The sequence below is a fragment of the Triticum urartu genome, chromosome 3A (assembly GCF_056163025.1).
Source record: "Triticum urartu cultivar PI428250 chromosome 3A, HENAU_Tu73, whole genome shotgun sequence".
In the NCBI taxonomy this organism is placed as follows: Eukaryota; Viridiplantae; Streptophyta; class Magnoliopsida; order Poales; family Poaceae; genus Triticum; species Triticum urartu.
The window spans coordinates 388,926,453-388,998,541 of record NC_141875.1 but is presented as its reverse complement, the minus strand read 5'-3'; positions in this window follow the sequence as shown (position 1 = coordinate 388,998,541).

The window sequence follows — 72,089 nt, the reverse complement described above, 5'->3', positions numbered from 1 at the left end:
CGTGAGACTGAGCTGATTAGGGTTTGGCAGTGGCTTATGACAAGTGAAACTCGGTGGCGCCGGATAGGAAGAATCGGTAGGACCGAGTTTGGCTTAGGGTTTAGGTCATATGTGGATATGGGAAAGTAGTTGAGGATTTTGGAGCATATCATTAAGCACATGAAGCAAGAGGCTCATTAAGCAACACCTCATCCCTCCTTGATAGTATTGGCTTTTCCTATGGACTCAATGTGATCTTGGATCACTAAAATGTAAAAGTGAAGGGTCTTGAGCTTGAAGCTTTAGCCAATCCCTTGTCCTTAGCATCTTGAGGGAGTTCCCACAACCTTTAGTCCATGCCACTCCATTGTTGAACTTATCTGAAACATGCTGGATAGAAGTGTTAGTCCAACAAGAGATATGTTGTCATCAATTATCAAAACCACCTAGGGAGCACTTGTGCTTTCAATCTCCCCCTTTTTGGTAATTGATGGCAACATACATCAAAGCTTTAGATAAAGATATACAGAACAACAAGTAAAGCTTTGGAAGGACATGTAACAAGCATAGGCTCCCCCTACATGTATGCACTCATGTAAATATGAAATATAGAGACATGTGAGAGCATAATCATGACAGAGTAGGCAATGTGTTACATGCATCTTGGCCATATGCATCAGAGTAAAAGATTATCAAGGAAAGTACCTTCATGCTTATGAGTCCTTCTTGCAAACAGTATGTACATAAGCAAGAACTCCTCATACTCATGATTTTGATGCATATACTTACCTTGTGGTCTTGAGTTGGTTTACGATGGAGTGAACCTACACAAACAAAGTTAGATAACACAGGTACATCCACTAACCAGAGCAAACAAAAGAAACCACAAGAACACCAAGACTGGGATGACATGTAGAGAGTGATAACATTGGATTCAACATGTCCCCAAGAATAAAGATATGCAATGAATTTGGCTGATTTCTTTTCCCTTAGGTGTCTTGCTCCCCCTGAATCTTACATGGGATATTGGGAGAAGATAGGAAACAGAAAATCAGAGCTGAATAGAACTTAATTCAAATGAGTTCATATGAACATGTCTTTCCCCCAAAAAGACATGTGGCATCTCTCCTCTTGAACATCAAGCATCTGGGATCCTTGAGTATTTTTCTCTCCCTGGAGATCTCTCTCCCCCCCTTAAGAACATCTGGGATCCTTGAGACTTTCTCTCCCCCTTAATACTTTTTCTCTCTTGGTGTGATCTCTCTTTCCTACAAGCTTTGATGTGATCTCTCTCTCCCCCTTTGACATAAATTTCCAAGAAGGTTTTTCCTGGAATCCGTCGAATAGGTTTGGTCCTTGAGATTCAGCACAAAGCAGAGGATAAAATTGTGATGCTTGTGGAGGACAAGATTCATTGAGTGGAGCTAGATCAGAAGAAATGTAGAACAAGTGGCAAAATGGTTTTTTGATTACAAAGTCGGTGGCACCGAGTGGCACATTTCGGTGGTACCGAAAAGATTCGGTTGGACCAAAATTTGCAAGTCGGTGAAGCCGAGTTTACACAGAGAAAAACACTTGTCACCTCAGCTCACTAGTCAAGTAAGATCTCACAAAGATTTGCAATGAATTAGCTGAAGGATTTGCAAGAAATTTGATGCAGAAATATGCAGAACAAAACAAACAGGAAAAAGTGAAAGTTTCTAGATGAAGTTTTTGTTTGTTTGTTTGAGAGAGAAGGAAACAAATATGCAAGGAACAAATGCAATAACTTCAGAAAAGGACACAAGAGAACTTCATCTAGAACTGGGCGGTGACATAGTCACCTATGTTAGAGTATATTGACTTAGGAGTCAAGTGAGGACACTTGATCATAGGTCATACTCATCGTTTAAGCTCAAAATGGGGTTACCATTTTTCGGTTAAGCATCTTGATGTATTCACATCTTGTTGAGTTGCTTTGACTCATGTCTTGGAGTAAAGCTTCTCTAAGATGGAATGACATACCTTGGGTGGTGATGTGGTTCTTGCTCATGTAGTTGAACTTGTGTGGGTGCTCAGGGTTGATGTAGTTCATCAAGAGTTGGGAGCACCACTTGGAGTTTGAGTTCATCTTCCTACATGGGTTAGTTCTTGCAAGGAAGAGCACTTGTGTATCCAAAAATGACAATCATGAAGCTTAACATAGAGTTTGTCAAAGGATATGTTTGAATGGTTTTGTGCTTCCTTGTCTTCAACCACTATTGTGTAGAGTCTTGGTCTTGTAGAGATTGCTGAAGATGTGAGTGAGTCGCAATCTCATGGAATTAAATTCAACCAAGCACCTACATGGGTTAGACAACATCAAGGTGCAAATATATCCAAGACATAAGATAGTTATCATAAGAAATACATCATGGATTAGTTATAAGATCATGTCTTGCATGTAGCCAATGGAGTTTCTACTCCAAGTTCGAAGCATCAATGATGTTCAATTCTCCTCTCAACCTGCAAAACACTTTCTCATCAAGCGGTTTAGTGAATATATCCGCTAATTGCTTATCGGTGCGAACATGCTTAAGATTGATGTCACCCTTAGCAACATGATCTCGAATGAAATGATGACGAACTTCAATATGCTTAGTTCGAGAATGTTGTACAGGATTATGACCAATTTTGATAGCACTTTCATTGTCATAAAGCAGTGGAACATGTTTCACATAAATCCCATAATCTTTAAGAGTTTGGGTCATCCAAAGTAATTGAGCACAACATGAACCAGCGGCAATGTATTCCGCTTCGGCGGTGGATAAGGATACCAAGTTTTGTTTCTTGGAAGACCAAGACACAAGAGATCTACCAAGAAATTGACAAGTACCCGAAGTGGACTTTCTATCAACCTTGTCTCCGACATAATCTGAGTCGGAATAGCCAACAAGATCAAAAGAAGACCTCTTAGGATACCAAATGCCAAAATTTGGTGTATGGATTAAATATCTCACTATCCTTTTCACAGCCTTAAGATGACAATCTTTAGGAGCAGCTTGATATCGTGCACACATGCACACACTTAGCATAATATCGGGACGTGAAGCACATAGGTATAACAATGAACCAATCATAGAGCGATAAACCTTTTGATCAACAGGTTCACCATGTTTGGTCAAATCATTATGTCCACTAGTAGGCATGGGTGTAGACATACCTTTGCATTCTGGCATATTGAACTTCTTGAATAAGTCCTTGGTGTACTTGGTTTGAGAGACAAATGTACCTTCCTTAGTTTGCTTGATTTGCAACCCGAGAAAGAATTTGAGTTCACTCATCATAGACATCTCAAACTTCTCTGACATTAGCTTTCCAAACTTTTCACTAAAGAGAGGGTTAGTTGAACCAAATATGATGTCATCAACATAAATTTGGCATACAAATAGTTCTCCATTAACCCTTTTAGTAAAAAGAGTAGAATCAATTTTACCAATTTCAAAACCACTTGTAGTAAGGAACTTGGTCAAGCATTTATACCATGCTCTAGGAGCTTGTTTAAGACCATAAAGAGCTTTGTGAAGTTTGTAAACATGATTTGGTTTCTTAGGATTGACAAAGCCGGGAGGTTGTTTGACATAAACTTCCTCCTCTATTTCTCCATTTAGAAAAGCACTTTTAATGTCCATTTGGTACAAGGTCATATTATGGTGATTAGCATAGGCAAGTAAGATGCGAATGGACTCAAGTTTAGCAACGGGAGCATATGTCTCACCATAGTCCATACCTTCGACTTGTGTGTATCCTTGAGCGACGAGACGTGCTTTGTTGCGAACCACTTGTCCATCTTCATCTTGCTTATTGCGAAACACCCATTTTGTACCAATGATGTTGTGGTTGTTGTCGAGCTTCTCAACCAATGTCCAAACTTGGTTTCTCTCAAAATTATGTAGCTCTTCATGCATAGCATTTATCCAATCCGGATCTTCCAATGCTTCTTCAACCTTCATTGATTCAATGCTCGAGATGAATGAATAGTTTTCACAAAAGTTAGCTAAACGAGTTTTTGAGTGAGTGATTCTCCCGGTTTGTATATCATTGAGGATTTGCTCGACGGGATGATCTTTGGCAATTCTTGCTCGAACTCGTGAGAGATTTTGTTTGGGTCTTTGTTGAGCATCTTCTTCATCTTGTTCTTCTTCTTGGCCTTCTTCATTGTTGACGTCGTCGTTCTCTTGTCGTGGTGGAGAAGGAGGTTGTTGATGTTCATCTTGACGTACTTCCTCGTTTTCTTCATCTTGGTGTGGCCCACTTGTGGATGCTTCCGTGTCGATTCTTGGTTCACCTTGTCGTGAAGTAGAAGCTTCCACTTGGACGGACGAAGTACTCTCCTTCACCTCTGTTGGACGAATTTTGCCAATAGACAAGTCTTGAATTGCTTCTTAGGGGTCTTTGTCTCCTACATCAATTGGCAATTGCTCTACTTGCGAGCCATTAGATTCATCAAACTTCACATCTACCGTCTCTTCAACCTTTCGGGTGAAATTATTGTAGACACGGTAAGTGTGAGAGTTTGATCCATAACCAAGTAGAAAACCTTCATGAGATTTAGGAGCAAACTTTGAACGACGATGCTTATCAAGAATGTAGCACTTTGAGCCGAATACTCGAAAGTATCCAACTTGAGGCTTGTTACCGGTGAGGAGCTCGTATGCCGTCTTGCCGAGTAGCTTGTGAAGAAATAAGCGATTTGTTGCGTGAGAAGCTGTCTCAACCGCTTCTGCCCAAAAGTGCTTTGGCGTCTTCTATTCATCAAGCATTGTTCTTGCCATTTCGATGAGCGTCCGGTTCTTCCTCTCAACAACTCCATTTTGTTGAGGTGTGTATGTAGCCGAGAACTCGTGTGAAATCCCTTCTTCGTCAAGAAAGGTGTCCACATTTGCGTTCTTGAACTCCGTTCCGTTGTCGCTCCGAACCTTCTTGATCTTCACATCAAACTGATTTTGGGCTTTCCTAGCGAAGTTTCTGAAGATCTTCTGGACCTGCGACTTGTCATTAAGAAAGAACACCCACGTAAATCTTGAAAAATCATCAACTATAACTAGACCAAAAGAATTTCCACCGAGACTCTTGTAGGCATTGGGACCAAAAAGATCCATGTGAAGCAGCTCGAGTGGCCTCCTTGTGGTCATGATGTTCTTCACGGGATGTCTTCCTCCAACCTATTTACCTGCTTGACAAGCACTGCAAAGTCTATCCTTATCAAATATGACATCGTTAACTCCAAGGATATGATTTCCTTTAATAAGCTTGTCAAGGTTTCTCATGCCAACGTGACCTAGTCGTCTATGCCACAACCAGTCTTTTGAGGATTTAGCAACAAAGCAAGTTTTAGGTTGTGCCTTTTTAGAGAAATCGACAATGTAAAGATCACCTCTGCGCATACCCGTAAAGACCATTTTATGATTGTCTCGACGAAATACTTGGCAATCTACCTCAGTAAATAGGACGTTCAAACCGAAATCAGCAAGTCTAGATACTGAAAGTAAGTTATAGCCAAGAGATTCAACGAGAATGACATTTTGAATGGAAGTATCATGTGAGATGGCCACCTTACCAAGGCCAACCACTTTACCCTTTGAATTATCACCAAAGGTGACATATTTTCGAGGGCCGTTGTTATCAGCAAGCTCACAGAACATCTCTTCATCTCCGGTCATATGATCAGTGCATCCACTATCAAGAACCCATTCCTTTCCTCCTGATTCATATCCCCGAAGATTTGCCATAAGACCAAAATGTCTCATTGCATTATCAAGATCGGAGTCACTATCATCATCATCATAATATTCATGTTCATCATGATCTTGTGACTCATCATTTCCTAGAGAGGGTAATTCATTAGATAAATGATCAAAGTGGTTACTTTTATGAATTCTTATAGCTTTGAGTATGATATCATTAATGATTCCAACATCTCCTTTAGCATGCTTAAGATTGGCAAGTTCAAGAAGACATTTACCAAAACTAGGATCACTAGAGTTCATATTACTCAAGGCAATAGATTTATGGAGAATTTCATCCAAAGTTTTCAAGGAGTGATTGGGAAACCGTTCCTCAAGAAATTTCCATATAGTATAGGCGCAATTTTGAGTAGGCAAACTAGCAATCAAATCTTTGGGCAATCCTCTAATGATGAGCTCAATAGTTTTAAGATTGCGAATCATGTCAATATCTTCGTCTAGGGTAGGATGCAAGGGATCAATATGGGGTGCACAAGGGCTAGCAATATACTTGTTCAAATGATATTGATTGAAGATTACAAGCATCTCATTTTTCCACTCATGAAAATACTTTCCATCAAGAATGGGCACTCTATGTCTAAGACTCCCTAGAGTAGACACATCCATCTTCCTCCAATGGTGATTAAACCAAGGCAATGGAGACCAAAGCTCTGATACCACTTGTAGGATCTAGAAGTAGATGTGTCTAAGGGGGGGTTATTAGACACTTCGTGCTAAAGTTGCAATTATCAATCCTTTTTGGTTCAAGTGGAGTTTAGGCACAATTTCAATACACACAATACATATCAAGCAAGCATGCAAAGAGTATATGAGCAGCGGAATGTAAAGCATGCAACTTGCAAGAATGTAAAGGGAAGGATTTGGAGAGATCAAACTCAATTGGAGACACAGATGTTTTTCCCGTGGTTCGGATAGGTGGTGCTATCCTACATCCACGTTGATGGAGACTTCAACCCACGAAGGGTAACAGTTGCGCGAGTCCACAAAGGGATCCACCCACAAAGGGTCACGGTTGCGCGAGTCCACACAGGGCTCCACCCACGAAGGGTCCACAAAGAAGCAACCACCCACAAAGGGTCCACGAAGAAGCAACCTTGTCTATCCCACCATGGCCATCGCCCACAGAGGACTTGCCTCACTAGCGGTAGATCTTCACGAAGTAGGCGATCTCCTTGCCCTTACAAACTCCTTGGTTCAACTCCACAATCTTGTCGGAGGCTCCCAAGTGACACATAGCCAATCTAGGAGACACCACTCTCCAAGAAGTAACAAATGGTGTGTAGGTAATGAACTCCTTGCTCTTGTGCTTCAAATGATAGTCTCCCAAACACTCAACTCTCTCTCATAGGATTTGGATTTGGTGGAAAGAAGATTTGAGTGGAAAGCAACTTGGGAAGGCTAGAGATCAAGATTCATATGGTAGGAATGGAATATCTTGGTCTCAACACATGAGTAGGTGGTTCTCTCTCAGAACATATGAGTTGGAATGGTGTATGTGTTCTGATTGCTCTCTCAACGAATGAAGAGGAGGTGGAGGGGTATATATAGCCTCCACACAAAATCCAACCGTTACACAGTTTTCCAATCTCGGTGGGACCGAATCAATAAACTCGGTCGGACCGAAAATGTAAACCTAGTGACCGTTAGTGATTTTGGTGGGACCGACTGGATCAACTCGGTGGGACCGATGTGCTAGGGTTAGGGTAAATCCAAAACTCGGTTTGACCGATTACTCAAACTCGGTGGGACCGATTTGGGTAATAAGTGAAACTGAGATTTGGTCAAGCAAACTCGGTGGGACCGATTGCATATCTCGGTGGGACCGAGAATATTGCAATGGGTAATAGAGAGTTTGCAAGCCCATCTCGGTGAGACCGAGATCCCATCCGTGAGACTGAGCTGATTAGGGTTTGGCAGTGGCTTATGACAAGTGAAACTCGGTGGCGCCGGATAGGAAGAATCGGTAGGACCGAGTTTGGCTTAGGGTTTAGGTCATATGTGGATATGGGAAAGTAGTTGAGGATTTTGGAGCATATCATTAAGCACATGAAGCAAGAGGCTCATTAAGCAACACCTCATCCCTCCTTGATAGTATTGGCTTTTCCTATGGACTCAATGTGATCTTGGATCACTAAAATGTAAAAGTGAAGGGTCTTGAGCTTGAAGCTTTAGCCAATCCCTTGTCCTTAGCATCTTGAGGGAGTTCCCACAACCTTTAGTCCATGCCACTCCATTGTTGAACTTATCTGAAACATGCTGGATAGAAGTGTTAGTCCAACAAGAGATATGTTGTCATCAATTATCAAAACCACCTAGGGAGCACTTGTGCTTTCAGGGGCGCGCCCTACCCCCTGGGCGCGCCTCCTGACCTTGTGGCCGCCTCGTGGCTTTCCTAACATGCACTCCAAGCCCTCTGGATCTCTTCTAGTCCAAGAAAAATCATCTCGAAAGTTTCATTCCGTTTGGACTCCGTTTAGTATTCCTTTTCTGTGAAACTCTTAAACAAGGAAAAAACAAGAGCTGGCACTGGGCTCTAGGTTAATAGGTTAGTCCCCAAAATAATATAAAATAGCATATTAATGCATATGAAACATCCAAAACAGATAATATAATAGCATGGAACAATCAAGAATTATAGGTACGCTGGAGACGTATCACTGCCCCACCTGCCAAGAGAAAACTGGTCACTCATGAAAAAGCGACTGTTTTGCCACGAAAATGACAATTATCATAATTGTCAAAAACTAAGAGTGGCAAAAGTGAAATGTCAAAACCTAGAGTGGCATAAGGAAAATTGGCAAAATCTAGAGTGGGGAAAACAAAATTTTCCCAATTTCCATCGGCTGAACATCATCAGAGGCTGGTACATTCTCATCGATGGGCTTCAATGGAGCAAGTGGCCTTTTAGCCTTTTCTGGAGCTGATGGCATCGGATCACTAGACTGACCGTCATTTACATTCGCTGGAACTCCTTCAGCAACTTTCTCATTCTCAGGTCATTCTCAGGCACTAGGGCCTTTTCTTTTGGAGAGTTCTCAATTGTGGGTGGCATGACAACTTCTTTAGACTCTTGAGTCACAACTTGTTCTTATTCAGTATGTTGCGGCAACATGGGTGGTACAACTGTTTAATCTTTCTCTTCGGGAGCCATGGGCTCTTCAAATTCCTTCTCTTCTTGTTCTGGCTGTGAAGCCAAAGAACCAGGAGCAGGGTCAACCTCCATCTGGGTAGGGGCGCCAGATGAGGAGACCGGAGGGGTATTTCCTTGGGAAGCTACTTGCTCCCCCTCACCCTTCTCACCCTCCTTGGTGGATCCGGAGGGTTCAGCTTGAATTTTCTTCAAAGGAGATGCAGTTGCCTTTTCCATCTCGATCTCTTCGTCAATTCTTTCTTTAGGAGCATTTTGCTTGGGCACGACATTCACTTCATGAGGATTAACCAGATATATGTCCACTACATTAGCTTCTTGTGCAGCTGAGGTAGGAACGATGACTACCGCAGGCACAACTTGTTGTTCGATCACTTCCTTGGGACGAGGGGATGGTGGAATCTGTTGAAGTGGGACACTTGTATCAACAGGTGCATCAATTGTTATAGATTGGATACGATGATCCTTGGAAGCCTTCAACTGGCTGGCTCTTGCCTGAGATTTTTGACGTTTTTCTTCTCTTTCTCTTCGTCGAGCTAGATCTGCTTGGGGTTTAATCTCCTTGTTCCTGCGATCGCAGAGTTGAGAAATATCCATTTTTAGCTTTGAATGCCACTCAATCTTGTTATTTCTCATGACAGTGAAGAATTTGGTGATCTTGAGGATTCCCTTGTTCACGTCTTTCCTTTCAGACTCAGAGCGAGCTTCATTTCTCATTTTCTCAAGTAGTTTCTTGTCCTCTACAGCCTGGTTCGGTTCCTTGGTAATTCCCTTCATCTTAGTGAAGTGCTTTGTTACCATCTTGGTAACATCATCAGGCAGACCCAGACTGCTCAACTCAGATGAATTTGCATCATAAGAAGCACCTTCAATGATATCAAATATAAGATCAAAATCATATTCCTATGTGGAAGCAGGAACAATTTTCTTCACCTTCTAGGCAGGGATAGCAGCTTTTTCATTGGTTATTAACTTTCTCTTCGCCATGAGGGCTGCAAAACCCAAAGGTTTATCAGATGGGACAAGGGCAAGCCCTAGTGAAGATCTCAATGGTGGCAAAACCTTTGCTAGAGAAGGAGTTTGGTTTGGCTTATCAAGCAGAGCCCTTTGATCGTAAATGGGAATTTCTTTGCCAGCATTATCATCAGAAGAATTGTCAAACGAGGAAGATGTAACCTTTCTTGATTTTCTAGCAAAAGAGTTCTTCTTCCAAGCTCGAGGAGAAACATAATTCCTCTTCTTCTTTTCTTTTCAAGCCAACGCCCTTTCCTTCTTCTCCGGCACATCTTGTTGAGTCAACTCAACATATCGCTGTTCCACATGATGTTTCTTTGTGAGTATTTCCTCCTACTTGGACCTGGCCTTTTAGCTCTTCGCAATCTCCTCAAGAAAATCAAAAATGGTTTTTAAGGAATCAGCATGACCATTGGGAGGCGGTGTTGGGCCTTACTTTTTCATCATCCTGTCCAAGGCAACCCTCTACTAAGAAGTTATTCCACGGAGGAGTGAATGCAAATAGAATCTAGTATTTTCTTCGGACGTTCTCATAGTTGAACCATTTATTCGCCCAGTGACGGCAAATCTTTTGCAATCTGTTGTTTCTCTCTTGGGCAGTTTCTATTCCAGGTGGAGTCTTGTAAATTCAGGATCAGACATCTCAGCCGCGGTGTTCCTCTCTCTACCACGACCACCCTTCTTGGGATTTCCATTAGAGAATAGGGTTTTGCAATCAGTGACAAGCTCGGCCTCTGGCTGACTATGTGTAGAGGGAATATCATCATCTTCTTCACCAGATTCTGATTCGACATTTTTCTTTGGTGCTTTTGGCGGCTTCACTGATTTTCATTCAACTACGTTTGCTTTGTCAGCCACACGCGGCTGCTATGGAATTTCTTCCTCGGATCCAGAATGCTGATCCAAACTATTTGTCGTGACCACTCCTAAGAGAAAACAAAATTCGAGAGAAAAACAGGAAGAAGTCACAAACATGCACAAAAGCATTTTGATTCAAAACAGATAAATTTTCAGAAGAAGCAAGGGATCCATGGCATGCACTTAGCAAGATATCATAGAGTGAATTTCCATATGCCCTAAGACAGAATAACAATTCCTCTAACCTTCGAAGAATTGCAAAAGAACCCTAGATCCAAAGGACTAGTACGAGGAACTACTACAAAGCGCACAAGTCGTTGCTTAGAGAATCCTAAGGATCTAGCGCAAGACAATGAACAAGTTAAATGACGTCAGGACGAACTGCCCTAGAACAGAGGTGGGATAGGGCAAGTTCTAGATCTGTACACCCTAACTCGGCAGTAGAGATCGACTATGACAACGCAGGAGAGAAGAGTTAACGCACTGGCGCGACCAACGGTGATGGAGGTTCGCAGGAGTTGCACGGCGAGGCTTGTCGTCGATGCTGCTTCGAGCTCGGGCTCGGGAGGAGAGCGAGAGGAGAGATTGAGGCCGAACAAATAATATACTAAGGAGGAAGAAACCTGGAGAGGGGGGTTTATATAGCCTGAGGGAGGAACCGCCCACTCCGAAATCTATGACCGGAAAACCCGGGACGCTCCACATTCAATGGATAGGATCGTGAACGTGAGATCATGGGCACGTGTTAGCCGTTTCCTATGAAAATATCGGTAAATGAACTGGATGCCGAAGGGTTTGAGGAAGTGCAAGCGCCAAAATAGATGAAATTCCAAATCTGATTCCATTCACGACAAAAGACATCGGAGTGAAATCTTCTTCAGATCAAGTTGCATGTTTACGGCATGGAAGAGCCAAGTAACTACCAGAAAAAGAACTGTCTGGAAACTCAAAACCAATCGAAGGAGAACACAAACACTTCAAATGAAAACCCCAAAAGAGTAAGCACAAACAATAATTGATCTTAGGGTTATGATAAACATGAGATATCCTAGAGAGAATTTCCTACAAGAATCGATTAGTTCTTCTTCACAACCCACACTTGCGTGGGAGGTGAGGATCTCATTTGCTTTGCCTGGCTAGGGATATTCCTTCAGTGAGTCCTGCGAGACACCTGTGTACTATGATGATAATCATATGAATAGGCATTGAAGTTGCTTCTAGATACATGAATGTAATGATTTGAAGATGTACGCATGTACTCCTTCTGACACAGTTCAGGGTGATAACCATTTGAGAATAATATTAGAGTAGGTTTGGACTGATAACGATTTCCTCGTCGAGAATTATCCTGCACAATCAGGTTAGCTGTAACAGACAAACTTCCAATGGTACACTTCTTTACCCAAATTTGCTTCTTTGGTAAACCTGTCGTGTAGTTGGTTCCAACATATCAAGCGAAAACCTTACCATTCTGTTGTTTGAAGAGTTTGTAATTTGAGTCACTTGACTCGTCAACATTAACAGAAACAGGCAAAAGATAACCAATTAGAGTTCCAGGTTTGAGGGTTTTACTCTTTGCATGAATCCAAGTCGTACAAGGATACTGTTTGGGAGTCCAATAGGATCCATCCTCATTAAGTTTCTTTTCAAAACCTAATCCTTCCTTCTGAGGATTTATGTGAAGTATGGACTTCTTGAGCACATCACATAAGGTTTGATGCCCTTTTAGGCTCCTTAGCATTCCAGTCTCAAGCAAGCCCTTTAACCTGCAATTTTCTTTAGTGATAGAAGCAAAATCCTCGGAAGAGGGGTTAGTATTACCAACTTCACTAGTAGCAATATTTTCTATGATAACATTAGAGGTTTCAGCATGAGAATCAGCATTCCTATGTTCTAGGCATTTTAAGCAAGGAGGTGCAAAGCCATCAGGAAGTTGACCAGAGTGCTCGGCGAAGAGAGAAGCTTTTTCTAATACCAGCTCGTTATGAGATCCTTTCAGTGACACGAGTTCTTGATTCCTGTTAAGGAGTTCATCTGGTAAGCTCTCGTAGTCAACTGCAAGTGAATCATATTGATTGGTAAGATCATCAATAGTTCATGAAAGAGCATCCTGCTCGTGGATCAACTTTCATTCTTCTCCATCTCTTCAACGAGTAAACCTTCGGTTTTCCTGAGGTTTCTCTCAAGCATTTCAAGTTCATGATGTTGGGATTTAGCTATTTTGACCAGTTTGACATATGAAATATATTCAGGTGAATATTCATTTATGGATCTTTGGTGTTTTACAGATACCTGGCCCTTTGAAGATTTTGCCATGAGAAAGAAGGCGGCTGGTTCATCATCACATGACTCGTCATTGCTTGAAGTGTCATTATCAGTGTCTGATTCGCTGGAAACCTTCGATGATTCAATGGCAACATATGCATTGCTTCTCTTAATCTTTTGTAGAATTATTCTTCATCTATTTCAATGCCAGTAGCTTCTTCTTCAGAGTCCAGTGTTAGATCAGCACACGCTCTGTTTAGTCATGACATCCTCTTCATATTTGATTCAATGATAGCTTTGGCTTTCACATCAGTGACTGGTCTCATCAAAGATGATGACGGAGATGCAATTTCCTTGGAGAGGTTAGAATGATGATCCACTCGAGTAAAACCACTGTAGTGAGGTTTTCCTTCCCAACCAGGGCAGTCGGTGATGAGATGTCCATATAATTTGCACTTGAAGCACTTCATATATTTTGGAGGCAAACTTCTTCTCGATGATTCTTGTGCGTCACACTCATCATCATTCATGAGATAGAGATTTTTCCTTTTTAGATCATGTAGCCTTTGTGTGAGCATTTCAAGTTCTCAGGTGATGGTATGTTGATTCTCGACATCTTCGTCTTCTTCAGAACTACCATTGTGTGAGAGAATTTCTCCTTCACTTTCAAGAGGATTCTTGATTGGCATTTTCCAGTTCGATCTTCTTCATGAATAGACAGTAGTGTCATGACCTCAACATAGTGAAGCTCTTGATAGTCAGGCCTTTGCTTGATTTTAGATACAATAGAATCGAAGGATTGATCTAGAGCACCCAAAAGCTTGTTGACTACATCTCTATCAATGATATCAGCTAATCCTCGCTGATGTAGTCTTTCGACAATGTTTGTCAATCGATCAGTGAGTTCCATTAAACTTTCTTTACGAAGGCTTCTAAATCCAGTGAACATAGCACAAAGCATTTGAATGTGAGGATCTAATCTAGCAACAAGTTCTTCATGAGCACTGTTGAGAGCATCCCAAATTTGCTTTGCAGTGTTGAGCCTGTGGAACCGAAGGAAAATATCGTTTGATAGACTGCCACAGATGATATCTTTTACTTGAGCAACCAATTTCATATTTTCTTTATCATCGGAAGTCAAATAATTTTGTTGTTGAATGATGTAGCCATCTTCCACAATCTGCCACAGATCATAGTTGATAGCTTGAATTCTGATTCTCATTCATTCCTTCCAGTACAAATAGTCATTTTCATCGAAGATAGGAAATCTTTCAGAGTGCGAGAATCTACCTGCAAACGACATACTCAAAAACTCCAAGGACATTAGAACTTTAACAAATAGAGACATGGAGAACCCGCTCTGATACCAATTGTTAGGACTAAGAGTATATCGATCAGAGGGGGGCGAATGGGAGATTTAAATTTTCTTTCAAAAGCTTTGAACCTTATCCCTATCACAACAGCGGAATAGAATAATGAAGGAAATGAACTAAATCAATCTTGTTCGTCAGAAGCATATTCTTTGATGAAAACATTGATAATAGTATGAGCTTGATAGATCATAGGTTTAACTATGATGAGAGTAATGCAACATGCAAACAGATGTAGTAGAATGTGACACAACATGGTATGAAATGATACAAAAACTATGGACAGATATCGCAAGTGAATCTGAGATATATAGGGTGGTGACGAGTGAAAACACACGAAGGCAATGAAACAGAGTGATCACAGAGTTACAAGATGATAACAGACTGAAGGAAATGATCGAGTAAACTATCGGCACAGAGCACGAATAAATACTACTGAAATAAATGCAGTAGAGTAAATAGAACTAGTGATGCTTGATGGCGACAGATAGATTTGGTAAACCAGTTCACCCTTCTGCCAAAGGGCTACGCCTAGTTGGAGGAGTGGTGACTTAGAATGGAAGATAAATTCTCTTCACCCTATTCTCCTGCAACGCAAAACTGATCAGACTCAGGTTGATTTCACTCGTGGTAGATCATTGCCGGCGATCTCCAAACCTTCGGTCGACCTTCACAAACCACAATCACTCTTGGTTGCTGAAGATCTGGCTCGGTGAAGACAACAACTCTTCAACACTCGAGGCCGAAACATATCCGTCTAGAGAGTGCGCAGCTCTCAAGAGTAATAGGAACAAGAACTATTACTCAGAACTACTGTGATGCTAAACCACTGTCTAAGTTTGGGCTCTTGGTTTTTTTCTCGGTCGATCTTAAACTCAAATCACTCAGAGAGGGGTAGCTCAAACCAATCTTCTCAGAAATCTCAAACGGAGCAGCCACTGGAGAAAGCCGACGCGGAGTGCCTATTTATAGCCCCAGCCTTCCCAGATGGGAAATGACCATTTTGGACATGAGGTCCAGCCAATGGCCAACCGACACGTTTACAACCGTCAGATTTTGGATCAATGGTAACATTACTTGAGGAACAAGTAATGCTAACTTCTCGGTCCAAGTCAAATCTCTCACAGTGAAGAAAATCACAATCTCTTGCTGGCAAGTATTTGCTCGAAGCACAAAGAGATTTCTCTGGCATCTTTCATAGGTTATGGCTAAGCATCACAACAGATCTAAGCATCGAGATCCTATACCCCTCTTAATAGTACGGAGGTCCTATGACTTGAAAGAATGAGAGAAGAACAACGAAATGAATACAACGTCTTCACTTTGTCTTCGACTTCCATCGCTGCAGTCAATTTCTTCGGACGACAGTACCGAAACAAAAGCTTTGCTTCAGCAGAAAATCTTCGAGGGGTTGATTTCTCCACACCAATCTTCTCGTCCCTATTTCTTCAATAAATATAGCTCATTCTTCTATGCAATGCAGATATACTTTGGTGAAGTTCCTCGAACTCAACATCAGAGACAACATCTCTTCGGTTGTGTATGGACTTTTTCCTTCTGTATGAACTAGCAAATAAACCATTCCATACCTTTTTTTGTCAACAATCACCAAAGCACAAGGTAGGTAGATATTGCACCAACACTCCTGTTGCGTCGTGCGGAGTGCCGTCGCGGCCACTGCCGACGTGGCCTTCAGAGCCCTGGCAACATAGTTTCAAATAGCGGAGATTGCATCCGCTATTGCATCCGCAATAGCGCTAGTGCAATAGCGTCCGCTATTGCTCAAATTAAATGTCATTACTTTTGTTCATGATCTAAAAGCATACACAACAATATAGTGTTTTACAAATCCTCTACATGGACATAGCGCCAGCAATATCGCCCGTTATCCGCATTCTGCTATACGGACCCCAATCCACTACTAGCCCGCTATCCGCTACATGGACATTTCTGCATGCACTCCTTACACAATCTCACTATGTTTTATTCCTATGCTTGTCAGTTATTGTACATAATGGAACTGAACATGTAGAGCAAAAGATACGAGCCTTGTGTCGCAATAGAATTTCATGCAGACGTCGCTCCATGGTGGGTGCAAAGGCAGCCCCCCTCCACCCATTTCAGATTGTAATCAAGAGGAAGATAATAGTTCTGAGGGAGATTCAGAAGGAGCAGACCACTCCTATTTACCCCCTGAGGTCTTCGCTCTATCTTGGCATGCTGATGTTGGTCATATCATGCATATGGTGCCTTGCATTGCTTACTTTGTACATCAAATATGTCATCTGCTTAGTTTAGACATGCTTTGTGTGAATGCCATCCGTTTAGTTTCTATATCTTATATGTGAATTATGCAACACCATCTTATTTAGCCAGGCATCATATATGTCAATTTCGCAATGCCATCCTGCTTAGCCAGTCATCTTATATGTGAATTATATCACGCCATCCTTTTTTTTCATTACGTATTACATTTGTCAACAATGTTAGTACATTCAACTACTCTTCGTGTGCATCAGAAATTTGACATGGTGGTGGAAAAATCTGGAGTGAAAACAAGGTCTTCAAAGCAGACAATGCTATCTGACGAAGCGCATATCTCGGTGGTTACAGATAGCTCATGAGTGGAGGATTCAGAGACAGATGACCAGTCCTCCCCCCCCCGAGGTGTATGCTCTAACTTGGCAGGGTTATGTTGCTCATATCGTGCGTATGGTGTCTTGCATTGCTATGTCATTTTCTTAGTTTAGACATGCTTTATGTGAATGCCACCTGTTTAGTGTCTAATTACCATATATGTGAATTATGCAATGCCATCTTGTTGCAAGACATTATATATGTGAATTATGCAGTGATATCTCATTGCAAGGCATTATATATGTGAATTATGTAATGCCGTGCTGTTTAGCCAATCATCATATATGAGAATTATATCATGCTATCCTTTTTTTGTATTACATATTGCATTTGTCGACAACATTTGTACATTCATCTACTCTTCCCGTGCACCAGCCATTTGAAGCGGTGATGGAAGTATCTAGAGTGAAAACAAGGTCTTCAGAGCAGACAATGCTACCTGCTAAAGCATCCATCTTGCTGGTTACAGATAGCTCCTTAGAGGAGGATTTAGAGACAGATGACCAACCCTATTTACCCCTAGAGGTCTATGCTCAAACTTGGTAGGGTTATATTACTCATGCATATGTTGTCTTGCATCACTTAGTTTTTACATCGTATACACAATATTGATTGCCATCTACTTAGTTTAGACATCATATATGCGATTGCCATCTGCTTACTTGCTTAGTATATAAATCATATATTTGAATTATATCATGCCATCATGTTGACATAGACAACATCTATCTGAATTATGGCATGCCCACCCATTTAATAAAGACATCATATAGTTATATCATCTCATCCTGTTTAGTGTTTACAGTCATCATATTTTTTGAATTATGTCATTCTATCTGTGAATTATATCATGCCATCATGTTTCCATAGGCGGCATGTATGTGAATTATGGCATGCCAACCTATTTAATAAACACATCATATAGTTATATCATGTCATCCTATTTACATAGTCATCATATTTTGAATTATGCCTTACTATCATGTTTAGTTACCCATGATATATGTGAAATTGTGTCATGCTATCCTGTTTAGTTAGCCATTATATATGTGAAATTGTGTCATGCTATCCTGTTTGGTTAGACAACATAAATGTGAATTATTTCATGCCCTCTCCCATTCCCCACTATCCATTGCACCTGTCTATCATACAATGTCTATACATTCAATTACTTTTCTTGTTTATCAGCCATTTGAATTGGAGGGGGTGACGGCACTACCTAAGGGTGTAACAATGTGGTATTCAGAAAAGATAGTGCTACCAGTCGATGCAGATAGAACCACGGTTGTACTTGTCCAAGAACCAGCCCCACCACACATAACCCATACTCTCGCAGATTGTACCCCTACCTAGTTGGACAGAGAACCGGCTACACCCCTTCTAACCCCAACCCCAGCAAATAGTAACCCAGTTCCAGTTGACACAACACTGTCTCTACCACAGAGCACCCAAACACGAGCAGTTAGTAAGGCAACTGCAGTGCCCAAAGCACGAGGACCGCCACTCCGAACCCCAACTCAACGCTTAAAGCAGAAGAAAGAATTGTTCTCATTTCAGGTTTTGTAGCTATGGTTCATACTCCTTTGCTCTTGCATCATTGTATTTACTCATACCAACTATTTTCTAATTTTAAGGCTGGAATTGAAACTCCAATGGCGCACCAGGTATGTTTTAAACTTGTTTCTTTAACTGGTTTACTATTGTAACTTGCTCTATGTTGATTTCGGTTTCAATTGAATAAACAGTTATGTTCTCATGTCATGCACATTACAAGTGTTGTTAATGCTGTGTAGTTTCCCACACTTATATTTTGTCTATGCTGCTTTGTCTTAAACATATATTATTTGAAATGTGTCTCTATCTTGATTTGGCAACAAAAACTAGAATGATATAGACCATACAATGACCATGGTACATAGATATAAGTTTGTTTCATGCTGTTATCCTGTCCACTTTAGTACTAAACTGATTTACCAAAATGAGTTTCATACACAACATGGTAAACATGTGATGTGTCTGTTTGTTTCTCTTTTAGAACGCGGACAAAATATTGGAGAAGAGTACCCCGTTATGCAATGGTAAAGTAAGTAATGCAGATAAGGTTCAGGATAGTGAGACATCCCTCTTGGTCTCCAAGAAAGCTCATAAAATCTATCTTGACGACAGTGAGACAACTCCAAAGTCCTGTCTTGATGTAGTGTTCGAGTTACTGGCCACTATGCTGGCACAAGTTCTTTGAACTCGATGCCTGAATCAGTTCGTCTTCTTGAGTCTCAACTTCAAGTTGAAAAACATCGATCTGATGTGCTGCGACACAAAGCCGAAGGACTGAGGAAGTCCCTGTAGAATTCAAATGCATACTTTCTGGTGCAACAGCAAGTGCTAGAGGATTTAAGCGCTAAACAAGAGAAAGTTAATAAGCTTGATAAGCATCTTGCCAGCATGCTAGGTACCCAGGATATTGTTTCATGAGCTCTTCTAAAGTGGTTTCAGTTCTGGACTTGTTTTGCTCCAGCGTTTATCTACACTGGTCGCCAACTTTGACAACTAGTGTATGTGATATGCTGTATTGTTCCCTATATTTGCACTGGTGGCGAACTTTGATGCCCAGTGGATGTAATATGTGTAATAGCCGTAATAGCCTAGCGTTAGTTGCTTGCTTATTTGTTTCCTCATTGTCTTGTTTAGTTGTTTGTTTGTAGTCACTGCAGTTCTTTTTCCACGTTTTTCTAGTGTCCACAATAACCTACTTTTTATAATGTAACATCCCAATTTTCAATCTGGATGTTATTTAGATCATTCATATGCATTCATCATTTATGCATTTTGGAATTTGTTTTATTTGAATCTTTGATCCTAGAAACCTTAAGCAACTCAAGGACAAATTGAGAGAGTTGGAGGTTTTCTCAAAAATCCATTTTTGAATTTTCAACATTTGCAAACTTGATCAAAGTGATTTATTCAAAATACTTTTCCAATATTTGCAAATAAATAAAATAATGAGAGAAGATAATATGACTTCTTCAAAAACAAGAAAATATTGGAAATTTAATTTTTGAATAAAAATATATTTTATTTGATTTTATTTGCGTGTTTAATTATTTTTGTTAGTGCTATTTTTTATGTTAGGCATTTAGGACCAGAAAAATGTTCACCTAAGCCCATTTAGGAGGCGACGGTGAAAATTGTTTCTGGAATTTTTTAGGATTTTATTTTATTTTGATTTTGATTTTTATCGTTGCGCTACTTGAAAAAAAATCAACCTCAGCCGAATTGGGCCGACCCAGGCCAGGCCGATCCGCGCCGCCGCCGCCTTCCCCGCAAGGTAGTCCGAGTCGGGATTCGGAGTCGGATCGATTTTCCTTAGACAGAATCGAGTCGTAGTATCGAGTCGTGGAATCGACGATTCTACTAGATTTACTCAAATAAGATATTTTGTATCCACTGAAGAAATTTATATGGGTTCTATAGAGTTTTAACACTAAATATAGAGCAAAGACGTACACATCAATGCTAGTTCTATTACACTTCTTTTTATGGCTAACCAACCATTAGCTTGGATGTATGGAACATATAAGAGAGGCAAATATATAGAACATTGAAATCTTCGACGCACAAAATTTACTTACAGGTTTTTTAGAATACGTGAATAGCCGATCACTAGTATATCCGCCCTGCAATGCTGAACCTTGAAGGGTCTTGCTCTCCTTCTCTGATCAATCTTAACGCATCCTCCTTCCCACACCAATTCCATTTGTCGACAAGTCATATCCTCAATTTAGATCTAGGTTTTGAGAGCCAGATCAAAGGTGTCGACGGCTGAGCATTTGGGCTTGGGAGGGGAATAAAGTGCAGGAGGTATGTGAAAATGGTTTGGATGATGGCATACTATTCTGGTACAACTAAACAAACGACTTAGATAAATTATTAGAATCAGACATAGTCCATAGCATAGTTGGGATTCTACAGCTTTGTACATGATTCTATGATTTGGATCGCGACTCAACATGGATTCTACCTAATCCTGATTCATAGTGGGACTTGGACCGACATGGTTCCGTAGGGTCGTGAAGTCGTAGGATTCTAGGAGTCGTGTCAAGATTCTAACTTCCTTGCTTCCCCGAGTCCGGCCAGGACACGGGAGGAGCCGCCGCCGCCCGGGACTCCGCCTCACAAGCCCCCCACTTTATAAGCTACTCCCCGGGGGCCCCTGGACCCCGTTCGCCGCCGCCTCCCGAGCCAGCCGCCGCGCCGCCTCCGCCGTCTTCCGCTTTGTGCCGCGCCGGTGCCGCCGCGCCATGCCTCCACAGCCTTCGCTGCCGCTTCAGCCGCCAGAGCCGCCGCCGTTGACCGCCGGAGTTAGCAGCCGGTTCTCGTTGGAAAAAATGGTAAAACCCTAGATCGATTTCTTTTTGTTTTCCCGGTTTTCGTTTCGGTACGTTTCATTTTTTCCGGTGTGATCTATCTAGCGAACGTTCGTTTGTTTAGATCTGTTAACGAACGGTTTCGTTCATTAGTCTCCCGTAGAGGACGTTCGTCCGATAGATTTTTTTCTTTTATTTCAGTTTTTGGCCAAGGACCTGCCCGTGAATATTTTCTTCATAGATTAGTCCATGTTCTTCAAACGGTCACAACTCTTTGCTCGTTTATCCAAATCCAATGAAACCAGCGCCAAATTCTCCTTTATGATCCCCTCTATCTAGATAACCAACTTAATAGTATTTTTTAAAATTTTAAATTTGTTTTCAAACTGATTTTAATTTGTACTTTTTTTGATCGTGACTTGAGTTTCGTAATTCCGATTTTGTTGATTCTTTTGGAAAATCGAAGTTCTTGACCTAAACTTTCTGTTAAGATCTTTTTCTTCGGTTTTCTTTGCATCTTCATGCTTGAGTGCTTATGTATGCTATTGTTTGTCTATGATAGATCTTCCGAAGTGCGAAGCTTGCTACTACAAATCTCTAGGGTTTACCGATCGTTAGCAAGGCAAGTTACACTTTGATCATACCCTTTATTACCCAGTTTTTATGCATTAGTTACATCCTCGAATATTGCATGAGTAGGATTGGGAACATGTGGTTATAGCTATGTAGTTGATGAGGTAGTAACCTAATACTTTTGATCACCCCGGGAATATACGTTATGCTCATATTGCTTAGCCATGCTCGTAGACGGGATTGGTAGGTGAGAAACATGCAAGTTGTGAGAGATAATAACTAAGGGTAACGTAAGGTGGCTACTTTAATACACGTATGGGTGGATTGGCTACATGACCTGGGGAATCTGGTGTTGTCGTAGGAGATCCCGGGGTACCCGTGTGATCATCCTATGGAATGCCACCTAGGCTCAAAGGGATCATAAGATTATTCATGCCTAGAAACTTACATGTGCAGGCACAAGCCATTATGGGCTCTAGCATAGTTAAGTAAGTTGTGGGAAATCTTTCCATGATGGGCTAGAAGATGTAGGGGAATTGTAGGTGTACCAGCCTATCTATCGGTTAAGGGGACCTCTTCAGAAAGACTATGTCTCGATCTTCCGATCATGGATGCAGCTGAGTCTTGTGGGGAAAGGTGTGCAAACCTCTGCAGAGTGTATAAACAAATCATGATTTTCCGTGTCCCCGGTTATGGACATTTTGAGTATCTGGTATTTGAATTATTGGTTGATCTCATCACGTTACTTAATTAATGTATTGGGTTATTAATGATTTGGGAATTTTGGGATTGAGTTGGAGGAACCTTCTCAATAATGACATAAACTTGGTAGTGAATAAAATCATTCCTTTTTTGTAGGGAAAAATTAGCTTTATGCAAATGTTAAACTTAGATCCTCCACCGGCCAAATATTCATGTAGTGATAGCTATTATTCATCATTGCTCTATAGTGTGATCTTGCCAGCATATTCCATGTGCTGACCTACACGGCTGCAACGTCTCATGTTGCAGAATTTTCAGACGAGCAGTAAGGTCCGATAGGTCGTTGTCTTGCACTCAGTTTTGCCGTGGAGTTGGATGGACTCATTTATCTTCGAAGCTTCCGCAGTTATTTTTTTAGATGGCCTTTAGCTATATTATTGTAATAAATACTCTTTATGAGGACCTCAATGTAATAAGTGTGTGATTAAACTCTATTATAAATCCTCGAGTACTGTGTGTGTCAGCATACCGATCCAGGGATGAGACTTAAGCACAGAGACTTCGATCCATTGGGATCGGGTCGCTTGAAGATGGTATTAGAGAACACGTTGATCACTGTAGGACGCGACCACTAGGAAAAGCCATAGGATACTCTTCTCTACTCATTTCTAATTCTTCTCAATTTCTACTCTATAGATGTTGGACCCTAGGAACAAGTTCACTTAGCCGGATGACGACACCCCTTTCGGACGACACTTGAAGGAAGTCACTATGTACCTGAACATTGGCATACCAAGCTTCACCAGAAACTTCACTACAACTTTACCAGAAGAGGAGTGCTGGATGATTCAAGTTCGTGTTCCTGGAAGGACTTCTGCACCAATTATCGAGCCCATTGAGTTTTCCTTTGATGCACCAACCTGGAGCTTAGGAAAGAGCACGGCCACCCACATCACCATTGGACGCATATGCGAGGTGTACAACAAGGATCTTAAAGACACCGTCTACCAGATATGTGGACGCCGGGATGAGCAATGGGAGATGATTCACACCAGCAAGGATGGATCTATTGTAGCTTACATACAAGAGATGAACCAACACATTCGTCGATATGAGAATCAAATGTGAGCTAACATGATATATACCAAGAAAGTGATGACCCGAAGTATGGAGCTAGAGGTGGAACTCAAGGCAACTCGCGATGGATATGAAGATGAAATTTCTATGCTACTGGAGCAGAATGAAGACCTGAGGAAGAAGATAGGAATATCTGTGATGAAACCAGAACCTGAAGTGGACATTCATTTGGAAGACTACATCATACTTGATGACACAGACACCAACAGTGATGATGATGAAGACAGTGATGATTTTGAAGACAGAGCTGGAGATGATATTATGGATTCTTCCATCGATCAAAATTTCTAGTCGACCACCATATTAATATTAGAATCCTTCCATGTAGTTAGAAATTGTTCGCGAGGTTTTGTAATAGTAGCTTAGATCGATTGTATGAATCTTGTTTGAAATTGAGTGGTGTGAATTGAATATGTTTTTCTCATGTGCATATGGGTAGTGAAATCTCTCATTATACCCTATTCTATGCTGTTCTCACCTCTCTAACCTATCATATGCCTCCGAGGCGTGACCCCGGATTCACTTTCCCGCCGAAACTCACCCAGTTGATCTAACAGCAGAATGCCTTGATGCATTTGCTAGTCCAGTACCAAGGCAACAACAACAACAACAACAACCCACCGCCACCACCCCAAGTTGACAACCTAGTCCGTTTCCTAAGGTTGAATCCGCCGGTGTTCTCTAGCAGCACCGAGCCGATTGTTGATGATGATTGGCTCCGCAAGATCGGAAGAGGGCTAACAACTGCTGGATGCACAGATGTGGAGAAGGTGAGCTTTGCCGCACATCAGCTTGATGGACCCGCAACCTCATGGTGGGAGAACTACACCACCACCTTCCCCGTGGCCAATGTTACATGGGATCAGTTTCAGCAGGCTTTCCGCACCGCAAATGTCTCAGCTGGAGCCATGAGTTTGAAGAAGCGTGAGTTCCGCAACTTACACCAGGGGAATCGTACTGTGGCGCAGTACGTGGATGAGTTCAGCAAGTTAGCATGCTATGCCCCAGATGATGTGGCCACAGATGCCACGAAGCAAGAGAAGTTTCTTGAAGGACTGAATGATGAGGTGAGTATGAAGTTGATGGTGGCAACTTTCGCCAACTACCAGGAGCTGGTAGACACGGTCCTCATGATAGAAGGCAAGCAACAGCAGATAGAGAACCGTAAGCGGAAGTATGGACGGGGGAAGTACAACTCTGGAGCTCAGCAGAAGCCCTGCTATTCCCCGTACCCGGGAGGACACACTCATACCCATGGAGGGCATAACCATGGAGGCCATTCTCATAATGGAGGAAATTCACACAACCACAGTGGCCCTAAGAATGGCTATGGGAGTGGAGGAAACAATAGTCAGAGTCGTTCCAACCCAGCAACCCCCGCCAAGAAGGATCTGAGTCAGGTTACTTATTTCAGGTGCGGAAGGACTGGACACTACGCCAATGACTGTCCTGAGGAAAAGAATGGCAATGGAAATGGAAGTTCTAGAAAGAAGCCCAACCCTTTCACTAGGGGACAGGTGAATCATGTCAACATGGAGGAAGTTGACGAGCAGCCTGACGCAGTTATTGGTAAGTTTTTGATTAAGTCATTTATAGGCCTTGTTCCTTTTGACACCGGTGCATCACATTCATACATATCAAGGGGATTTGTGGACAAGTTTAAGTTGCCAACAGTATCCCTTAATACACCTATGTTAGTAAGCTCGCCAGGGGCGGAGTATTGGGCTAGCCATGGCTGTTTTCAGTTGCCATTGAACATAGGTAGGCACGCTTTTCCCGCGGACCTCATTATTCTGGAATCACAAGGATAGGATGTAATACTAGGCATGGATTGGCTATCCAATTATGAGGGAAACATCGGTTGTGCTAGTAAGTCAATTCTTCTCACCACCCCAGAGGGAAAATAGATCAAGTATGTGCCTAGGCATGCGCCAAGGAGGACTCAAGTAAATTCACTCTCGAGAGTTGTTTAGGAGGAAGTGCCAGTTGTGAAAGATTATCCCAATGTATTCCCAGAGGGATTACCAGGCATGCCACCAGACCGAGACATAGAGTTTTTGATCAAGTTGTTTGTCAGTGTCAAAACCGGCGGATCTCGGGTAGGGGGTACCGAACTGTGCATCTAGGCGGATGGTAACAGGAGGCAGGGGACACGATGTTTTACCCAGGTTCGGGCCCTCTTGATGGAGGTAAAACCCGACGTCCTGCTTGATTTATTCTTGATAATATGAGTAGTACAAGAGTTGATCTACCACGAGATCAGAGAGGCTAAACCCTAGAAGCTAGCCTATGGTATGATTGTATGTTGTCCTACGGACTAAAGCCCTCCGGTTTGTATAGACACCGGAGGAGGCTAGGGTTACATAAGGTTGATTACAAAGGAGGAGATATGCATATCCGTATTGCCTAGCTTGCCTTCCACGCCAAGTAGAGTCCCATCCAGACACGGGACGAAGTCTTCAATCGTGTATCTTCATAGTCCAACAGTCCGTCCAAAGGATATAGTCCGGCTGTCCGGAGACCCCCTAATCCAGGACTCCCTCAGTAGCCCCTGAACCAGGCTTCAATGACGATGAGTCCGGCGCGCAGATTGTCTTCGGCATTGCAAGGCGGGTTCCTCCTCCGAATACTTCATAGAAGATTTTGAACACGAGGATCGTGTCCGACCCTGCAAAACAAGTTGCACATACCACCATAGGGAGAATAATATTTCCACAAATCTGATCTGCTGACGTACCCCGTAGCGCGGCGTCACACCACAGCCAGGTCTTTATTCGAATCGTTTTTCATAACCTATCTCAGCGTGTTCCGCGAGGTGGTTTCCTTGGCATGTCTTGTCGAAGCAGAGATCGTGTCCCCTTATTACGGTATTCCCATCAATACGAACGTGGGTAACCCAACCGCACCATCAATTACGGCGCTTGGGGGATAAGCGAGTTTTACCAGGCTAGTGGGGGTGCATAGTTTCGTCTGCCCTTATAAAGGGATAAGGTTTCACCTTCTTCTGCCCACGCCTTCTTCCTCCTTGCTCATCCATTCTTCCACACTCAAGCTCCAGCACCCAAGTCCACATCCTTCTCCTCAACCCTCTCCAACATGTCCGGAGCGGGAGGCAAGTGGATGGTCTCCTCCGTCATGGAGAGAGACATCAAAAAGCTGCACGGGGCCGGATACTTAGCCGCGGATATCGCGCACCGGCTGCCAGCCGCGGGGCAGATCGTCCCTACCCCGAAACCTCACGAAAGGGTGGTTTTCCTCCCCCACTTCGTCCGCGGACTGGGGTTTCCCCTCCATCCATTCGTCCGCGGCCTTATGTTCTATTATGGGCTGGACTTTTATGATCTGGCCCCAAATTTCATCCTCAACATCTCGGCATTTATCGTCGTGTGCGAGGCTTTCCGCATCCGGCCCCACTTCGGCTTGTGGCTGAAGACCTTCAATATCAAGCCGAAGGTAGTAGGCGGCCAACAAGCGGAATGCGGCGGAGCCATGGTGGGCAAAATGCCCAACGTTACGTGGCTCGAGGGCTCCTTCATGGAGACCATAAAGGGGTGGCAATCGGGGTGGTTCTACATCACCGAGCCGCGCGACACCAACTAGGTGGCGGCCCCTGAGTTTCGATCGGGAATCCCCACGCGGCTCACTTCCTGGAAGGAGAAGGGCCTGTCCTGGGGTTCATCGGTGAAGGTCTTGGGGTTCATCGGTGGAGCTGGACGGACTCCAGAAGTGTATCTGGAACATGATGAGCAAGAAACTTAAGCTTGTCAACATAGTCCAGGTCATGCTCTTCCGCCGGATCCTCCCGTGTCAACAACGGGCTTTCAACTTAAGGGAGTTCGACCCGGCCCAGCACTAGACTCTACGCGAGCTCTTCGACACAACGCATAAGGACGTCTGGAAGGTGCTGTTCAAGGGCGCCGAGGTCCCTCCCTCTCTTACCGACGACCGTGGGGTAAGCGTGAAGCGCCCTGCGAATCCGGTAAGTTCTGTACATCTGGTAGGGTATTTATTTCCCATAGCTTAACCATGTGCGGGGTCTGAGTTCCCATGCCTTTGACAGGACTGGGTGGAGGCATCGGGGCAGATTAACTGTCCGGCCCCTCTGCCCGAAGACCCTGTGGACACTCTCCTGACGGAGATGCGGACTCCGGCTCCTTACGTGGTGCCGGAGAAGACCAAGAAGAAGGCCAAGGGAACCCGAAAGAGTTCCCGGCGCCAGGTGGTATCGGACTCATCATCCGATAACTCCAAGACGCACTCCTCCCATGAAAACAAGGAGGAGGAAGATGAAGACTCTCCCCCTCCAGCCGGGGGAGAAAAGAAAAGGAAGGCTGCCCCAACCGGGGAGGCCGAAGGGTCCAAGAAGGGAAGGACTCTCCTTCCGGACTGTTCCACCACCGCCTCTGACAGCGAACACGAGTGGTTACTCAGGGCCAAGTCCCTGGCGAAGTCGTAAGTATTCGGATAGCAGAGTAACTCATAGCAAACTTTTATCGCACTGCTCCTCCTAACGTCGAATATGATCATGCAGTCCGCCCTGAGCCCGTATCGATGTATCCTCGTCGAACGGTTCCTTGGCCTCATCGGATATGGATAGCGATCCACTTCCATCCGCCTCCTCTCCTCTCCCTACGGACAATGCCGAGGTATTGTCTCAAGGGGCCCCAAGACGGGGGGAGGAAGTCCCGGAGGCGCCTCAAGGTGAACTTCCGGACTCCAGGCGCGAAGGGAGCAAGACTCCCAAGGGCTCCGAGTTTGGCCCCCAGCCGAACGCCGCGCCGGAACCTCCGGTGGTTCCGGACTCCAGCAGGCGGCCCCCTTCCAAGAGGGGAAAGCTGCCCGTGCCGGTGACCTTTCTCCATCCAGAGGCACCAGACAACCTGCTGGGAGCGCTTCGCGGCGCTTCCATTGATGAAGAGCACTGCACTATTATGAGGGAGGTGATCAAGAAAGTTCATTCCGCGAAGAGCGGACTGACTGAAGCCTGTGCCAGCCTTCTAACAGGCTTTGAGGTAAGTATTTAAAATATAGGAAAATATTACCGCATAGATAGTAGCCCCTGATGCTCTGTTTGGTGTTCACAAAGAAAAGCCGAATATAGGATCAAATAATATCCGCAGGAGTCTAAATAAGTATGTCTGTATGCGTATGCAGGCTTTGCTGCTGGCCTCTGCCGCACTGACTGCGAAGGTCGCCACTCTGAAGCAGAACTTCGAGCGGTCCGAGAAAGAGCTCGGCCTTGCCAAGAGGCAGCTCGAGGAGAACAAAGGTAAGTAATACCTTGTCTATATATAAAAAAAGGATATGGTTGCAAAATGATAGGATCATCATGGATGTGCCAGGGGCCACGACCGAAGTGGCGACCCTGAAGCAAGCGCTGTCCGAGGCCGAAAACAAAGTGGCCAAGGAGCGCACCGAGCGGGAAAAACAAAAGGCACGGGTGGGCGAGGTGCAGCAAGAGCTCCAGGCTTTCGTGAAGAAGCACGAGGCTTTGGAGCTTGACTCGAAGACGCGAGAATCCGAGCTTGCCGCGGCCCTCGAGAGCACAAAGCATGCCAAGGCCGAAGCCCAAAAGGCCCTCCAGGAAATTGAGGCGATGAAGAAGATAGCGGCGGGTAAGGCATTCATTATGCAAAGCAAGCATGTGAAAGTAAATTACTTATTACTTACCCGAGTCCGGAGCTCTCCAGGAGCATTCGTAGATTTTCCCCGCAGCGTGTCAGATGCCGCAAAGCACTATCGGGCCGAGGAGGGAAGCTCGACGGAAAAGTTGTTCTGGTCTCAGTATATTGGGACCGAACACCCGATGCCTGTGAGCGACCAGCTGAAGCAAATGGTCGAGCTGCACAAGGCGGCCAAACAGGCCATGAGGGGCCTTATAGTTCGGATGTGGCCTGGCGACTCCCTTCCCAACAGCTTCTTCGGCCTGGTGAGGCGGCTTGTGGATGCCTGCCCACGGCTGGAAGTCATAAAGCAGTCCATCTGCATTGAAGGTGCACGCCGGGCTTTTGCCCATGCGAAGGTGCACTGGGCCAAGATGGACACCGAGAAGCTGGTGAAGGAGGGGCCATCGCAGGGCCAGGAGCATCGCCACCCTGAGATGTATTATGACGGTGTCCTAAAGGGTTCCCGTCTTGTGGCGGACGAGTGTGCTAAGGATGTAATTTTTGAATAAACTTGCTCGTGTGATCCTGTATTATGAAAACTTGTTCATATGCGCTATGCAACGCTTGTTTGAATTTAAAATATTACCTTTTGTGCAGCTGTTTTATCAAATCTGAGAGATGGCCAGTCGTCGGCTTCTGCCCCCATGCCACGAGTGCTGGGGTGTTTGGGATAAATCTGAGCACTCTTTTTCCCATTGTTGGGTCCTTCGAGGGAGGTGCTTAGCACAACGAACAAGGCAGTCGGACTATAATGCTTTATCACTCTCACTTAGCCATAGAAGTCTACAATTTTAAATTTTGGCGAAGCCCCTAGTATTCGGAAGGCCGAACTCGGCGCTCTATACACGCCTTTAAGCCGGACAAAGACGACTCCTCGCTCTAAGCGGCATAAGTCTTTAGGGACCCGAGACCTCTCGAACAGCGACCAACTCTCGCCTTATCATGACATTCACTTTTAGCTTTCTCTACTGAGGTGCTTAGCCCAGATGAACCGGGGCACAATCGCAGTAGTTCTCCCAGTGCTAACTTAGCCGATATAGCGGAATGTAAGGTACCAAAACATGGGAGCCGGGCAAACCCAACTATTTACCCAAGACATGATTCGGAGCCGATGCATATAATGCTATAAGTTCGGGGTGCCGCACTTTCGAAAGTGTTTGGACTTCTCACGCCGTATTATGAGGTACGCTTAAGCCCCTGGCGTATTAGCTGTACTAGAGCGTATGGGTGCTGAATGTCATGAATGAACATATATAAAAAAAGAAAGAATAGAGAATGCGGTAATAGTCTAGTGCTATGCATTGTTTATTCAAAAAGGTGCGTCGAAGCAGAATGATACAAGTAGTGCGATAAGCAAAAAGTAGGACTATTTGACATGTCCCCTCCAAGGGAAACCTGTGGAATGGTATTTAAAGCATGTATTTCACTCGTTAACAGAGACCACCTGGGAGTTCCATGGTGCGACGTAGCTTTCTGCCTCCTTGGTTGTTGCATCGTGTGTCCGGCAAACGTACTGCTGGACGGGGTTTCCAGAGATTAAAGTCCTGAATGAGAGAAAAAATAACAAAGCGGGAAGCCCCTAGTGCAGTTGAGCCGCGTCTTGGGGCGTGTCGTAGTCGTGCCCCCCTCCCCGCCTGTGCCCATGGTATTTTCAATGCGTAATTATGTACGCATGGCACGGATTTTGCCGTTTGGCTGGTACTGGGGTGGGGGCCGCATTGCTATGCGAGCTCAGAATGTGCCAGGCGGTCTTGTTGCCGATTACTCCGGGCGTGCTTGAAGGTGTCCAGGTCTTTAATCGCTGAACCGGTGGATTGCCTTAAGAGGGTGCTTTGCGCTTCTGCTGCGAGGGCCGCAGTGTGCTCCCCCGGGGTCCTGGCATCTTGAGCTTGAGATATGCATAGTGCGGTACCACGTTGAATCTCGCAAATGCGGTCCGCCCGAGCAGTGCATGATAGCCGCTGCGGAACGGGGCTATATCGAAGATTAACTCCTCGCTCCGGAAGTTATCCGGGGATCCGAAGACCACTTCCAGTGTGACTGAGCCTATGCAATGGGCCTCTACACCTGGTATGACGCCTTTAAAGGTCGTTTTTGTGGGTTTGATCCTTGAGGGGTCTATACCCATTTTGCGTACTGTGTCCTGATAAAGCAGGTTCAGGTTGCTGCCGCCGTCCATAAGGACTCGAGTGAGGTGAAATCCGTCGATGATTGGGTCTAGGACCAGTGCAGCGAATCCGCCATGACGGATACTAGTGGGATGGTCCCTACGATTGAAGGTGATCGGATAGGAGGACCATGGTTTGAACTTTGGGGCGACTGGCTCCAACGCGTATACATCCCTTAACGCACGCTTCCGCTCCCTCTTGGGGATGTGGGTTACGTATATCATGTTCACCGTCCGCACTTGTGGGGGGAACCTCTTCTGTCCTCCAGTGTTCGGCTGCCGGGCTCCTCCTCGTCATCGCTATGTGGCCCCTTATCTTTATTTTTGATGTTTAACTTGCCGGCCTACTTGAACACCCAACATTCCCTGTTGGTGTGGTTGGCTGGCTTGTCGGGGGTGCCATGTATTTGGCACGAGCGATCGAGTATACGGTCCAAACTAGACGGGCCCGGAGCGCTTCTTTTGAATGGCGTTTTCCGCTGACCGGGTTTAGAGCCTCTGAATCCGGCATTGACTGCCGTATCCTCGTTATTGTCGCTATTGATGTGGCACTTATGTTTGTTGCGACGTGACTTGCCATTGCCATCCTTGGTATCTGAAGTATCGTTGTTCCTTGATATGTTATTGCTGCGAGCCAGCCAACTGTCTTCTCCCGCGCAAAAGCGGGTCATGAGTGTCGTGAGGGCTGCCATAGATTTCGGGCTTTCCTGGCCAAGGTGCCGGGTGAGCCACTCGTCGCGGATGTTGTGCTTAAAAGCTGCTAGGTCCTCTACATCCGGATAGTTGACGATTTGATTTTTCTTTGTCAGGAACCGTGTCCAGAATTGCCTGGCTGATTCCTCTGGCTGCTGAATTATGTGGCTCAAGTCATCGGCATCTCGTGGTCGCACATAAGTGCCCAGGAAGTTGTCGAGGAATGCAGCTTCCAGATCTTCCCAACAGCCAATGGATTCTGCAGGCAGGCTGTTGAGCCAATGCCGAGCTGGTCCTTTGAGCTTGAGTGGGAAGTATTTGATGGCGTGTAGATCGTCACCGCGGGCCATGTGGATGTGCAGGAGGAAGTCCTCGATCCGTACCGCAGGATCTGTTGTGCCATCATATGATTCGATATTTACGGGTTTCAAACCCTCTGGGATTTGGTGATCCATTACTTTGTCTGTGAAGCATATGGGGTGTGCGGCGCCTCTGTTGTGGGCTATGTCGCGACGCAGCTCGAATGAGTCTTGTCCGCTGTGTTCGGCCCGGCCGGATTTACTTTTACTGTATCCGGCGTGACGGTTATCGTCTCGCGTAGTGGCGCGCCCTCGTGATCCGTAGATCGATCTTGCATGTTTTTCTTTGTCCTCCAATACGTCTCGCAGGTCCAGCGTCTTTCCCCGTGCCTTGTCATTTTTATTTGCATGGCGTTAGGGTGCGGGCAGAGTTTTTGGCTGAAATGCCTCTCTGTCGCGGCCACGAGGTGGCCGATCAGCCGCGTCATATGCTAGAGATGTAGGTTTTAGTGCTTCCTCCTCTAGTCGGGGTAGCAACCTGCGCTTTGGGTAACTCTTGGAGGGGTGTTCAAGTGCATATTCCTCGGGCGCAAGGACTTCAGTCCATCTGTCAGCTAGCAAATCTTGATCAGCTTGAAGCTGCTGCTGCTTTTTCTTAAGGCTATTTGCCATGGCTATAAGCCGGCGCTTGAAGCGCTCTTGCTCGGCGGGATCCTCCGGCACGACAAATTCATTGTCGTCGAGGCTTGCCTCGTCTTCGGAGGGAGGCATGTAATTATCATCCTCCGCCTCTCCATCTGCCGCTCTCTCGGGAGGGCTGGCTTCTCCATCCTCCTGCTCTAAATCTTGCTGGAGGGGATTGTTGTCGTCTTTGGCACTGTCCGGAGTGCTATTATCTCATGTGCTGGTGTCACCGCTTTTTATTTGGCGAGACTTAGAGCGGCGCCGCTGACTTCGTCGCTTGGGTTGCTTCTTGGAGGGGTCATCCTCCGTCGTCCCGTCACCATTGCCTTCTTTGGGTGTGTCCACCATGTATATATCATATGATGAGGTGGCTGTCTCGTGCCCTGTGGGTAGTGGTTCCTCTTCATCTCCCGCATCGTCGTCCATACCGTCGATGTCTTCGGAGTCGAAGTCGAGCATGTCTGTCAAATTGTCGACAGTGGCTACTAAGTGGGTGGTGGGTGGGCGGCGAATTTCTTTGTCATCCGCATCCCAATTCTGTCGAACATAGTTCGGCCAGGACTCTCCTGACAGGGAGAGAGACCTTAATGTGTTCAGTATGCCGCCGAAGGGCGAGTGCTGAAAGATATCTGTGGAGGTGAACTCCATGATCGGCGCCCAGTCGGGTTCGATAGGCATGGGCGCAGGCGGTTCGGAGTCCGTGGCCGGGGAAGAATCCGGCAGTTCGGCGTCACGGCTCTCGTGAAGGGTAAGGTCGATACTCGGCTCGATCGCCGCTGAGAATACGGCCTCTATGGCGGGGTCTATCCACCCGTCCATGGATGGCGCAATGGGCTCTGAATTGAGGATCGGAGCGATTGCCGGTGCGGTCTCCTGAACACTGTCCGATGGTAGAGCTAAATCATGCTCATCGTGACCGTGTGGCGCGCTCGGCAGGGGCTCGAATTCGTCGAAGATCAAGTCTCCGCGGATGTCGGCCGTGTAGTTTAAGCTTCCAAACCTGACCTGGTGGCCAGGGGCGTGGCTCTCGATCTGCTCCAGATGGCCAAACGAGTTGGCCGCAATGCGAAGCCGCCGAATACAAAGATCTGTCCGAGGAGAAAAGTCTCACCCTGGACTGCATCGCCCTCGATGATCGAAGGAGCCATCAAGCCTAATGGTGATGACACAGAGGAACTCTCAATGAAAGCACCAATGTCGGTGTCAAAACCGGCGGATCTCGGGTAGGGGGTCCCGAACTGTGCGTCTAGGCGGATGGTAATAGGAGGCAGGGGACACGATGTTTTACCCAGGTTCGGGCCCTCTTGATGGAGGTAAAACCCTATGTCCTGCTTGATTTATTCTTGATAATATGAGTAGTACAAGAGTTGATCTACCACGAGATCAGAGAGGCTAAACCCTAGAAGCTAGCCTATGGTATGATTGTATGTTGTCCTACGGACTAAAGCCCTCCGGTTTATATAGACACCGGAGGAGGCTAGGGTTTCATAAGGTCGGTTACAAAGGAGGATATATGCATATCCGTATTGCCTAGCTTGCCTTCCACGCCAAGCAGAGTCCCATCCGGACACGGGACGAAGTCTTCAATCTTGTATCTTCATAGTCCAACAGTCCGACCAAAGTATATATTCCGGCTGTCCGGAGACCCCCTAATCCAGGACTCCCTCACTGTTGCCAGGCACCGGACCAATATCTAAGAGACCTTATCAGATGCCTGCAAATGATTTGGAAGAAATTAAGAAGCAGATTAAGGAGTTGTTGGAGAAAGGTTATATTCGACCAAGTTCATCAGCATGGGGTGCCCCAGTGCTTCTAGTTGAGAAGAAGGATGGATCTTTGAGAATGGTTGTTGATTATCGAACATTGAATGAGGTGAAAATCAAGAACAAATATCCTCTACCGATGATCAATGATTTGTTTGACCAGCTGCAGGAGCTATAGTTTTCTCCAAGATCGATCTTCGATCAGGATATCATCAGCTGAAGATCCGATAACACAATATACCTAAGACAACTTTTACCACAAGGTATGGGTTATATGAGTACACGGTCATGTCTTTTGGATTGACTAACGCCCCTTCCTACTTTGTGAGTATGTTGAATAAGGTGTTCATGGAGTTTTTGGATAAGTTTGTTGTGGTGTTCATTGATGATATATTGGTGTACTCGAAGAATGAAGAAGAACACAAGGAACATTTGCACTTGGTTCTTGAGAAGCTCAGGGAACATCAGCTGTATGCCAAGTTCAGCAAATGTGAGTTTTGGTTGAAGGAAGTTGGATTTCTCAGACATGTTATATCAGGAGAAGGAATAACAGTAGACCCATACAAGTTTCAATCCATCACCGAATGGATGGCACCCACCTCAGTGGGAGAGATACATAGTTTCCTTGGACTCGCAGGATATTATCGGAGGTTTATTGAGAATTTTTCTAAGATTGTGAAGCCCATGACGGAGTTATTGAAGGACACCAAGTTTAAATGGACCGAGGATTGTGAGTCCAGTTTTCAGGTGTTGAAGAAATGTTTGGTTACAGCCCTGGTGCTAATTCTCTGAATATACACAAGGATTTCCAAGTATATTGTGATGCTTCTTGACAGGGACTTGAAGGCGTTCTTATGCAAGAAGGAAGAGTTTTTCCTTATGCCTCACGTCAGCTTCGACCTCATGGTTGAATTATGCCACACATGATTTGGAGTTAGCAGCCGTAGTGCATCGCTCAGGATCTGGAGGCATTTTATTATCGGAAATTGTTGTGATGTTTACATGGATCATAAGAGTTTGAAGTACATTTCTACGCAAAACGAGTTGAACCTCAGGCAGACGATATGGTTGGAGCTCATAAAGGATTATGACATGAAACTGCATTATCACCCAGGAAAGGCCAATGTTGTGGCAGATGCTTTGAGCCGCAAGAGTTATGTCAATACTCGCATAACTGGAGGATTACCTCAGGAGTTAGCCGACACTCTCTAAGAACTTCGCTTGGAGATAGTTCCGAGAGGTTTTGTTGCAGCATTGGAAATTCAGTCCACTTTGTTGGGAAAGATCAGTGAAGCCCAGAAGATTGACTAGGAAATCGCAGAGATAAAAGAAAAGATGAATAAAGGAAAGGCCAAAGGCTTTCGTGAGGATGAACACAGAACTTTATGGTTTGAAGATCGCATCTATGTGCCCAATGACCAAGAGATCTGGAAGTTAATTCTTCAGGAGTCTCATGATTCACCTTACTCGATTCACCCAGGCAACACCAAGATGTATCTGGATTTGAAGGAACGTTTCTGGTGGACAGGTATGCAGAAGGATATCACCTAGTATGTTGCAATATGCGGCGTATGTCAGAGAGTTAAGGCAGAGCATCAGAAACCAGCAGGGTTACTTCAGCCTTTGCCGATACCCGAATGGAAGTGGGATAAGCTCGGCATGGATTTCATCGCCGGATTACCCGGAACTCGTTCAGGATATGACTCCATCTGGGTTGTAGTTTATCGCTTGACCAAGGTGGATCACTTTATCCCCGTGAAAACCACTTATATGAGCGCTAAGTTGGCCAAGATATATATGACCAGGATCGCATGTCTGCATGGAGATCCGAGGACCATCGTATCAAATAGACGAACACAGTTTACTTCGAAGTTTTGGAATCATTTACACCAAACTTTGGGTACCAGGCTAGAGTTCAGTACAACCTTTCATCCGCAGACAGATGGGCAGACCGAGAGAGTTAATCAGATTCTGGAGGACATGTTGAGAGCTTGTGCGCTAGATTATGGATATAGTTGGGATGATAATTTGCCTTACGCAGAGTTCTCATATAACAACAACTACCAAGCTAGTTTGAATATGGCCCCTTTTGAAGCTTTGTATGGAACGGGCTGCAGGACACCATTTATGTGGGATGAAGTTAGAGACCGACAATTGTTCAGACCATATTAAATCAGAGAGTCTGAGGAGAAGGTCAAGTTGATCCGTGATAGACTCAAGATAGCCTAGTCCAGGCAGAAGAGTTATGCTGATACTAAACGCAAGGAGGTAATCTATGAAGTCAGAGATAGAGCCTATATTCGTGTGTCGCCACTTCGAGGAGTTAAACGGGTTTGAGTCAAAGGAAAGTTAGCGCCACGATTTGTGGAACCATACAGAGTTATGGAACGTATGGATGAAGTTGCATACAAGTTGGAATTTCCCGAAGGATTGTCATGAGTTCATGATGTGTTCCATGTTTTCCAGTTGAAGAAGTGCCATGCAGAGATGGCCGATATTCCTCTAAGAGATAGAGTGCCCCTGGAAGCATTTCAGTTGGAGAGTGACCTGATTTATGAGGAGAACCCCGTCAAGATTCTCGAGTTCGCCAACCGAGTTACCTGCAGCAAGGTCATCAAGTTTTGCAAAGTTCAGTGGAGTCACCATACCAAGGAGGAAGCCACCTGGGAACGAGAAGAAGACCTCCGGAAGGACCACCCACACCTTTTGCTACCCAACCCGAATCTCGAGGGCGAGATTCATCTTAAGGGGTAGGTTTGTAACATCCCAATTTTCAATTTGGATGTTATTTAGATCATTCATATGCATTCATCATTTATGCATTTTGGAATTTGTTTTATTTGAATCTTTGATCCTAGAAACCTTAAGCAACTCAGCGACCAATTGAGAGAGTTGGAGGCTTTCTCAAAAATCCATTTTTGAATTTTCAAAATTTGCAAACTGGATCGAAGTGATTTATTCAAAATATTTTTCCAATATTTGCAAATAAATAAAATAATGAGAGAAGATAACATGACTTCTTCAAAACAACAAAGAAATATTGGAAATTTAATTTTTGGATAAAAAATATTTTATTTGATTTTATTTGCATGTTTAATTATTTTTGTTAGTGCTAAAATGTTTATTTTTATTTTAGGCATTTAGGTCCAGAAAAATGTTCACCTAAGCACATTTATTAGGAGGGGACGGTGAAAATTGTTGGAATATTTTAGGACTTTATTTTATTTTGATTTTTTTCGCTGCGTTGTTTGAAAAAGAAGTCAACCGCAGCTGAACCAGGCCGGCCCAGCCGCACCGCCGCTGCCTTCCCCGAGTCCGGCCAGGACACGGGAGGAGCCGCCGCCGCCCGGGACTCCGCCTCATGAGGTTGCCCCCCCCTTTATAAGCTGCGCCAGGGCCCCCTGGACCCCGTCCACCGCCGCCTCCCGCCACCGTCTTCCGCTTTTCGCCGCGCCGCCGCCACCGCGCCACGGCTCCACAGCCTCTGCCGCCGCTTCAGCCGCCGGAGCCGCCGCCGTTGACCACCGGAGTTAGTCGTCGGTTCTCGTCGGAAAAAATAGGTAAAACCCTAGATCGGTTTTTTCGGGTTTCCAGGTTTTCGTTTCGGTTCGTTTCATTTTTTCGATTTGATCTATCTAGTGAACGTTCATTCATTTAGATCTATTAACGAACGGTTTCGTTCGTTAGTCTCCCCTAGCGGACGTTCGTCCGAAAGATTTTTTCTTTTTATTTCAGTTTTCGGTCAAGGACCCATCTGTGAATATTTTCTTCGTGGATTAGTCCCTGTTCTTCAAACGGTCACAACTTTTTGCTCATTTATCCAAATCTAGTGAAACCAACGCCAAATTCTTCATTATGATCCCCTCTATCCGGATAACCAACTAAACAATATTTTTGAAAGTTCAGAATTTGTTTTCAAACAGATTTGAATTTGAACTTCTTTTGATCGTGAGATGAGTTTCGTAATTCCGATTTTGTTGATTATTTTTGCAAATCGAAGTTCTTGACCTAAACTTTCTGTTAAGATCTTTTTCTTCGGTTTTTCTTTGAATCTTCATGCTTGAGTGCGTATGTATGCTATTGTTTGTCTATGATAGATTTTCCGGAGTGCGAAGCTTGCTACTACAAATCTCTAGGGTTTACCGATCATCAGCAAGGCAAGTTACACTTTGATAATACCTTTTATTATCCAGGTTTTATGCATTACTTACATCCTTAAATATTGCATGAGTAGGTTTGGGAACATGTGGTTATTGCTATGTAGTTGATGAGGTAGGAACCTAATACTTTTGATCACCCCGGGAATATACATTATGCTCATATTGCTTAGCCATGCTCGTAGACGGGATTGGTATGTGAGAGTCATGCAAGTTGTGAGAGATAATAACTAAGGGTAACTAAAGGTGGCTACTTTAATACACATCTGGGTGGATTGGTTGCGGGCACCTGGGAATCTAGAGTTGTCCTAGGAGATCCCGGGGTACCTGTGTGATCATCCTATGAAATGCCACCCAGGCTCAAAGGGATCATAAGATTATTCATGCCTAGAAACTTCTGTGTGCAGCCACAAGCCATTATGGGCTCTGGCATAATTAAGTAAGTTATGGGAAACCTTTCCATGATGGGCTAGCAGATGTAGGGGAATTCTAAGTGTAACAGCCTATCTATCAGTTAAGGGGACCTCTTCAAAAAGGCTATGTCTCGATATTCCGATCATGGATGCGGTCGAGTCTTGTGGGGAAAAGTGCGCAAAACTCCGCAGAGTGTATAAACAAATCATGATTTTCCGTGTTCCCGTTTAGGGACATTTTGAGTATCTGGTATTTGAATTATTGGTTGATCTCGTCACGTTACTTAATTAATGTATTAGGTTATTAATGATTTGGGAATTTTGGGATTGAGTTGGAGGAACTTTCTCAATAATGACATAAACTTGGTAGTAAATAAAATTTATTCCTTTGTTGTAGGGAAAAATTAGCTTTATGCAAATGTTAAACTTAGAGCCTCCACCAGCCAAATATGCATGTAGTGATAGCTATTATTCATCATTGTTCTATAGTGTGATCTTGCCAGCATATTCCATGTGCTGACCTACACGGCTGCAACGTCTCATGTTGCAGAATTTTCAGACGAGGAGTAAGGTGCGATAGGTTGTTGTCTTGCACTCAGATTTGCCATGGAGTTGGATGGACTCATTTATCTTCGAAGCTTCCGCATTTATTTTTTTAGACGGCCTTCAGCCATATTATTGTAAGAAATACTCTTTATGAGGACCTTGATGTAATAAGTGTGTGATTGAACTTTGTTATAAATCCTCGAGTATTGTGTGTGTCAGCATACCGATCCAAGGATGACACTTAAGCACAAAGACTTCGATCCATTGGGATCGAGTCGCTACATATAACTAGGCCACAAAAACCATGGGCAACATACGGACCGTTGTAACCATGGTCCTGCTACCTTCTGTAGTAACCATGGGCCTCCTATGGGCCGTAGGATCCATGCGCCTTCTACGTGTTGTAGAATCAATGGGCCTTCTACAGGCCGTAGAATCAATGGGCCTTCAACGGGTTGTATGATCGATTGGACAAAGATGAACCATACTTTTCGTGGACCAATAACGGTATGCAAAATGGGCCATAAACGGGCTAGAGTGGAAATCATGTGTTTGTGGCCCAGCCATAACAGGCCATTAATAGGCCGAAATGTATAACAGGCTTAATTCTAATGATAGGCATCACATGTCGTTAATGGGCCGTATTTGATGACGCTATGAAAACAACCCAATGGGTTAACGGGCCACAAACAGGCCGACTGTAACCACGGGCTGAATTTGGCCCACAAGCGGAACATGCCAGTGACGGACCGTAAGTAAACGAATGTTGGAAATGAGCCCAAAAATAAATGGGCCCTTAGAAGGCCGAAAGGTAACACAGGCTGGAAACGGCCCAACGGAATAATGGGTCATTAATGGGTATAAAGCGATCCACTGTTCATTATGGGACAATTTCACCACGTGCCTTTAATGGGCCCAGGGCTACAAAGGGTCTCATATGACTGAAAGACGTCATGGTCCATACATGGGCCGGAAGTTACAATGGGATGGAATCATATTGGATGGCGCAGATGACGCTAATGGGCCCAATTTGTATAGTCCATAACGGTCATGATTTAGCGGGGTGTATATGGGCTATATGTGAACATGCCTTTTATAGGCTTTCCTTGGGTCGGCCCGCTAACGTTTGACCAAGTCAAATGGGCCGACCTTTTCACCTGAATGGGCCTCTGTTGGGCCGTGCCACATGTCGACGTATCATTGGCGCCTCCCGTCCAATGGGTGGATGATATCAGTCCCAACGCTGAGCCGACACGTGGTTCCTCTGGCCATTGATAATTTTACATGTGGAAAATCCCCATTGGCCCGGGCTGTTAACGGGTTATCGGATCCAAACCAGAACCCAATAGCTTAACGGTGACCTGTTACGGTGGATGCCACATGTCGGTTACCCTTGACGAAAGCACTTCCATGACGCGCCATTTATCGTCATGGATGTAACGCCTGAATACAACTTTCCATATTTGTAACTCTGACTCTTGCCATTTTCGGCTTTGTGATATAAGTTTTCCTTCGTGGTTGGGTTTTTGCCTTTGTTTTGCATTTTTGTTCATGTCATGCATTTCATATCATGTTATCTTGTGCATCGCATTTGCATTCGTGTTTGTCTCATGCATCCGAGCATTTTCTCCGTTGTCCGTTTTGCAATCCGACACTCCTACATGCTCTGGCGCACCCCTCTTGTCTATTTTCGTGAGTGGGTGTTAAACGTTCTTGGAATGGACCGAGGTTTTCCAAGTGGCCTTGGTACACCACTGGTAGACCGCCTGTCAAATTCCGTGCCATTTGGAGTCCGTTTGATACTCCAACGGTTAACCGGGGAACCGCAAAAGCCTCTTGTGTGTTACAGCCCAACACCCCTCCAAAACGGCCCAATAACCCATGCAAACACCTTCTATGTCCTTCGTCGTCGGATCACGATCGTGTGAGCGAAAACTACACCTCATTTGGACATCCCTACCTCCCTCTTCCTATATAAACACCTCCCCTTCCATTTTTTCGCAATCTAAACCCTAGCTTCTTCATCCTCGCATTGCCGGACACGTCCACCGCGTGCCGGACATGTCCGCCACCGCCCCCTCACCCAATCTTATAGCGCCACCTGTCCTCGCGCCGCCTCCCACCGCCGCGGCCTGCCCGGCCAGCAGCTGGCCAGTCCCGGGCGCGACCGGGCCCATGCGTCGCCCGCCACCCATACCTCGTCCCCGCCTCCATCGCCGGCGTGCACCACCGCTGCCCGGATCTCCGCCGCCACCCGCGGGCACCCCCGCGCATGCCAGCGCCACCCTTGTCCTCGTCCGCCGCTGCGCGCCGCCCCCGCATCGCCCCGAGCCGTCGCCCGCAGTGCCCTTCGTTGATCCGGCCTCCTGGACCCGCGTCTCCACCTCGCCCGAGTAGGCGGTTGCCACGACCTCCTCTGAGGCATCGTCGCCGCTGCCATGACCGGGAACGGAACCCCGGCGAGCCCCTCATCCCAGATCCGTCTTTCCCCGCCGTCCACGACCTCCTCCGGCATTTCCCCGACCTTCTTCGACCATCTCCGGCGAACTCTGGCCAAATCTGCCACCGCATCATTTTCCTTGTAAGCCCAAGGTTGACTTCGTTTTTCCTCCAAATCTTTTTCTAGAACATTTTATGCCCCTGTTCTTGATGCCATAACTCCATGACCGTAGCTCCGTTTCATGCATATGATATATCAAAATGTTCATTGGGACATGCTCTTCATTTCATTCCATTGTGGAACGCTTGTTTGAGTTCATATTGATGCCCTAATCATTGATGCAAGAGTGCTATAAAATGTTTACTCCTGTTACTTAGCAGATTATGATGTTTTGTCAATTTTGCCACATTTGACGTGTGCATCATATGGGCATGAGCTCTAAATGTGTTTTGCTCTATGCCATGCCATATTTACAGGGGTGCTTGCCATGTATTTTTGTGATAAATGTGGTGACTAGCACAAGCATGCAAAGTAGCCTTTGTGATATTGCTGTTTTCAGGGACTTGGGATTTTGCTAAGTCCTTGTTCTGCTGTTATTTGTATGCCATGTAAACATGATGCTACAGTGAGATCCATTCTTGTTTTGAGTTGCTTCAGTAAGGATGTTTTGGACATGTGGTTATGCTCTATCCATCCATGCCCCTGTTTGCAATTATGCAGTGACCTAGCATGTCTTAATCTTGCTCTACTTTTGCTATAAAATGTTCCTGACTGATTGTTTACATGTTAATCAATTTTGCCATGGTTGTTGTTGTCGATCCATGCATGCTATGAACTTGCTCTTGCCATGGTTAGCTTCATGAACATGTCTTCTTGCTTTTGCCATGCTTGTTTTGTCATGCAATTCCTTGTGGTGAGTGTTTTGAGCTCGCAAAGATGCCTTCATAACTCTGCTTATGCCATGCTCTGTTTTTCTGCCAACTCTGAAACTGTCAATAAACCTTGTTATGTTTACATGGGTGCCATCATATCTTCTGTGCCTTTTTGGCTCATGATCACTAAGAGACTTGTGCTCTATGCATTTAGTAGAATCATGATCCATGCATGCTATGATATGTTCCTGTAGCATGTTGTTTGCTTGCTCTAAACATGGCTTCCTGATGTTATTTTCTGGCATGTTAGTATTTTCACCAAGTCTTTGAAGCTAATATCTTTTGCACTTTTGAAAAGCTTGTTTGAACCTGCTCTTGTGTATTTTAGCCATAGCTCAGTGTTCATGTTTTGTCAAGCATCTTGAGTACATCACTGCCATATGCTTTGTTGTTATGTTGGAGTGCAGTAGCTTAGTTCCTTGTTGCATTCTAGATGGCATCGTGTTGTTAATCGCAGGATTGTGCCATTCTTGTTTTGCCTGCCATTTGCAAACCGTGCATCCGTTTCCGGTGATCTTTATATCTACTTCGACCAAAATCATCTCATCTTTCCAGCGGAATACTTGATTTGCCAAGTTCATGCCTTGATCAATCTTTTCCTTCCGGAGCACGCATATGCATTGCATATCATATCTTGCATATCATGCCATGTTTTGCATCATGTTGATTGTGCATTGCATCGTGTTTGATTGTTGGTCCTTTGCTTGTGTTCTTGCTTTGGGTAGAGCCTGGAGACGAGTACGTGATCGAGGAACCTGTTGAGTATGCTAACGAGGATCAAGTTTTCGACAACTCTGAGAACATTGCAGGCAAGATGACCACAACCCCGAAATCACTTCTATGTTTGCTTGCTAGTTTTTCGCTCTATTGCTATACTGCGATACCTACCACTTGATATATCATGCCTATCATTTTGCCATGTCAAGCCTCTAACCCACCTTTCCTAGCAAACCGTTGTTTGGCTATGTTACCGCTTTTGCTCAGCCCCTCTTATAGCGTTGCTAGTTACAGGTGCAGATGAAGTTTGTTCCATGTTGGAACATGGATTCTGTTGGGATATCATTATTACATCTTATTTACTTTAATGCACCTATATACTTGGTAAAGGGTGGAAGGCTCGGCCTTATGCCTGGTGTTTTGTTCCACTCTTGCCGCCTAGTTTCTGTCATACCGGTGTTATGTTCCTTGATTTTGTGTTCCTTATGCGGATGGGTGTTATGGGAACCCCTGGACAGTTCGCTTTGAATAAAACTCCTCCAGCAAGGCCCAACCTTGGTTTTACATTTGCCTAACAACCTATACCTTTCCCTTGGGTTTTCGCGAGCCCGAGTGTCATCTTTATTTTAATCCCCCGGGCCAGTGCTTCTATAAGTGTTGGTCCGAACTGGGCGATGTCCAGCGCCCCTGGGCAACCAGGGTCTATGCAAACCCGATGTCTTACCCATCCGGTGTGCCCTGAGAACGAGATATGTGCAGCTCCTATCAGGATTTCTCCGCACATTCGAGCGGTCTTGCTGGTCTTGTTTTACCATTGTCGAAATGTCTTGTACCGGGATTCCGAGTCTCATCGGGTCTTCCTGGGACAAGGAATATCCTTCGTTGACCGTGAGAGCTTGTGATGGGCTAAGTTGGAACACCCTTGTAGGGTTTGAACTTTCAAAAGCCGTGCCCATGGTTATGGGTAGATGGGAATTTTTTAATACCCGGTTGTAGATAACTTGTCACTTAACTTAATTCAAATGCATCAACCGCGTGTGTAGCCGTGATGGTCTCTTTCCGGCGGAGTCCGGGAAATGAACACGGTCCTTGTGTTATGCTTGAACGTAAGTAGTTTCAGGATCACTTCTTGATCACTTCTAGTTCACGACCGTTGTGTTGCTTCTCTTCTCGCTCTTATTTGCGTAAGTTAGCCATCATATATGCTTAGTGTTTGCTGCAGCTCCACCTCACTACCCCTTTCCTAACCATAAGCTTAAATAGTTTTGATCACGAGGGTGTGAGATTGCTGAGTCCTCGTGACTCACAGATACTTGAAAACTGTTGCAAGTGCCGATGATACCAGTGTAGGTGACACAACCCAGCTCAAGTGGGAGCTCGATGAAGATCTTGATCGTTGTTATGTTTCTTTTCCTGATGATCGGTAGAGGAGCCCAGTTGGGACGATCGGGGATCTAGCATTTGTGGTGGTATTTCTTTATTTTGGTTCCGTAGTCGGTCCTTGATTGTATTCTGGATGATGTATGGATTATTTATGTATTGTGTCAAGTGGCGATTGTAAGCCGACTCTTTATCCCTTTCTTATTCAGTACATGGGATGTGTAAAGATTACCCCTCTTGCGACAGACCTACCATGCGGCTATGCCTCTAAGTCGTGCCCCGACACGTGGGAGATATAGCCGCATTGTGGGTGTTACAATGGAAGTGGACACTTCCGTGATGATAATTTTGGTATTGTCATGGAACATTTCTATGACAGCACAGGTATGCCTATCTTGATTCTGTCATAAAATCGTCATGGATGTACATGCATGACAGAAAACGTGACCTACTATGACAAACACGTATCATCACGGAAGTGGTTTTTTTTGTAGTGCTTGGGGTACTCAAGATGGAAAATCTCGAAGACTTGGCGCACACTCGAAGGCATGTTAAAATATTCAACATGTTTGTCTCTAGATGCAACCAACCATGTATAACCCTACGTAACCCCAGTCCCTAAATAAGCCGAGGGGTTTAGTCCATTGAGGAAAATATTTTAGACTCATTCGTACGATCTCGAGGTATATGAACTCGTACTCTATACCCCATTCACAATCAATACAATACAAGCAGGACGTAGGGTTTTACCTCTTCGAGAGGGCCCAAACTGTGTAAACACAGTGATTCTCTACTTCATGTTACTATCTAGCCAAGACCACTAGCTCATGACCCCCTACCCAAGATCTACCGGATTTAGCTCCGACAACCTCGACGTCAATGCCGATGCCACCAGCCCTCCGGTCACATCCATCTGACCGACATCAATGCATGTAGGCAGCCGTCTGGTCGCGTATGCTCTGAGTGGCATGAATGCGGGTGGATGGTTCGAAAGTGGATGCATCGCTGAAATCTTTTTGATTGATCAGGTGTGTTTAAAAAACATCATCAACTTTATTAATTAGAAATAATGGTTACATCATTTATAAGAAGAGATACAATTTGTTCCATAAGTTCCTCTATCCAATCGCTTTTCATGGAACAATTTGCTAGACTAGCAAGCCCATGGGCTACTTTATTAGCTTCCCTATTACAATGTTCAAATTAGTAAGAGGAAAATCACAAGCCATAAAGTAGCAATGATCAAAAACTACGGTCGTCGCTCCTGCTGATTGTCCTCCGTTCTTCATTGTGTCCATGACCTCCATGTTGTCAAAGTCAATAATGAGACGATTGCAGCCCTCATTTTGTGCTAGCAATAAGCCAAACATAACTGCTAATGCTTCAGCTGTCAGAACATCAGCACACCATTCAATCTTCTAGTTTCCACCAGCAATGAAGTTTCCTTTGTCGCCCTGAAGAACAGCACCTGATGAGACCCTTATTAGGTTATGATCAAATGAAGCATCCACATTCATCTTAACAAACCCCCTAGGAGGTCTGCTCCATCCTTCATTCTTTCTATTAGCATTATGTGAGTGGGCATTAACATAATCTACCATTATAGCACGAATCCCCATCGAGGTTTGGTACGCCTCTTGAGACTTTCCCACATGAACCAGCTTTCGCCTATTCCACCATAAATACCACGCAGTTACAACAATCATCTCCCATGCATTCTGAAAACCCAAAATAGCTAGTTCTTGATCTGGCATAAGGAGTAATTATTCAAGGATCGCCTCTTCCGCACGAACAACAACACAAGCTTTTTTAACCATTACATACATTCCCAATTTATCCCACACTTCTTTTTCCTTCTAGCACAGAAACAACACATGCTTGGTATCCTCTGGCCCATTCGAACAACCTGGGTAAGCGGGCGAAATTTTCATGTGTCTATTAGCGACCATAGCATGGTACGGTATAGTCCCATGAAGCATACGTCAGATACGGATTTTTACTTTCGCCAGACAAGCTAATTTTCAAATCTTCTCCCAAATAGGATTAATCTTGCTTCTACCCATAACATTTGTGTATTCCAATTTCCTCCCATGTTGTTTAGTCCACTCCTCCAAATAAGCTGATCGTACAGTAAACAAACCATTTTTATTATAGCTTCAGGCAATGAAATCCGGCATGTAATGCATAGGGAGAGGGATCGCCAGGACTCTACAATGATAATTGGCCACAATGTTTGTGTCACCAAATCTTCATCCCAAACGTTCGTTACTTGATCAATATGGTCAAAGACTTTCATCAGAAGATTCCCTCGTCTAGGAGTAATAATTCTCCCATTCACACAATTCGGTATCCATGCATCTATCCATATGTCAATATTTGTCCATTTCTAACTATCCAAATATAACCATCTAAGAGATTCAACTCCCGCCATAATGCTTTCACTAGGGCAGAAAATCCTAAGTATGGCGTGGCAAAAATGGCCTTGCTGGCATGGACACACAATGCACCAATATGACGTCATTGTTAAAAAATAGTGGTGGCATTGGTGCCCACGTCAGCAGTATTATACGTGTTGCTGGTGTGCCATGTCAGGAATGCCACCACTATATCCGCTCACCTAGTGACACGCAATGTACTTTGCACACCACGAATGTTTCGTGCAGCCAAAAGAAATTATTTTTCCACGCCATGTAAAATTTAGCATTTCACATTAAAACTAAGCACACTAGAATATTACATAGTAGAACAATATCAATTAATAGAACATTACGAATTAATAAGTACCAATGCCGCAAACTGTTGGGGATATAACTATTAGGTATGACCCACCCAGGAGGGGCCGGGTCATCCCTATGACGATTCATCACAATGAAGCCCAAGATTGTATGGCGGTTCATAAGTAGGCTTAGCAAAGGGCCCAGACCCGAAAGGCGGCTTAAGGCCCATAGATATAAACCGCCATGTATGTAATGCTTGTGTTGTAAGGTATGTAAGAAATGTTACCGAGCCGGATACGTTGTATAAGCCGACTGGGACTCTAAGGTCCGCAGGGCGTCAACCCATGTATATAAGGGGACGTCCTAGCGGCGGCTTAGGGTAAGAAAGAACAGATCGAGAGACGAGTCAAGCGTATTCGCTCCCTGCTCATCGAAAACCTAGCAATACCAACTACAAACTGGACTAGGCTTTTACCTTCATCATAAGGGGCCGAACCTGTATAAACTCCTCTTGTACTTTTTCCTCATTAACCCCTTTAAGCTAACCTCAACGCGATGGCTCTACGACTAAGTCCTCACACTAGGACACCTGCCATGACAATTCCAAGACAATTTGCGCCCACCATGGGGCTATCACACGATGGTTTTGAGTTCTCAAAGGGCAGCTTTGAAGGGATCAAGGGATACGCTATGGGCCGGATGACCAAGAGTCGTTGCGGCAAGCTCTACATCGACGACGCAGGCTTGGGCCCCGAGGCCGGCTCAATTGAGTACGGGTGTCGGTGTCAAAACCGGCGGATCTCGGGTAGGGGTCCCGAACTGTGTGTCTAAGGCGGATGGTAACAGGAGGCAGGGGACATGATGTTTACCTAGGTTCGGGCCCTCTTGATGGAGGTAATACCCTACGTCCTGCTTGACTGATCTTGGTGATATGAGTATTACAAGAGTTGGTCTACCACGAGATTGTAGAGGCTAAACCCTAGAAGCTAGCCTATGGTATGATTGTATATTGTCCTACGGACTAAACCCTCCAGTTTATATAGACACCGGAGGAGGCTAGGGTTACACAAAGTCGGTTACAAGGGAGGAGATCTACATATCCGTATTGCCAAGCTTGCCTTCCACGCCAAGGAAAGTCCCATCCGGACATGGGACGAAGTCTTCAATCTTGTATCTTCATAGTCCAACAGTCCGACAAAAGGATATAGTCGGGCTGTCCGGAGACCCCCTAATCCAGGACTCCCTCAGTATCCCTTGAACCAGGCTTCAATGAAGATGAGTCCGGCGCGCAGTTTTGTCTTCGGCATTGCAAGGCGGGTTCCTCCTCCGAATACTCCATAGAAGATTTTGAACACAAGGATAGTGTCTGGCTCTGTAAAATAAGTTCCACATACCACCGTAGAGAGAATAATATTTCCACAAATCTAATCCGCTGACACGTTTTGACAGCATGACCTCATGTCATGGACCGGTCATTATTCGAACCGTTTTTCTCAACCAGCACCCCACATATCACGAGGCGGTTTTCTTGACACATCTTGTCAAAGCAGAGATCGTGTCCCCCTTATTACGGGATTCTCATCAATACGGACGTGGGTAACCCAACCGCACCATCAATTACGACTCTTGGGGAATAAGTGATTTTACTAGGAAAGTGGGGAGGCATATCACCTCTTCCTCCCTTGCAAAGGGACAAAGATTCCCCCCTTTTACCCACGCCATCTTCCTCCTTGCTTATCCATTCTCACGCACTCGAGCTCCAGCGCCCAAGTTCACGTCTTTCTTCTCAAACCACTCCAAGCATGTCCGGAGTGGGAGGCAAGTGGATGGCTCATCCGTCACGGAGGAGCACATCGCAAAGTCACGGGAAGCCGGATATCTGGCCGCGGATATCGCGCACCGGCTGCCAGATGCGGGGCAGATCATCCCTACACCCGAACCCCAAGAGAGGGTAGTTTTTCTTACCCACTTCGTCCGCGGACTGGGATTTCCCCTCCACCCGTTTGTCCGCGGGCTCATGTTCTACTATGGGCTGGATTTTCATGATCTGGCCCCCAATTTCATCCTCAACATCTCGGCGTTTATCGTTGTGTGCGAGGCCTTCCTCCGCATCAGGCACCACTTCTGCCTGTGGCTAAAGACATTCAATGTCAAACCGAAGGTGGTGGTTGGCCAGCAAGCAGAGTGCGGAGCCACCATGGTGGGAAAATGCCTAATGTCACCTGGCTTGAAGGCTCCTATGTGGAGACCATAAAGTGGTGGCAATCGGGGTGGCTCTACATCACCGAGCTGCGCGACACCAACTGGGTGGCGGCCCCCAAATTTCGATCTGGAATCCCCACGCAGCTCACCTCCTGGAAAGAGAAGGGCCTATCCTGGGGTTCTCTGGTATAGCTAACCGGACTCCAGACCTGCATCAGGAACATGATGAGCAAGAAAATCAAGCTCGTCAACATGGTCCAGATCATGCTCTTCCGCCGGATCCTCCCGTGTCAATGACGGGCATTCAATTTGTGGGAGTTCAACCCGGCCAAGCACCAGACACTGCGAGAGCTCTTCGACACGATGCACAAGGACGTCTAGAAGGTAATGTTCAAGGGCGCCGAGGTACCTCCTCCCCTTACCGAGGACCGCGGACTCAGCGCAATGCGCCATGCCAATCCGGTAAGTTTTCATATCTCATAGGATATTTATTTGCCCCAGTTTAATCATGTGCGGGATCTAAGCTTCCACGCCATTAACAGGACTGGGTAAAGACAGCAGAGCAGCTCGATTGCCCAGCCCCCCTGTCTGAAGATTCTGCAGATGCTCTCCTAACGGAGATGCTGGCTCCAGCACCTTACGAGGTGCCGGTGAAGAAGACCAAGAAGATGGCCACGGGGACCCGAAAGGGTCTCCGGCGCAAGGTTATATTGGACTCATTGTCCAATGACTCCGACGCGCACTCCTCCCACGAAAACAAGGAGGAGGAGGAGGAGGAAAGTTCTCCCCCCCCCAGCCGGGGGAGACAAGAAAAGGAAGGCCGACCCAACCGAGGACGCCGAAGGGCCCAAGAAGGGAAGGACCCTCCTTCCGGACTGCTGCACGATGGCCGCCTACAGCGGCGATGAGTGGTTACCCAGGGAGAAGCCCCTGGCAAAGTCGTAAGTATCCGGACACCATAGTAATTCATGGTATGTTATATTGCAGTCCGTCCCGAGCTCATCTCAATGTAGATTCATTGGACGGTTCATTGGACTCGTTGGATATGAATAGTGATTCACTTCCGACCACCTCCACCCCTTGCCCTACGGACAACGTCGAGGTGTTGTCCCGAAAGGCACCGAGCCGAGGGGAGATAGTCCTGGGGGCACCTCGAGGCGACCTTCCGGATCCTAGGCGCAAAGGGAGCAAGACTACCACGGGCTCCAAGTTCGGCCCCCAGCCGAATACTGCCCCGGAACCTTTGGTGGTCCCGGACTCCGGCAGGCGATCCCCCGTTAAGGGGGGCAAGCCGCCCGTGCCGGTGTCCTCTGTCCATCCAGAGGCACCGAACAACTTGCTGGAAGCGCTTCGCGGCACTTCCATCGACGAAGAGCACCGCACTATCATGAGTGCTGTGATCGAGAAAGTTCAGTCCGCCAAAAACGGACTAACCGAAGCTTGCGCCAGCCTCCTAATAGGCTTTGAGGTAATCAATCAAAAAATATTACCGCATAGACAGTAGCCCCTGATGCTCTGTTCGGCGTTCGCGAAGAAAGGCCGAATAGAGGATCAAATGATGGCTCAGGAGTCTAATCAGAATATGTCTATGTGTATGTGCAGGCTTCACTGCTGGCCGCTGCCGCACGTACTGCGGAGGTCTCTGCACTGAAGCAGGACCTGGAGCGGTGTGAGGACGAGCTCCGCCTTACCAAGAGGCAACTCAAGGAGAGCAAAAGTAAGAAATACCTTGTCTATTTATCTGAAAAGAAGTTCGGGTGTAAAGTCATAGGATCATCATGAATTTGCCAGGGGCCATGACCAAAGTGGCGACCCTGAAGAAGGCGCTGTCCGAGGCCGAAGACAAAGCGGCCAAGGAGCGCATTGAGCGGGAAAAGCAAGAAGCCCGGGTAGGCGAGGTGCAGCAAGAGCTCAAGGCTCTCGCCAAAAAACACGAGTCCTTGGAGCTTGACTTTAAGACGCGAGAGTCCGAGCTTGCGAAGGTGCTCGAAAGCGCCCGGAGCGCCAAGGCTGAAGCCCACAAGGCCCTCCAGGAGATTGATGCGGTGAAGAAGATAGCAGCGGGTAAGGCATTCATTATGCAAAGCAAGCATGTGAAGGAAACTTTCCTTTTACTTACCCGAGTTTGGAGCTCTCCAGGAGCGTTCATAGATCTTCCCGCAGAGTTTTACCAAGCTGAGGAGGGGAGCTCGACGGAAAAGTTGTTCTGGTCTCAATATACTGGGACCGAACACCTAATGCCCTTGAGCGACCAGCTGAAGCAATTGGTCGAGCTTCACAAGGCGGCCGAACAGGCCATGAAGGGTCTTATAGTCCGGATGTGGCCTGGCGAGCCCCTGCCTGGCAGCTACTTCCATCTGGTGAGGCGGCTTGTGGATGCCTGCCACGGCTTGAAGTCATAAAGCGGTCCGTCTGCATCGAGGGTGCGCGCAGGGCTTTTGCCCGGGCGAAGGTGCACTGGGCGAAGTTGGACGCCGTGAAGCTGGTGAAGGAGGGGCCGCCGGAGGGCAAGGAGCATCGCTGCCCCGAAATGTATTATGACAGTGTGCTGAAGGGTTCCCACCTTGTGGCGGATGAATGTGCCAGAGATATAATTTTTGAATGAACATTCTCATGTGATCCTGTAATGCGAAATGAGTTCTTTTGCGCTATGCAACGCTGTTTTAATTTAAAATATTACCTTTTGTGTGTCCGTTTATAAAATCTGAGAGTTGGCCAGTCATCGGCTTCTGCCCCCATGTAACTAGTACTGGGGTGTTCGGGATAAACCTGAGCACTCTTTATCCCAATTTTGGGTTCTTTGAGGGAGGTGTTCAACACAACGAACCAGGCAATCGGACTATAAGGCTTTATCACTCTCACTTAGCCATACAAGACTATAATTTTAAATTTTGACAAAGCCCCTAGTATTCGGAAGGCCAAATTTGGGGCGCTATACACGCCTAAGTCGGGCAAGGCCGACTCCTCGCCCGAAGAGGAAAAAGTCTTTAAGGACTTGAGACCTCTCGAACAGCGACCAGCTCTCACCTTATCATGACAGTCAGTTTTCGGCTTTCTCTACTGAGGTGCTCATCCGGAAGAACCAGGACACAATCGCAGTAGTTCTCCCAGCGCTACCTTAGCCGATATAGCGGAACGTAAGGTGCCAAAGCATGGTAGCCGGGCAAACCCAACTATTGACCCAAGACATGATTCGGAGCTGATGCATATAATGTTATAAGTTCGGGGTGCCGCACTGTCGAAAGTGTTCGGACTTCTCACACCGTATTATGGGGTAAATGAAAGCCCCTGGCGTACTGATCATACCAGCATGTACGGGTGCAAGTTGTCATAAATGAATATATAAGAAAAAGGGGATGAATAATGCAATAATAGACTAATGCTATGCATTTTTATTTAAATAATACGTCGAAGAGTACTGATACAAGTAGTGCAATAAGCAGAAAATAGGACTATTTGACATGTCCTATCCAAGGGCAAGCTGGGTATGGATAGTAGAAAGCGGGTATAGCGATTATTATTGGAGACCACCTGGGGGTTCCCGTGTACATCTTAGCTTCTTGCCTCCTTGGTTGTTCCTTCCCGTAATGTGTCCGGCAATCGTACTGCCGGAAAGGGCTTCCAGAGAGTTAGGTCCTGAAAGAGAAAAAATGGTAAAGGTATACAACCCCTAGGGCGGTTAAGCCGCATTGCGGGACGTGCCCCGATCGTGCCCCCGCCTATGCCCATGGTATTCTCAGTGCGTAATTATGTACGCGCGGCATGGATTTCGTCGCTTGACTAGGACTAGGATGGGGGCCGAATTGCTAGGCAAGCTCTGAACGTGCCAGGCGATCCTGTTGCAGTTCACTCCGGACTCGCTTGACGGTGTCCGGGGGTTGTGTCACCGAATTGGTGGTTTGCCTTAAAAGGCTGCTTTGTGCTTCTGCTGTGAGGGCCGCAGTGTGCTCTTCCGTGCGGAGCGAGCGTTATGTGTTTCCACTGACTGTTATGAACCCCCTAGGTCCTGGCATCTTGAGCTTGAGGTATGCGTATGTAACATCCCAAATTTTCAATTTGGAATGTTATACAATAGATCATCATTGCATATCATATTTATTTGCATTTTGGTTGATCCTAGAAATTTCACACAACTCAATGACCCTCGGAGAGAGTTGGGGATTTCGTTATTTTCATATTTGATTTTTCTCAAATTTTGAAAATAGGATCATTTTATTTTATTTATTTTATCTTCAGTTATTTCTATTATAAAATTATGAGAGAGGGAATAAAATGACTTTCCCAAAATAAAGAAATATTGAGGATTTAATGAAAAATCAAATAAGTTTTATTTTGGTTTTATTTGCTATTTTATTTGAATTTAGGAAATATTGCATGTTTTCAAAAATTGCATTTCGGGCCAAGAAAATGTTCATCTTGTTCTAAATATTTTATTTAGACAGTGAAAATTTGTTTTGGCATTTTTAGATTTTTATTTATTTTTCTAGAATTTTTTTGTTGCAGCGATATTGTTTAAAAAAAACCCGCGCGCCCGACTGGGCCGAAGGCCCAGCCGAACCGGCCCAGCTTCCGCCGCCTCCCGCAATCCGGATCGGGACCAGAGTCCCGATCGCCACCGTCGCCGTGTCCGGGAAGGACTCGCCTCCCGAGGCCGCCCCCTTCCCCAAGTTGGCTGCCACCCCCCTTTATACCCCCCCTGGAGCCCCGAGCCACCGCCGCCGCCTCCCCACGCCGCCCGCGCCGCCGTAAGCCGCCGCCCGCGCCGCCGTACGCCGCAGCCGCCGCCCGCGCCGCCTGCTGCCGCCGCCAGGAGCCGCCGCCCCGCACCACCCGCCGCTGCCCGGTGCCCTGTCGGAGCTTCGCCAGAGCCCGAGCCGAGGTCGCCGCCGCCCGGTTTTTGAAAAACCGCTTCGGTTTTTTTAGAAACCCTAGTTTTTGTTTTTTCAAATAGATCGGTTTTCCCCGGTTTATTTATTTAGCGAGCGTTCGTTCACTCGTCCGTTCGTTTTAACGAACGCGTTCATCATTTAGTTCCAGTTAACGAACGTTCATTCGTAAACCTGTTCGTCGTTTTTCTTTTTCTCGGATTAAATCCGTGATTTTTCTGATCGCGATTCCTAGTCCGATGTTCGTTTTAGTTTAACTTTTCGCTCATTTATAGGAATCAGGCGATTCAAGCGCCTGGAGTTTCGTCTTGAAACCCTCTTTCCGCTTAACCAACTCAAACAAGTTTTTGCCTTAGTAAAATTTGACTAGATTCAGATTAGTAAACGGAGCTTGTTTCTTTTGCCGTTTGTCTTTCGTTGCTTCGTTCGATTTGTTTCTTTTTGCCAACCGGAGTTCTTAAGTTGAACTTTCTGGTTAGATCTCTTATTCGAGTTTTACCTATGCATTAGATGAGTACTTATTGTATGCTTGTTTGTTTGCGATAGAGTATCCGGAGTGCGCCGCTTGCTACTTCGAATCGCTAGGTTTCACGGATCATCAGCAAGGCAAGTAACACTTTGATCATACTTTCTATTACCCAGTTTTTATTGCATTAGATCAACCCTCACACATTGCATGTTTAGGATCTAATTAACTTGTGAGTTTGGGAAGTAGTTGAGGTAGTACCTATCACCTGTTTTATTATCAATCCTTTGGGGAGTTACTTCTACGTTTGCTTTTAAGCCATGCTATGCTAGTAGACGTGGATTGGGTGAGTGAAATCCATGACAGATGTGAGTTTGATAATTTAATGGTTTACTTAAGGTGGCAACTTAAATACACATCTAGGTGGATTGAGGCACCTGGGTATTCCAGCGATTGCCTATTTTTCTTTTGGACCGCCACCCAGGCTCAAAGGGATAATGAGATTATTCATACTAGAAACTTCCGTGTGCAGCCACAAGCTACTATGGGCTCTAGCATAGTTGACTAAGTCATGCGAACTCTTACATTGGTAGACTAGCAGATGTAGGGGATGTAGGTTGGTACGGTCTACCCGTTCGTAAGGTGCTAGCGCTTCTAAAAGACTATGTCTCGGTCATCCGTTTCTCAAACACCATGTAGTGCGAGAATCCCAACGGAGGAGATCGAGTCTTGTGGGGAAAAGTGCGCAAACCTCTGCAGAGTGTATAAACTAATCATGATTAGCCATGTCCCCGGTTATGGACATCTTGAGTATCTAGTTCATGGATTATCATGTGAATCTCATCATGTTACTCTAATTAATTTTGTTGGGTTTTAATGATGATGCTTAATTGGGATTGAGATGCTATCAACCATTCTCAATGTTTAACAACTACCATGATAGTTAAATAAAATTTATTGCTTTGTAGTAGGGAAAAATTGGCTTTACACAAACCTGTAACCATAGAGCTTTCCACCAGCCAAATATGCATGTAGTATAGCATTACTCTTTCATTGCTCTCTATGTGTTACATTGCCAGCATATTCCATGTGCTGACCCGTTTTCGGGCTGCAACGTTCATGTTGCAGACTTTTGAGACGACGAGTAAGGTGCCTTTTAGGTCGTGGTTCTATACTCAGTGATGTCGTTGGAGTTGATGGACTCACTTATCTTCCAATCCTTCCGCTGTTATCATTATTAGATCGCCTTAAGCCATATTTATTGTAATAAGTTCTCTTTTGAGACACTCGATGTAATAAGTGTGTGATTGATACTCTGTTATAAATCCTTCAAGTACTGTGTGGTGTCAGCATTACTGATCCAGGGATAACACCTGAGCACAGAGATTGGAACGTTTGAGGTCTGGTCGCTACAAGATGGTATTAGAGCACACGCTGACTGTAGGACACGACCACTAAGCTAAAGCCTTAGATCACTACTCTCTTCTCATTCTGACTCCTCATCTTTTCTACTCTTTTAGGATGGCGGATGCAAGGAACAAGTTCACCTAGCTGGATGAAGACACACCCTTTGGACGTCACTTGAGGAAAGTCACTAGATATCTAAACATAGGAGTACCAAGCTTCACCGGAACCTACAACGCCACTTTACCGGAAGAAGAGCGCTGGATGATTCATGTTCAAGTTCCAGGAAGGACGTTCATGCTAGTCACTGAGCCCATAGAGTTTTCTTTTGATGCACCAACCTGGAATCTAGGAAAGAGCATGGCAGCTCACATCGCCATGGGACGCATTGGAGAAGTTTACCGCAATGATCTCAAGGATACTATCTACCAGATTTGTGGGCGCCAAGATGAGCACTGGGAGATGATCAGCACCAGGAAGGATAGATCAATTGCAGCTTTTATCCAGGAGTTAAACCAGCACATTCGACGTCAGGAGAACCAGATGTGCACCGACATGATAGAGTTGAAGAAGGCGAGGATAAGAATCAAGGAACTGGAGGAAGAACCCAAGGCTACACGTGAAGATTATGAAGAGGAAATCGAAGTATTAGTGGAGAAGAATGACGATCTGATCAAGAAGATTGGAAAATTTATGGGAGACCCTACACACCAGTAGAAGAAGATGAAGAACCCAAGAAGATTTGCCCGAAAGACTACATCGTCATCGACGACACTGACTTGGTATCCAGATGATAGCGATAATGACTATGTTGATGAAGCTGGAGCAGATATCATGGAGTCTGCAACCGAAGAACATTTCTAGTAGACCACCCCATCAGCAGTAGTAGTCCACCATGTAAATATAATAGTCCGAGCACTTTTATTTGATTGAATGAAGTGAATTGTTTGCTTTTGCCTCATGTGCATGTGGGTAGTGTTTTCTCTTTAGATCCCTCTCTATTCTTAAATCTCATCTTGTCTAAACCCTCAGATGCCTCCGAGACATGACCCCAGATTTACCTTCCCACCGGAGCTCACCCAGTTGATCCAGCAGCAGAACACGTTCATGCAGTTGCTAGTCCAGAACCAGAATCAAGGGAGCAACAACAACAACCCACCACCACCTATTGATCACATAGCCCTTTTTTTAGGCTGAATCCGCCGGTGTTTTCCAGTAGCACCGAGCCGATAGTAGCAGATGATTCGCGCCGCAAGACAGCAAGGGAGTTGACCACGGCAGGATGCACAGATGCGGAAAAGGTGAAGTTTGCTGCACATCAGCTTGAAGGACCCGCAGCATCATGGTGGGAGAATTTCACAGCCACTTTCCATGTCGACACTGTCACATGGGACCAGTTCCAGCAGGCTTTCCGTACTGCCCATGTTTCAGTAGGAGCTATGGCCATGAAGAAGCGAGAGTTTCGCAACTTGCGCCACGGAGGATGGACAGTTGGCCAGTATGTGGAGGACTTTAGTAAGCTAGCACGTTATGCCCCTGATGACGTTGCTATGGATGCAGCTAAGTAGGAGGAGTTTCTGGAAGGACTGAATGATGAGTTGAGCATGCAGTTGATGGTAGCAACCTTCAACAACTACCAGGAGTTGGTAGACCGTGCTCTCATGATTGAAGGGAAGTAGCAGCAAATTGAGAACCGCAAGAGGAAGTATGGACAAGGGAAGTACAATTCTGCAGCACAGTAGAAGCCACGCTTTACCCCTAGACCAGGAGGACATTTTCAGCATACCCATGGAGGAGGTAGCTTGCACAATCATAATGGCACCAAGAATGGTAATGGGAATGGAGGAAGCAACGGCTAGAACCATACAAACACATCAACCCCAGCCAAGAGAGACCTGAGCCAAGTAACTTGCTTTAAGTGCCAGAAGACCGGACATTACGCTAATGAATGTCCTGAAGCCCAGAATGGAAATGGCAATGGAAGCTCTGGGAAGAAGCTGAACCCTTTCAACAGGGGACAGGTGAACCACGTAAATGTGGAGGAGGTTGAAGCCCAGCCCGATGTAGTAATATGTAAGTTTTTGGTTAAGTCATTTACTGCACTTGTTCTTTTTTATAATGGTGCATCGCATTCATACATATCAAGGGGATTTGTGGATAAGTATAAACTGCCAACCCAAGCCCTTAGGTCACCCATGTTAGTAACCTCGCCTGGATGGCTAGTCTATGGTCAGATCGGTTACCATTAAGGATTGGTAACTACGTATTTCCCTCAGACCTAATAGTATTGTAATCTCAAGGATTGGATGTGATATTAGGCATGGATTGGTTATCGAAGTATGAAGGGAACATTGAATGTGCCAGTAAGTCAAATTTTCTTACCACCCCAGAAGGGAGAAGCATCAAGTATGTATCCCGGCATGTGCCGAAAAGGACTCAAGTAAATTGCTTAACAAGAGTTGTGCAGGAGGAAGTACCAGTAGTGAAGGATTTCCTGGATGTATTTCCAGAGGAGTTGCCAGGCATGCCACCGGATAGAGATATTGAGTTTTTGATTGAGATTTTGCCAGGCACAGGGCCAATATCCAAGAGACCATATAGGATGCCGGGAAAGGATTTGGAAGAGATTAAGAAGCAGATTAAGGAGTTAGTGGATAAAGGATATATCCGCCCAAGTTCTTTGCCTTGGGGATCGCCAGTACTTCTAGTGGAGAAGAAGGATGGATCGTTAAGGATGGTTGTTGATTATCGAGGATTGAATGAAGTCACCATCAAGAACAAGTACCCACTACCAATGATCAATGATCTATATGATCGATAGCAAGGAGCTAAGGTATTTTCCAAGATCAATCTACGATCAGGATACCATCAGTTGAAGATTCAAGAACAGGATATACCTAGGACGGCTTTTACCACCAGGTATGGGTTGTACGAGTATACCGTTATGTCATTTGGCATGACTAACGCCCCTGCATATTTTATGAACATGATGAACAAAGTGTTTATGGAGATTTTGGATAAGTCCGTCATAGTGTTCATTGATGATATCCTAGTTTACTCGAAGAATGAAGAGGAGCATAAGGAGCATTTGCGTTTGGTACTTGGTAAGCTCAGAGAACATCAGTTATATGCCAAGTTTAGCAAATGTGAGTTTTGGTAGAAGGAAGTTGGATTTCTCGGACACATTATATCCGGAGAAGGTATAGCAGTGGATCCCACCAAGGTTGACACTGTGACAAATTGGGAAGCGCCAACAATAGTTGGAGAGATCCGGAGTTTTCTTGGACTCGCAGGATACTACCGGAGATTCATTGAAAATTTCTCAAAGATTGCAAAGCCTATGACGGAGTTGTTGAAGAAGGATACCAAGTTCATATGGACCGAGGAATGTGAGGCCAGTTTCCAGGAGTTGAAGAAACGTTTGGTTACATCACCCGTGTTGATTTTGCCAGATCAGACCAAGGATTATGAGGTGTATTGCGACGCTTCACGTCGAGGACTTGGAGCAGTGCTTATGCAGGAAGGGAGAGTTGTTTCTTATGCCTCACGACAGCTTAAGCCTCATGAGTTAAATTATGCCACGCATGATTTGGAGTTAGCAGCCGTAGTGCATGCATTGAAGACTTGGAGACACTTTCTCATTGGAAACCATTGCGAGGTGTACATGGATCACAAGAGTTTGAAGTAATTTTCACGCAGAAGGAGTTGAATCTCAGGCAAAGGAGATGGTTGGAGCTCATCAAGGATTATGATATGAGATTGCATTATCACCCTGGAAAGGCTAACGTAGTAGCTGACGCGTTGAGCCGTAAAAGCCATGTCAACACCTTAATGACGGGAGATTTACCAAGAGAGTTAGCCGAGAATCTTCGTGCGCTATGTTTGGAGATAGTCCCGAGAGGCTATGTAGCAGCATTGGAGATTCAGTCTACTTTGATGGATAAGATAAGAGAAGCCCAGAAGACTGACAAGGAGATTGCTTCCATTAAGGAGAAAATAAGCAAAGGGAAAGCTAAAGGTTTTCGTGAGGATGAGCACGATACCTTATGGTTTGAAGACCGTGTTTATGTGCCTAATGATTCGGAGATCAGGAAGTTGATTATGCAAGAAGCCCATGATTCACCATATTCAATTCACCCAGGAAATACCAAGATGTATTTGGATTTGAAGGATACTTTCTGGTGGACCGGAATGAAGAAGGATATTGCGGAGTATGTAGCAATTTGTGATGTATGTCAGAGAGTAAAAGCCGAGCATCAAAAGCCGGCGGGATTGCTACAGCCATTGCCGATACCCGAATGGAAGTGGGATAAGCTAGGCATGGATTTTATTACAGGATTGCCCAGAACTCGTTCAGACTATGACTCAATTTGGGTTGTAGTCGATTGTTTGACAAAGGTAGCTCATTTCATTCCAGTGAAGACTACCTATACTAGTGCCAAGTTGGCAAGGATATACATGACCAGAATCGTATGTCTGCATGGAGATCCAAGGAGCATTGTATCAGATAGAGGAACCCAGTTTACCTCAAAGTTCTGGAATTAGTTGCATGAAACTTTGGGTACCATGCTAGAGTTCAGTATAGCTTTCCATCCGCAGACAGATGGACAGACCGAGAGAGTCAATCAGATTTTGGAGGATATGCTGAGAGCTTGTGCGCTAGATTACAGATCTAGCTGGGACGAGAATTTGTCATACGCAGAGTTCTCTTACAACAACAGTTATCAATCCAGTTTGAAGATGGCCCCTTTCGAAGACTTGTACGGAAGGAGGTGCAGGACCCCGTTGTCGTGGGATGAAGTTGGAGACCGTCAGTTGTTTGGACCAGATCTGATTAAGGAGTCTGAACAGAAAGTAAAATTGATTCGCGATAGGCTCAAGGTAGCCCAGTCCAGGCAGAAGAGCTACGCAGATTCTAAACGCAAGGAGACTGTTTATGAAGTCGGAGACCGAGTTTATCTTTGAGTATCTCCACTTCGAGGAGTTAAGCGCTTTGGAGTTAAGGGAAAGTTAGCGCCACGTTTTGTAGGCCCATACAAAGTTTTCGAGCGTATGGGAGACGTAGCTTATAAGTTGGAATTGCCCGAAGGATTGTCAGGAGTTTACGACATGTTCCACGTTTCCCAGTTGAAGAAGTGCCACGCAGAGATGGTTGATATACCGCTAAGAGATACAGTGCCGCTGGAAGCGATTCAGTTGGATAGTGATTTGACCTACGAGGAGAAACCAGTCAAGATTCTTGAGTATGCCAGCCGAGTCACCCGCAGCAAGGTTATCAAGTTATGCAAAGTTCAGTGAGGCCACCACACGGAGGATGAAGCCACCTGGGAATGAGAGGAAGATCTGTTGAAGGACCACCCTCACCTATTTTCTAGCCAACCCGAATCTCGAGGGCGAGATTCATCTTAAGGGGGGTAGGTTTGTAACATCCCAAATTTTCAATTTGGAATGTTATACAATAGATCATCATTGCATATCATATTTATTTGCATTTTGGTTGATCCTAGAAATTTCACGCAACTCAAGGACCCTCGGAGAGTGTTGGGGATTTCGTTATTTTCATATTTGAGTTTTCTCAAATTTTGAAAATAGGTTCATTTGATTTTATTTATTTTATCTTCAATTATTTCTATTATAAAATTATGAGAGAGGGAATAAAATGACTTTCCCAAAATAAAGAAATATTGAGGACTTAATTAAAAAATCAAATAAGATTTTATTTTGGTTTTATTTGCTATTTTATTTGAATTTAGGAAATATTGCACGTTTCAAAAATTGCATTTAGGGCCAAGAAAATGTTCATCCAGTTCTAAATATTTTATTTAGATGGCGAAAATTTGTTTTGGCATTTTTAGATTTTTATTTTTTTTCTAGAATTTTTTTAGTTGCAGCGATATTGTTTTAAAAAAGAAGAAAAAAAAGAAAAAACCGCGCGCCCGACTGGGCCGAAGGCCCAGCCGAACCGGCCCAGCTGCCGCGGCCTCCCGCAAGCCGGATCAGGACTAGAGTCCCGATCGCCGCCGCCGCCGTGTCCGGGAAGGACTCGCCTCCCGAGGCCGCCCCCTTCCCCAACTTGCCCCCCCCCTTTATAACCCCCTTGGAGCCCCGAGCCACCGCCGCCGCCTCCCCACGCCGCAAGCCGCAGCCGCCGCCCGTGCCGCCTGCCGCCTGGAGCCGCCGCCCCGCACCACCCGCCGCCACCCGGAGCCCTGCTGGAGCTTCTCTAGAGCCCGAGCCGAGGTAGCCGCCTCCGCCCGGTTTTCTGAGAAAAACCGCTTCGGTTTTTTTAGAAAACCCTAGTTTTCGTTTTTTAAATAGATCGGTTTTCCCCGGTTTATTTATTTAGTGAGCGCTCGCTCGTTCGTTCATTTTAACGAACACGTTCATTGTTTAGTTCCAGTTAATGAACGTTCGTTCGTTAACCTGTTCATCATTTTCCTTTTTCTCGGATTAAATCCACGATTTTTCTGATCGCAATTCCTGATCCGATGTTCGTTTTAGTTTAAGTTTTCGCCCGTTTATCGGAATCAGGCGATTCAAGTGCCTGGAGTTTCGTGTCGAAACCCTCTTTCCGTTTAACCAACTCAAATAAGTTTTTGCCTCAGTAAAGTTTGACCTAGATTCAGATTAGTAAACAGAGCTTGTTTCGTTTGCCGTTTGTCTTCCGTTGCTTCGTTCGATTTGTTTCTTTTTGCCAACCGGAGTTCTTAAGTTGAACTTTCTAGTTAGATCTCTTATTCGAGTTTTACCTATGCATTAGATGAGTACTTATTGTATGCTTGTTTGTTTGTGATAGAGTATCCGGAGTGTGTTGCTTGCTACTTCGAATCGCTAGGTTTCACGGATCATCAGCAAGGCAAGTAACACTTTGATCATACTTTCTATTACCCAGTTTTTATTGCATTAGATCAACCCTCACATATTGCATGTTTAGGATCTAATTAAATTGTGGGTTTGGGAAGTAGTTGAGGTAGTACCTATCACCTATTTTATTATCAATCCTTTGGGGAGTTACTTCTACGTTTGCTTTTAAGCCATGCTACGCTAGTAGACGTGGATTGGGTGAGTGAAATCCATGACAGATGTGAGTTTGATAATTTAATGGTTTACTTAAGGTGGCAACTTAAATACACATCTGGGTGGATTGAGGCACCTGGGTATTCCAGCGATTGCCTGTTTTTCTTTTGGACCGCCACCCAGGCTCAAAGGGATCATGAGATTATTCATACTAGAAACTTCCGTGTGCAACCACAAGCTACTATGGGCTCTAGCATAGTTGACTAAGTCATGCGAACTCTTACAGTGGTAGACTAGCAGATGTAGGGGATGTAGGTTGGTACGGTCTACCCGTTCGTAAGGTGCTAGCGCTTCTGAAAGACTATGTCTCGGTCATCCGTTTCTCAAACACCATGTAGTGCGAGAATCCCAACGGAGGAGATCGAGTCTTGTGGGGAAAAGTGTGCAAACCTCTACAGAGTGTATAAACTAATCATGATTAGCCGTGTCCCTAGTTATGGACATCTTGAGTATCTAGTTCTTGGATTATCATGTGAATCTCATCATGTTACTCTAATTAATTTTGTTGGGTTTTAATGATGATGCTTAATTTGGATTGAGAATGCTATCAACCATTCTCAATGTCTAACAACTACCATGATAGTTAAATAAAATTTATTCCTTTGCAGTAGGGAAAAATTGGCTTTACGCAAAACTGTAACCATAGAGCTTTCTACCAGCCAAATATGCATGTAGTATAGCATTACTCTTTCATTGCTCTCTATGTGTTACATTGCCAGCATATTCCATGTGCTGACCTGTTTTCGGGCTGCAACGTTCATGTTGCAGACTTTTGAGACGACGAGTAAGGTGCCTTTTAGGTCGTGCTTCTATACTCAGTGATGCCATTGGAGTTGGTGGACTCACTTATCTTCCAAGCCTTCTGCTGTTATCATTATTAGATGGCCTTAAGCCATATTTATTGTAATAAGTTCTCTTTTGAGACACTCGATGTAGTAAGTGTGTGATTGCTACTCTGTTATAAATCCTTCAAGTACTGTGTGGTGTCAGCATTACTGATCCAGGGATGACACATGAGCATAGAGATTGGACCGTTTGAGGTCTGGTCGCTACAGCGTAATGTGGTACCGCATTGAATTTTGCAAATGCGGTTCGCCAGAGCAGTGCGTGATAGCCACTATGGAATGGGACGATATCAAAGATTAACTCCTCGCTTCGGAAGTTGTCCGGAGATCCAAAGACCACTTCCAGTGCGATTGAGCCCGTGCAATGGGCCTCTACACCTGGGATGACGCCCTTAAAGGTGGTTTTGGTGGGTTTGATCTTCGAGGGATCTAATACCCATTTTTCGCACTGTATCCTAACAGAGCAGGTTCAGGCTGCTGCCGCTGTCCATAGGGACTCGAGTGAGGTGAAATCCGTCGATGATGGGGTCTAGGACCAGTGCGGCGGATCCGCCATGATGGATACTAGTGGGGTGGTCCCTGTGACCAAAGGTGATCGGACAAGCGGACCATGGGTTGAACTTTGGGGCGACGGGCTCCACCGCATAGACGTCCCTTAGTGCATGCTTCTGTTCCTTCTTGGGAATGTGGGTTGCGTATATCATGTTCACCGTCTTCACTTGTGGGGGGAACCTCTTCTGTCCTCCCGTGTTCGGCGGCCGGGGCTCCTCCTCATCATCACTATGCAGACCCTTGTCGTTGTTTTCGGCATGAAATTTTCCGGCCTGCTTGAACACCCAGCATTCTCTGTTGGTGTTATTGGCTGGCTTATCAGGGGTGCCGTGGATTTGACACGAGCGATCCAGTATGCGATCCAAACTGGACGGTCCCAGAGTACTTCTTTTGAATGGCTTTTTTCCCTGACTGGATCTAGAGCATCTGAATCCGGCATTGACTGCCGTATCATCGGTGTTATCGTCGTTGTTGCTGCGCTTTTGTTTGTTATGACGTGGTCTGCCATTGGCATCTTTGGTATCCGGAGTGCTCGGATTCCTTGATGTGTTGTTGCTGCGAGCCAGCCAGCTATCCTCGCCCGCGCAAAAGCGGGTCATGAGTGTCGTGAGGGCTGCCATAGACTTTGGCTTCTCCTGGCCGAGGTACCGGGCAAGCCACTCGTCACGGATGTTATGCTTGAATGCCACTAAGGCCTCTGCATCCGGATAGTCGACAATTTGATTTTTCTTAGTTAGGAACTGTGTCCAGAATTGCTTGGCCGATTCCCCTGGCTGCTGAGTTATATGGCTCAAGTCATCAGCATCCGGTGGTCGCACATAAGTGCCCTGGAAGTTGTCAAGGAATGTGTCTTCCAAATCCTCCCAACTGCCGACGGAGTCTGCTGACAAGCTATTCAGCCAATGTCGAGCTGGTCCTTTGAGTTTTAGTGGGAGGTACTTGATGGCATGTAGATCATCACCGCGAGCCATGTGGATGTGAAAGAGGAAATCCTCAATCCATACAGCGGGATTTGTTGTACCATCATACGATTCGATATTTACGGGTATAAAACCCTCCGGGAATTCATGATCCATAACTTCATCAGTGAAGCAAGGGGGTGTGCGGCGCCTCTGTGCCGGGCTATATCACGACGCAGTTCATATGAGTCTTGTCTGCTGTATTCGGCCCAGCCGGATTTACTTTTAGTGTATCCGGCGCGACGATCATTGTCCCGCGTTGGCGCGCGCCCCTGTGACCCGTATATTGACCTTGCATGTTTTGCCTTGTTTTCCAATACGTCTCGCAGGTCCCGTGTATTGCCCCGGGCCTTGGTATTTTTGATTGAGTAGCGACGGGGTGCAGGCTGAACTTTAGGCTGAAACACCTCTCTGGCTCGGCCACGCGGTGGCCGATCAGCCGCATCGTACACTGGTGATGGAGGTTTCAATGCTTCCTCCTCGAGGTGAGGTAGCAACCTGGACTTTGGGTAACTCTTGGAGGGGCGCTCGAGTTCGTATTCCTCGACCCCAAGGACTCCGGTCCATCTGTCTGCTAGCAAGTCTTGATCAGTTTGAAGCTGTTGTTGCTTTTTCTTCAGGCTATTTGCTGTGGCCATAAGCCGGCGCTTGAAGCGCTCCTGCTCGACGGGATCCTCAGGCACGATAAATTCTTCGTCGCCGAGGCTCACCTCGTCTTCGGAGAGAGGCATGTAATTATTCTCCTCCGATTCTCCATCTGTTGCCTGCTCTGGAGGGCTAGCTTGTTCACCCTCCCGCTCTACATCGTGCTGGAGGGGATTGTGGTTGTCTACGACACTATCCGGAGTGTTATTGTCTCTTGTGCTGGTATCACTAGTTTTGCTGTGGCGGGACTTAGAGCGGCGCCGCTGACGTTGGCGCTTGGGTTGCTTCTTGGAGGGGTCATTCTCCGCTATCTCATTGCCATTGCCTTCTTTGGGGGGGTCCACCATGTATATATCATATGATGAGGTGGCGGTCCAATGCCCTGTGGGCGGTGGTTCCTGTCCGTCTCCTGCATCGTCGTCCATACCGTCAATGTCTTCAGAGTCGAAGTCGAGCATGTAGTTTAAATCATCGAAAGTGGCTACTGAGTGGGTGGTGGGTGGGCAGCGAATTTCTTCGTCGTCCGCATCCCATTCTAGCCGTACATAGTTCGGCCAAGGTTCTCCTGACAAGGAGAGAGACCTTAATGAATTTAGAAAATCGTCGAAAGGCGAGTGCTGAAAGATATCCGTGGAGGTGAACTCCATGATCGGTTCCTAGTCGGATTCGATAGGCATGGATGTAGGTGGCTCGGAGTCCATGGTCGGAGACGAATCCAGTGGTTCAGCGACACGGCTCTCGTAAGGGGTGAAGTCAGTATCCGGCTCCATCGCCACTGAGAGTGCGGCCTCCATGGCGGGGTCTATCCCTCCGTCCTCGGATGGCGCAATTTCCTCCGGATTGAAGGCCGGAGTATTTGCAGATGCGATCTCTCGAACACTGTCCGACGACAGAGTTACGCCATGCTCGTCGTGATTGTGCGGCGCACCTGACATGGGCACGAATCCGTCGAAGGTCAAGTCTCCGCAGATGTCGGCAGTGTAGTTTTAGTTTCTGAACCTGACCTGATGGCCAGGGGCGTAGCTCTCGATTTCTTCCAGATGGGCAAGCGAATTGGCCTGCAATGCGAAGCTGCCGAATACGAAGATCTATCCGCGGAGGAAAACCTCACCCTGGACCGCATCGTTACCGATGATCGAAGGGGCCATTGAGCCTTATGGTGACGGCATAGTGGAACTCTCAATGAAAGCACCAATGTCGGTGTCAAAACCGGCGGATCTCGGGTAGGGGGTCCCGAACTGTGCGTCTAAGGCGGATGGTAACAGGAGGCAGGGGACATGATGTTTACCCAGGTTCGGGCCCTCTTGATGGAGGTAATACCCTACGTCCTGCTTGATTGATCTTGATGATATGAGTATTACAAGTGTTGATCTACCACGAGATCATAGAGGCTAAACCCTAGAAGCTAGCCTATGGTATGATTGTATATTGTCCTACGGACTAAACCCTCCGGTTTATATAGACCCTGAAGGGGGCGAGGGTTACACAAAGTCGGTTACAAGGGAGGAGATCTACATATCCGTATTGCCAAGCTTGCCTTCCATGCCAGGGAAAGTCCCATCCGGACATGGGACGAAGTCTTCAATCTTGTATCTTCATAGTCCAACAGTCCGGCTGTCCGGAGATCCCCTAATCCAGGACTCCCTCAACGGGTTCCGAGTCCCCTTCGGTGGAATCCACGTCTTCATCGGCAAGATCGGCGAACCGGGCCCTAAGCCAGACATCTGCACCGACATCGTCGAGACGGCTCAGTGTGCGAGACCCGCCCGGGTTCGGCCTGCCATGAATCGTGCCTTCATGGGATTTATCCATGGAGTGGAATCTGAGGAAAGGCCAGCATCTAGGGATGAGACCGTCGTTTATTCTGATGGCGAGTCGTCCATCGGTGAGACAGAGACTTTGTATCAACTGCCAGACGGCCGGCTTGGGGGCTGCTCCGATGGCGACACTATTCCGGACCCCTGTGAGCCGCCGAATCAGGTTGCAATCTTCATGGCAGGTACACAGCCCGTGTAGCATTCATCTACCGCGGCATAGTTGATTTCTGGTTCAGCAACAGCACCGGCTGCCGGGGCAGGAGGCCCTGAGCGCCCGCCGGCTCAAGCTTTAACTGATCTACTAGACAAACTGACAACGCTGGTAACAGCGGTGGTTAACCCGGCTGATCAAGATCATCACAATGCAGCGATCACAAAATTGTGTGATGAGATAGCGCAGGCCAAGGAGGAGCTAAACGCAGAAAGCGCCAGGATGGCTGAAGAGCGGGCCACTTTGGATGCTGAGGCTCAGCGGATTCAGTCACAATCTTTCAGGCTCATGTTAGATCATAACGCTTCCAATGAAGTTATGAGGAGGACGCATCAGACTCGTCTGCCTTCGGTTTATGAGGCGAGGAATCTCTTTAACACACCAGGAGCAGGAACCAGTAACCCGACAGTCGCAAACCGGGTCGAAGCACCTAGGACTGGTACGTCGGTTCAGCCACGCACAATGTACTCGCCTCTTCAGAACACCAACCCACCGCATGTGCCGACACCACCGGGTCATTATTCTAACCCGTTGGATTACATGATCGCTGCGGCATCACGAGTAGCGGCGATCCCGGTTGATGGTGAGTCACCGACGATGGTTGAGACACGGAGGGCCAGAGAACTTCTCCAGACGGCATTAACTCAGCAGCAGGCCTATTCTTACAGTCAGGATAGGATTCATTCCACCCCTCGCCCGAGCCGAAGTTACAGTAGACATCTTGATGAGCCAGCAATGTCAAGCAGTGCACGGAACCATAACCCGCCACGTGGGCATACCCGGCGGGTGGTGGCGCTGATGCTCAAAATGTGGTGGATCAAGAAAGAGCTCGTCGAGAGGCTGAGCTGGCGGCTCAGTATGCGGCTCGTCAACCAACTCCGGTTCGTCCAACCACCTCTGTGGAGCAAGCTATGACCTTTAGAAACCTGGGCGTGCCATGTTTGGTGCCGGATCTGCGTAACGAGCGCTTTCGCAAGGATTTTAAAGGCCCTCGCAAGGTGCCTAATTATACAGCCAATTTAAGTTGGAGGCATGGATTGAGAGTTATGAGATGGCCATGGAGTTACTGGATGTCAGCGAGGCTACATGTGCTAAATATTTCCCCCTGATGCTAGATGGGACGGCCCGCACTTGCTTGAAGGGGCTCCCTGCCAACTCCATCGGGTCATGGGCCGAGTTAAAGGCCCGGTTCATCCAGAACTTCAAGGACACATGCAAACAGCCCATGTCAATTGTGGATCTGGCCTCCTGTGTTCAAGAAGAAGGTGAGTCAACAACCCATTGGGTGCGTCGGGTCTCAACAATCTTGCACTCGTCGGATCGCATCAATGCCGACTCAGCGTGTTGAAGTTGGAGAACAATTGTCGTTTCATGCCCTTGAAGCAGAAGCTAGGACGGCTCAAACGTCATTGCAATGACATGGGGACGCTTATGGCGGCTCTCGTTAAGTATGCTGATTCTGATAGTACCAAGGCCCCTGAGTCTGATGATGACAAGCCGGGTAAGGGAAGGAAGAGCAGCAACTCCAAGGGGCGGCAGCATAACCCGGGAGGCAATGGTAAGCGCAAGGCTGACAATAATTTTGATTTTGTGGCTAACACCAATGTGCAGAATAGTGGTCAGCACTGGAAGGGTAAACCGCGCCACGGGCCAGAGGATCTGGTATAAATCTTGAACATATGTTAAATCGGCCTTGCCCAAAACATGGTATGAAGGAAAGACCGCCTGGGCACCTATGCAAGGATTGTCATATTATGAAGGAGTACAAGAATTCCAATCTTTTTCATGATAGCCATGGGCCAGGCGGCGGCTCTGGGCCTGGCTCTCACGGTCCGGGTTATGGCGGTGGCGGTTCTAACTCTGGATTCCAAGGAAATCAAGGTAGTTACAACAACTAGGGTGGTTACAACCAGCAGAGTAATCAGGGGGGGGGTCAACAGCAGCAGCAGTCTGGTTATCAGAGCAACCCGAAGCAGTTAAATAGTGGGCAATACCATGTGTTCACCACTAGCTTGTGTAAGCATGACCAGAAGCTTCATAAGAGATCAGTCAATGCCGTTGAGCAGGCGGTTCCTCGTTATCTGTGTTGGTCTGAGCAGACCATCGTATGGAGTCGGGAAGATCACCCGCCCCGGGTTGATAACCCGGGTCATTTGGCTTTGGTGGTCGGACCTTAGGTCGGAGGATATAAATTTACCAAAGTACTCATGGACGGAGGGAGCAGCATCAATATCCTTTATTATGAAACTTCTCGTCGCATGGGGTTAACTAATAAAAATCTTAAGCCGTCAAACATTGTTTTCCATGGCGTGGTGCCTGGTAAGTCGGCATATCCGGTTGGTAAGATAGCTCTGGAAGTTGTCTTTGGAGATGATCATGACTCTAGGTCAGAGACGTTGACCTTTGAAGTGGTCAAAATCCACAGCCCCTATCACGCTCTGGTAACAACAAGTATAGGGGATCGCAATAGTTTTCGAGGGTAGAGTATTCAACCCAAATTTATTGATTCGACACAAGGGGGGGCAAAGAATATTCTCAAGTATTAACAGTTGAGTTGTCAATTCAACCACACCTGGAAACTTAATATCTGCAGCAAAGTATTTAGTAGCAAAGTAATATGATAGTATTGGTAACGGTAG